Source organism: Pinus tabuliformis, chromosome 5_2, assembly GCF_031772625.1.
Source record: "Pinus tabuliformis cultivar Carrire ecotype Pingquan chromosome 5_2, CPIR1, whole genome shotgun sequence".
NCBI classification, from domain to species: domain Eukaryota; kingdom Viridiplantae; phylum Streptophyta; class Pinopsida; order Pinales; family Pinaceae; genus Pinus; species Pinus tabuliformis.
In genome coordinates, this window is record NC_142306.1 from 868752143 (window position 1) to 868824231 (window position 72089).

Consider the following 72089-nt stretch of genomic DNA (forward strand, 5'->3'; position numbering starts at 1 on the left):
ATGCTTCTTCATTGCGGCTTCCAAGGCTTCCATCTTCTTAAAGCATTTGGATTCTAAGTGGCCATCTCAATTACAAAAGTGGCAATGTCTATCAGTCTTCTTCCCTTTGTTTTCATTTATCTTATCATTTTTTTGAAATGGTTTTTCATTTTGAGACTGAAATTACTTAGGACACTTGTTTGGGTTAGGGCCATTCTTTTTAGGATACGGCTTCTTAGGATTCTTTGAATTTGGTTGCTGCTGGGTGGCTAAGGCTTTCTTAGAAGAGTTTCCAAGATTAAGAAGACCAAGATGTAAGAGTTTTTCTTGTGCTCTTATTAAAGAATCACAAAAGGCATCAAAGGAAGGGGCTTGTAGTCTTGTCCTTGAGAAATGAAGGCTTCTCTTATAGAATGGAACGTGGAAACAAACACAAAGTAGGTTGGTCCCAACTTAGTAAGAATGGAATAGATAAGGCTACCATCTTCTTTCTTAACCTTAACACCTTCTAAGAGAAGTCTAAGGGTCTTGAACTTGGACAAAAAATATTCAATGGAAGAAAAATTATTGGGGTCCAACGTAAGCAACTCATTTTTAAGTTGATGGGCTCTAATTTCATTTTTAATTCCAAAAACTTTAGTGAGTTGTTTCATTACTTCATTAGGGGTATCAAGTTCTGCGATATGGAATCTAAGGTTTGGAGAAATAGACATCCCTATCAACCCACATGCTTGATATTACATATTTTCCCATTTGGCTACCTTATCTTCATCTTTAGGTTTCGTTTCTTGGCTTGAGGCTATTCTGTAAATACCTTTACTTTTAAGTAAATCCACAATGTAGGACCACCATTGGAAGTAGTTGGTGTTGTCAAGAATAACTTGGCATGGACTTTCCATTTTAACAGAAACTGAAACTGTAGATACTGAAAATAAGTGTTCCAATAGAAATATTTTGAAAAAATAGGCCGATTAAAAAAAACGGCTCTGAAAACGACTTCTGGATGAAGAAGTTATGGCTTTTTGAATAAAAATTGTTGAAGATGCCGACGAAGTGCATGAATGTGCAGAAATGAATGATAATGTTATATTTAAAAAGAATCCCCTCCCTTTCCAAACATAAGTCTAATTAGTTCACTTAAAAAAAAATTATGTGACTGACTTTTATAAATAAGTGAAAGTCACTTTTACAATGATAGTTTATGAGCTACTCACTAAGTTGTAACTTAAATAAAAGATAAAGAGACTTTAGAATTATAAGTGACTCACTTTTTATAATGGGTGAGAACACTTTTACATAAAGTAACTTTAAAACATAAGCTACATGTGCTTTTTGAAAAAGTAACTCAACAAAAAGAAAGACTTGAACCCAAGACCTCTATTCTCATAAAGTAACTTTGGACCAAGTGAGCTAGTTTAAAAGGTTAGTAATTTTTGGAAAAGAAGAAGAGGGTTTTTTTTTTCTTAGACGTTGAAGCTTTGGGGTGCGTGCTTACTTGAGAAATCTCTTTTTTGCCTACAAAATAAAACCACAAAACCTAGCACAAGCATACAAAAAAAAAATCTTATGGTTTGAAGTTAGCTTTACACGGAAACTAAAAAATTTCCTTAATGTTTCTGATTTTTCGAGATCACACTAAGGTGCGGAGGAAAAGAGCATATGCATGAGAAAAATCCTTCCTTTTTGTTTCTGATTTGCCCAGATCGCACAGAGTCGTGGGGCAAAGAGCATATGCAGAAATGAAAGGTATAGATCTGGTAATAAAAAAAACAAAGAGATAAATAAATCGAAATAAACAGAGAGAAAATAACTAAAAATTGTAAATAAACACTGTATACCTCTAGATCTTAAAAATGATGTAGCTAGGGCTATCAGAAACTTTCTCACATGAAACGAAAGGGGTTCCTCACTAGAACAGATGCTCCTAACACAATAGAGTAGTCCTCTTGGCCCGAAAGCAGTAAGAAATAGTAGATCTAGGAAACGACAGTCGGATGCAGTTCTACCGGCTTAAGATTTGGATCACCAATGGATGCGACCCTCAAATAGCTCTGATACCATGTAAATTTACAGGGTAAGTTCCTCAAATAGAACACCAAAGGACACTGCTCACAAACAGATCACAGATCAATACACCGGTATTATTGACGTGGTTAAAACCATCAAAAAGGGAAATAGTCCACAGCCTGAGCCAACGCGGCCACTTCAAGAAATTTATTAATAAAAGAATGAAAATTTACATAAGCTTCTCTCATGAATTGTTACCCTACAAATGACCCTCCATGCTCTTTAAATAGAGGTCATGGACCAATCGGGTGTTAAGCCATGGATCAAGTGTCGGTAATATCGAGGAGAGAATGAACCGTTGGATCACTACATATCGTGACCGTCAGATTGTATATTACAAAAGTACATAGTAAAGAAACACACTTTAGCTAACTCTACACTAGACCAAGTTATACTTAACTATTTCCCATGTGTTAGAATATTCTAACACGCTCGGCACGACGTATCGATACACTGTCAAAATTGAGAAGAAATTTAAACAAAAGATGCGAGACTTTGGATCTGTGAATCCGAAGAACAAAGGACAAAGCCAAGGTGGGGTAACCCAAGACAACCCATTGGTGTTTCATCTCATTTGGTTAGGTTTTTGGATATTTAGGGTTTTCCATTGTTTCTCAGCAATAAATAGGCCTTCAAGCCTCATTGTAACACAGTTTAGAGGCATGTAGCCACCACATCTATTCTCAAAGATAGGCTACCATCACCCTAGCTGGTTTATTTCCATTTCTGTTTGTAAGCATATTTCAATATTTTACATTAATGAAAAGAAGTATTATTTCTGATGCATCTCTATATTTATGGTTATCTCTGTAGTTTGTTGTGTTCCTGTTTAAATCTGGATCACATGTCATACATAGTTTTGGGATGACGCACCTTTGACTACAAAAAATACAAGAAATATTGAAGTTTTTAAGACAAAGCAATTAGAATTCTTAACACGATTGTGTGTCTATATTCGCCAAGGAGTTTGTGAAGGAATCAACATATAGGAGGAATAAGAAGAGTTGTAGTGCTCCTCTCATGCAACAATACTCATTATGACATCATTATAGTTCCACGATTTATCCAACCCCCTTGCCTCCATATGCTCTCTCTGGGTTGGTAGATACTCGACTTACCTTGATCCAATAAATGAACTTTCAAACACACTAAAAGAAGATGAATATATCTCTGTTGCATGAGCCAAATGGGAAAGGCTCACACAGGTCAATCCAAAACATTTAAATCCTAAAGCTAGTGATATAAGAAAAACTATGGAGCCCTCCTAGAAAACAACCAGATTCATGACCAAATAGGAATGGAGGGAAATATCATATATGTGAGAAAAGTATATCCGTGTTGACAGAGAACCAATGAAATTGTAACAAGATTTAAAATGTAACATTCTATAAGAAAGACATAATCAGAGACCATCATATTTTGATGTCAATTACATTTGTATACTGTTAAACACACACAAAACTAATAGAAAAATATGAAAGATGAATCATTGAATTATTTTCTATTCACGAAGGTATACATTTATACAATCCTTATGACCATTGGTTTCATATTCCAAGGTCTCTTTGACTCCCTTTGACTGTCCAACTTCTACATTCTAACCCTTAGCATATCAGGTGTCCAACATTCCTCCCCTTAATCCGAAGGGGTATATATGAGTCCAAGAAGAGAGCTATAATACAAAATACAATAATGCATGAAAACAATATATTGAATGTGCTCTCTCAAATGAAGGTATAAGGTGGAAGAACTTGAGGTCTCAACTGGTGATGGTTTAAGGATGACCACCAACACTGGAATGCTTAGTGAAGTTCCAAAAATTCTTCCAAATTTTTCTTGAAGTCGAAGTCTTCTGCTAGAGAATGTGATCCCATTTCTTGTGAAAAGGGAGACCTTTGGGTCTCAGCTTAGAACGCTTAGTGTGATTCTCAAAACTCTTCCAAATCTGGCAATAAGCTTAAGTATTCTGTTAGAGGAAGTGCTCCTTAATGCTTTGAAGAGGGAGACCTTCAACCTGGAAAAAGGGAGGTCTTCAACTTGCAGTAATTTAAGGAAGGCCAACAACCAAAGACATTCTTAGGGGCTTCTCTATCTCTGGCTACAACTCTGAATCTAGGTATGGTTATCTCTAGTTGTAAGCTCAGGCAACACGTTCAAGTTGTGGCTCATGCTAGCTTGATTTATCTTGTAAATTGCCATCAATTCCCCCCTGTTAGATACAAGGTGAGAAAATGAAGAAAACTCAACTGCAATACTTTTTAGTACGTGTGAACACATTCTATGGTATGATTTAAATTTCTTCTTGGTTGTCGAAGCCCATTACCAAGAAGCGATCCATCGAAGGTGAATCTTTGTTTGTGTGGGAGGATTATTTTTGAAACATCTGTTTGAAAAATGAGTGGTGCTGGTGATAATTCTTGCACAGGTGAAGATCAAAACAATACTCTTTCACATGTGCAACTTCATTACAGTGTTGGTATCTAACAATCTTTTGTGGATGTAGACGAGCAATAGGTGAAAAGAAGTTGTCTTGAAGAAACCCAATGGTTTTAAATTGAATGGGCTTGGAACAATTTAGAGTATGAAAGGACACGTCCTTGTCATATCCAAGACTTGTTCTATTCCTGTTGTTGACAAGCTTTTCCCAAGGTCTAATGATGGGCATGGGGAGGGTAAACTGCACTTCTGCATCTGCATGAAAATATTCTCTGGAACTAGGCAGTGAATCAACCTCAACTTCATATTCTTGTGATGATGGGAGTCTAGCTCAATCTTGAACAGAGGATTGTTTTAAACACAAAAAAATTGGAATGAAAAATGTTCTGTTGAAGCTCATCTTGCTATAATTGTGGCTCAATCTACAAAAAAATCAATATTTTCTTGTGCATTTTGCAGACATATTTTAACGTTAAAAAAACACTTTTGTTAATTTCTACCATCTCATCAATAGTGGAATGAATTAGGGTATTCAGTAATTCTAATACATCATTCATTCGCTCCATTACACAATAAATACTCTGTTAATTACTTTGACAATCTCTCAGGGTCTATCAATTCATATACAAAATTTCCAACTGAATCAAGTCACTAGAGTAACTAGACTCACTTTCAATCAATTCATATACAAAATTTCCAACTAATATACGAATCAAATCGCTAGAGTAACTAGACTCACTTTCATATAAATGGACCGACTCTCAACTTGATACATGAATAAACTGATTTGCTTGTATATATAAATGGACCCTCAACAATAGTTTGAGCATATGTATATATAAATGGTTCAATCCTTGAAGGGAATATATAAATGGTTCAACACATAAATTGAACAACCACATACATAAATAGTAAACAGTTCAATATATGAATTAAATAATTCTCAAAGCGCACACTAATGCAACACGGTCCAGTATTCAATGCATAGAGACAAACTCCCTATGAATAATACTCACAGAAAATAATATAACTCATTGCTTCAAGGCTTACAAGCTACTCATAGGGTCTTTACAAGTCTTTAGGGCCTTACTAGCTGATGTAGAGATGTGCGCACAATATGTTACTGACAAGACGGACACTCTCGCTGCTTCAAGGAGATTCAACGCAGATAGCTCACGACTTCAACACAATACATTCACCAGTACAGGGCCAAGAATCATCCAATGAACTGACAACTCTTAGATGCAAGGAAACTTAGCAGCGCTAAAAGCGCTCTTCTTCAAACCGCTTAAGCCGCAGGAAAAATATTGTGGCTAGAACAAATATTGTGGCTGCCACCAACTGTCTTTATCGGCGAATAGGGCAGCCATATTAACGAATAGTGTGGCTATAAAAAATTCTGTATGAAAGATGAATCTCCTTCAACAAAATGTGGCATAGGCTTAGCGTAAAAAATACCTTTGGAGATACAAACCGATTGTTGGCACTCTTAAATATTTAAAGAGAGTTCCACGTACTTTAAATATGCATCCAAAGCACAAGTTCGAGAGAAGAATTCAATATTGAACTGTCCAAGAGGCTTGATGGCTTCTTTCCCCGTCAAATCCCATCAACATTATTCACAAGTCAATCGTAGTGCCTCTCACCGGATTATTATAAGCTCATGTTCCGACTCCCTCCTCGGCTGAACTGGCTCTGATACCAATTTAAAAATAAACTTTCACACTCACATACATTATTTTATATGATCAATTTCAATGTAATACATTTATATAATTGGAATTATATTAAACTAATTCAGAACATGGAAGGAAATTGTGTTTGAGAAAATATTTTAACAAACCCAACTAATCTAAACATTAATCTTAACCAAAATAAAATAAAATATTTAAATACAAACTTTACCCAAATTATAAGAAACTATAAACTAAAAATAATATGAATTTAGTAAAACTTCATAGGTGAAAAGCAAAGATAAACGCTATGTTTTCGTCCATAAGAATAATCATTATCATTTCACAATAATGTCCTGGGAGAGTAAAACTAAAAAACACTTACCCATCCAACTGATTGCTTAATTTATTTTATTAGTGTTTAAACCTTTTTGCTTAATTTTTATGTGCTTATTGACATTTTCACTTCCTAATACTTTCAATATTTTTAATTATATTTATTTTGTTTTAATAAATAGGTTGAATTAATAAAATAGGATTAAAAATAAATTATTCAAATATTATTAAATAAATAAAATAATTTTGAATTTTAAATTATTTAAGTATTATTAATTTAAAAACTATTTAAATTTATAATATAATTATTCATTAAACAAATTATATAAATTATTCAAATATTCCAATTTATGTCAAACACCCAAAGATTAGAATATTCCATGGTAAAATTTTTTATTAACTATACAAATAAAACTATATTAATACTTCCAAGCTCAATCGATTTACCAGGTTCTGATATTATAAAACAATACATATTATGTGGCAGTGATAACATTTGTTATATATTCGGTTCAATAGTAAATCACTTTGCATTTAATACAATTCAATACAATCTTGATTGAGGTCTTCGCCTTTCTTCAAACCCCAAGGAGGTGGATATCTACGTGGTTGTTTACTCTTGAGAGTACCTTTACATGGTTCACGGCATCACACCATATCTCCAAAATCTTATTTGTATTAACTGCAAAAAAAATTCGCATTTATTGTGGCATTAATGGTCTTGGGCTGTGACTGCCCTAGAGCTACGATCCACTCCTTTGGTACTCGCCCTGGCGCCTCCAACTGTAGACCTTACTTGAGAAACTTGCCCAATCTACGACACCTGGACCTCCAAATCGGACGGCTGATGTTTTGGCTTACTAGACATAGGTTGATCAGTGTCGAAAAATTTGTCATTTAGTGTTTTGGCGAAGTTTGCTCGCTCCTCTGGTGATTCAGCAGCCCCATCCTAGTAAGGGGTTTTTGCTCTGAATTACTAATTTTCATGATTGCTGGCTCGCCTTCTGTTTCTCTAAGTCACTTGCTGGTTGTAGCGGTCATCCTTCAGTTCACCTCTTGTGCTAGAGGGAGGGTTGTCCTACATGAATTTATTATTCAAACACATATAATTCCTTCCTGGTTATCCTCTATTACTCCTTTATTACTCGTTTGTGGAAAAACTATAGTCTAATTTATACTTCTTTTTATTTTAGGCTACGTTGGCTCCGGTGCTGAACTCTTTGGTTCCTTTTCACCACTGTCTGGCAGCGATGCTTGCGGCATTCTACCGGGTATGCGGTTTTCACTGGAATGACACTAAGGCTATTCTCCTAAGTGTTTACAGGCTCGACTGTTATGTTTAGTGCCAAGTTTTGATTGGCTCGAAGCCGAGATTTAATGATGTAATGCTTATTTTGAGTAATGGCTTAAGTGTATTTTCCCTTTCTGAGTATTTGATACCCATAGTTGTAGAATGTGTTTTGTCAGCAGGTTCATTGGATTCATTTGTTTGTTTGCGGCCTAAGGCCTGGATACATTTGTATAAAGAGTCTCTGTTTTGCCAACAATTGGAATTGTTAATGCTACACTATCGTGTGAAATGTATATATTTACAGTTTCTTTTCATATACCATTTCTTCCCATTCGGCAATTAGGGTTTATGGTTTTCCTGAAACACTCAGTCGACCCAAGAACGGGTATTTCTAAGTCTAGTCATGCACAAACAATTTCTCGGTTTGTTTTAATATAAAGGGATATTTACTGTTATGCTCAATATGATTTATTTGTTTGCGGTCCTTCTTATATTAATTTCGTCGATACATTTAAACCCTACTAAATTATGGGTTTCTATACAGTTGTGATGCATGTTTTCGATATTGCAAGGATTCTCTTCAATTCCTGTATCAGTATGCAATTATTATAGTCTATAAAATCTTCTGGTTACCTATGGTGGTTATAGTCACGTTTGTTTAACAATTCAACTGTTCTTTCTTGGAGATTGTGATCTCCTTGTTTTCTTCTTTGTTTTCCTAAATACAATGACTCTTTGCTATAGTTGTTTATTGTATCATGGAGAAACATAAATTATACATATTGACCACTATCTTTCTGTTCTTAAACGAAAAGTAAGTTCCAACCTGTTCTGGTTCTTTTCTTAACAATTCTTAATGAACTTAACAAACTAGTTATTATTCAGAAGTCATACAAGTATGCAGTACTTGCTAAACTTGTAAGTGAAAATATTCAGATTTACTTATCTGTATTCGTCCTTTCAGATCAACTGGATTAGAATTTTTTTGATTATTTTCCTCCCAACCTTGAGACCTCTGCTGCCTGCCTGAAGTCTCCCCCTGAGCTACCCTTTTCTAGGGTATTCTCTTCAAGATTTTCTCTTCTTGAGTATAGCAGCTATCTAGTCTTAACCAGACATATCCTAGATAACACTGCCTATCCCTACAACACAATTGCCATGTTCATTGCTCAATTATTTTCTTTTTCTCCCTAGGTCTCTCAGATGCCCCCCATCCTCTTGATTCCTAGAATAAATCTTCCTTCTGGAAGTAGTTAGGGCTTGGGTAACTACCGAACCTAACTATTTTAGAATAAATTTTCATCCCTTGAAGACTTATTCTCATTTAAATTAAACTCGTTAATTATTGCTAAGATTCCAGTAATTCACTTTTATAAATTAAAACAGAATTACTATTTATATCAAAGTTAACCAATATTCAGTTTGTCAAAAAATGCAGTAAAATAAATATTTACAGATGTATGGGGGACATCATATCTTCCCCCCCTAAGACTGAACATCATCCCAATGTTCTTCTATCGGAAATAACCCAGGAAATATCTCCCTCATTGTCCTTTCATCCTCCCAGGTAGCCTCTTCAGGCCGAAATGCTGCCACTAGACTTTAACCTGGGTGATAACTCGTCTTCGCAACATTACTTCTCTCTGATCGAGTATACCCATTGGCTCAACCAGGAACTCGCCTTCCGGTTCTACCTGTATAGTCTAAATAAAAGAAGGTTATTCAAGTTATTTGGTAAAATCAGAATGCTCTTTTACCATGCATAATTACACACACACACAAGATAATTTGATGAGGAAAACTTTTAAATTTTCTTTCCTTCACCTGTATTTCTTGCCAGTTTATTATGTGCTTAGGGTCATAAACATATTTCTTTAAAACCGAAACGTGAAAAACGTTAACCACCTGTATATTAATTGGTAAAGCAAGTTGATACGTTACAAGTCCAATCTGTGCTAAAATCTGGAAAGGATCACAAAATCTGGGTGCCAACTTGGCGCAACCCATCTACTGAAGTGTACTTTTCTTAGCTCTAACACGCACGTAAACATGATCACCCACTTGAAATTCCCAAAAGCTTCTTTTCCGATCAGCAAAGTTCTTCTGTCAGTCCTGAGCGGCCTTTAAATTAGATCGCACTTCTTTGACCATTTCTTCCATCTCTGCTAACATATTAGGCCCTAACATTAACTTATCCTCCGGACCGCCCCAGTTTGAGGGAGTCCTGCATTTACGCCCATATAGAACTTCAAAAGGGCTCATTTGTGTAGAAGTGTGATAGCTGTTGTTATAAGCGAATTCTACAAGATGCAAGTATTCTTCCCACTTATATGGTTGCTACATTACATAAGCCTGTAACGTATCCTCCACCACGTGGTTTACTCGCTCTGTCTGCCCATCTGTTTGAGGATGGTAAGAAGCTCTAAATTGTAGTTGAGTATCCAGCCCTTAAATAAGGCTTTCCAGAATACTGATGTAAATTTTACATCACAATATGAAATTATGGCCTTTGATATTCCATGCAACTTGAAAATATTATGCATAAATATATTAGCAATCTGCACTGCCTTATAAGTAGATTGTACCGGTATAAAGTGGGCATACTTGCTCAGCTTATCCACGACCACCATTATTGAGTCATTTTGTTTCCTTGACCTGAGCAGTCCCATGATAAAATCGATGGAAATAACTTCCCACTTCCATTCCGGAATGGGTAATGGGTGGAGTAGACTGGCTGGGTGATGGTGCTCTGTTTTAACTTGTTGGCATTCCAAATAGCGGGCCAAATATTTAGCCACCTCCTTCTTCATGCTGGGCCAAAAATATTCTTTTCTAAGAGCTGTTAGCAATTTCTGATATCCAGGATGACCGACATATGGGACCTTGTGATATTCATCTAAAATTAAATCCTTAATGGCTTTTATCTTTGGCACATACATTCTTGTTTTATAAATCAGCAAACCTTCTGAATTTACTTCATACCCAAGCTGTTGAGCCTTGTTGTTCGGAATTTTTGTCTGCTGCCACAAAGTTTGATATTCTGGGTCTTGCATTGTTGTTTCTTTAATTCATTCCTTAAATGTGTTTTGTGCTTCACTAAATGATATTTCATATAAACAATTAGCTTTTCTACTTAGTGCATCTTGGACACGGTTTTATTTACCTTTTAAATGTTTAATTTCAAAATCGAACCCACTCAGAAAATCAACCCAACGTGCTTGTTTGGCGTTCAAAGTGGGTTGTTTAAAATAATTAGTCAAGCTATGATGGTCAGTCATTAGCAGAAATCTCTTACCCAATAAGTAATGCTGCCACATTTTTAAGGCATGAATAATAGCTGTCAATTCCAAATCATAGGCTGAGTACCTCTGCTCATGCTCTTTAAGCTTTCTGGATTCGTAAGTGATAAATCTGCCCTCTTGCATTAGTAGACCACCCACACCTTCTTTGGTAGCATCAATACACACAACTTAATCTTTGTTTGGATCAGCAATTCTTAATATAGGTGTAGTGGTGAGTAAATGTTTAAGTCGGTCAAAGCTGTTTTGGCATTCTATACTACAATTAAAGGTCTTACATTTCTTTTGCAATGAGGTAATAGGGTATGCTACCCTGTAAAAACCTTCAATGAATCGCTTGTAATACCCATCTAGGCCCATAAATGACCTTATATCAGCCACATCCCTTGGTACTGGCCACTCCATTATAGTCTTTATTTTCTCTAGGTCCATAGTTATTCCTTCTTTAGTAATGATATGACCGAGATATTGGATTTGTTCCTTAAAGAAGTCACATTTGCTGTATTTGGCATATAGCTGGTGTTCCCTCAAAACTTGTAAAACAATTTGGAGGTGCTCCTTGTGTTCTTCCACAGTCCGTGAGTAAATTAGAATATCATCAATGAAAATTAACACAAACTTGTCTAAATATTGATGGAATATGTTGTTCATAAGGCACATGAAAGTTGTCGTGCATTGGTTAGCCCAAAGGGTAGCACAACAAACTCGTAGTGCCCATAACGAGTCTTAAAAGCAGTTTTTGCTATATCTTCTTCTTTGATTCTAATCTGATGATAGCCCGATCGAAGGTCAATCTTGGAAAACACGGTTGCCCCCTTTACTTGGTCGAATAATTCATCAATACGAGGTAGGGGATACTTATTCTTGATGGTCAACTTGTTTAATTGATGGTAATCCATACACATACGCATGGTTCCATCCTTCTTTTTAACAAAAATGACTGGGGCTCCCTAGGGTGATACACTTGGTCGGATGTATTTCTTGTCAAGGAGTTCCTGCAATTGCATTTTCAACTCTGTCAATTCGGGTATGCTCATACGATAAGGAGCTCGCGATATCGGTGTAGCCCCTAGCACTAATTCAATCGTAAAATCTATATCCCTTTTTGGTGGAAGTCCCAGGATTTCTTCTGGAAATACATCTAGGAAATTCTGTACTATTGGTATATCCTCTATGGCGATAGATTTTTCTTTGGAATCAGAATATCCTACTTGAATGGCATAAATCTGGCACCCTTTTCGGATGCATTTGGCCAAGTGGGATGTTTTCATGGGTCTTATCTTTATAGGTCTTATGATCCCTTGCGTTTCCTGTCATTTTCCATCCTCAGCCATATAAATAATGATTTTCGTTTTACAATTAAGGAGAGACCAATGTTTCTCCAACCAGTCCATACGAATGAGAATATCATATGAACCTAAGGGCAACACATTTAAGTCTGCCCTAATAGGTTGTCCACCTATATGTAGGAGACAATTGCTGACCTTGGCCAACACTCTCCTTTTGGCCCTAGTGGCCAGTTGTACTAACCAAGAATTCTTAAACTTAACAGTTTGAAGATTGCATTGTTCTATTATTTTGGGGCTAACATAACTTAAGGTAGCCCCGGGGTCAATTAAAATAGACACAATATGGTTGAAGATTTTACCTTCAAACTCAATCATAGTCGGTTGGTAATCTGCCTGGTGGTCCTCGAGAGCAGCATTGATTTTCGGCATGCTCCTTGCCACTTCACCAACTGTTGATGCCTCTTGAACCTGAGCTACCTGATCAGTTCCCCTACGATGTGGGCAGTTTTTAACATAATGAGGCCCTCTGCATCCCCAACATTGTACCGGTGGTCTGGCTGCCATTTCCACTTCAGTCCTTACTGATTGTTCATTAGTCTTGGTTTCACTGGGGGTTTTGAATCTGAGTGGATTTCTATTCAGATTCCTATTCATCTGTCCTATAGGAATCTTATTGACCACAAATTTATTTATTTTATGGCCAGAGGAAAATTTACTCCCTTTCTTGTCATTCCATTTCTTTCCTCCCTCACTTTTCTGCTTATTTTGCTGATAGCATACCCGAGCTTTGTGTATGACCTCGTCCATAGTCTTTGGATTATCGAACTCAAGGCGTTCCTTCATAAATGGTGGCAAGCTGCTGAAAAACCGCTGTACTTTAGCCTTTTCTTCCCATATATAAGGGACATATCGCAGCAAAGAGGTGAACATGGTTATGAACTCATCCATAGATAACTGTCCTAAATGAAGGTCGTGAAACTCCTTGGCCTTCTCATAGAATCTTTTAGTAGATATTTTTCTTTAAAGTATTTTTGAAACTTATCCCAAGTTATGCTTTGTTCATTTACACCACGAACTGTCTTTACCTCTTCCCACCATAAGGTGGCCTTTCCCTGCAACTGGAAAATTGCCAATCTAGCCTTAAGATTATGATCGTATTTGTACAGTTGGAAATACTTGTTCATGTTAATGAGCCAAGCTTCTGCTGCCTCCTCCTGTTCGCCATAAAAAAGTGGAGGTTTGATTTTCCAGAATTCCCCTTGAAGTTCTACCTTTGTCTCTTATGCTTGTTGTGTCCTAGCGCATTTCCGGATTCTTCTTGCTATTTTTCTTCACCTCCCTCCATTTCTGCCAGTTCTGTATGGTATTCTTGTTCCCTAGTCATATTTCCTTATTCAGGACTAGGAATTGTGTGTCTCTGGTTCTATCTATCTGACAGGATTTTCATGATATTTTCTTGTTCCAGCATAAGTCGTTCATTATCTGCTCGAAGTCGAGCCATCTCTGCCTTTAATTCTTGTACAGTTTCTAAGATCATGGGATTGGTATTTCACGGTTCGTCTCCCAACTGCACCCATACTTCAGGATTGGTCTCCTGAAATGTTGTTGTTCCTGCTCCTACCACAGTCTGGTGCGGTATGGTTCCCATTCTTCTCATTCTGGCTTTGTTGTGCACATTACACAAATACTGTCAATCCTTGTCTTTCTAGAGGCCTCAGTTTTGGTAACCTGAGTGCTCTGATACCACATGTCACACACCCAAATATTAGAATATTCCATGACATGTCACACACCCAAATATTAGAATATTCCGTGGTTAATTTTTTTTTTATTAACTATACAAATAAAGCTATATTAATACTTCCAAGCTCGATCTGTTTACCAGGTTTTGATATTATAAAACAATACACATTACGTGGTAGTTGCAACATTTGTTATATATTCAGTTCAATGGCAAATCACTTTGCATTTATTACAATTCAATACAAATCTTGATTGAGGTCTTCGCCTTTCTTTGAACCCCGAGGATGTGGATATCTATGTGGTTGTTTACTCTTGAGAGTACCTTTACATGGTTAAGAGCATCACACCGTATCTTCAAAATCTTATTTGTATTAATTGTATAAACATTCACATTTACTATGGCATTAATGGTCTAGGGTTGTGAATGCCCTAGGGCTATGGTCCACTCCTTCAGTACTCTCTCTGGTGCCTCTAGCTATAGACCTTACACAGAGAAACGTGCCTGATCTACGGCACCTGGACCTCCTCCAAATCAGACGACCGATGTTTTGGCTTATTGGACATAGGTTGACCAGTGTTAGCAAATTTGTCATTTGGTGTTTTGGTGAAGTTCACCTGCTCCTCTGGTGGTTTGGCAACCCCATTCTGGTAAGGGGTTTTTGCTCTGAATTACTAATTTTCATGATTTCTAGCTCACCTTCTGTTTCTCTGAGTCGCTTGCTGGTTGTAGCGGTTGTCCTCCGGTTCGCCTCTTGCGCTAGAGGGAGGGTTGTCCTACATGAATTTGTTATTCAAACATGTATAATTCCTTCATGGTTATCCTCTGTTACTCCTTTATTGCTCATTTATGTCAAAACTATAGTCTAATTTATACTTGTTTTATTTCAGGCTGTGTTGGCTCCGGTGCTGAACTCTCTGGTTCCTTTTCACCACTGTCATGGCAGTGATGCCTGCGACATTCTACCGGGTATGTGGTTTTCACTGGAATGACTCTAAGGCTATTCTCCTAAGTTTTTACAAGCTGTGCTATTATGTTCGGTGCCAAGTTTTGATCGGCTCGAAGCCAAGATTTAATGATGTAATGCTTATTTTGAGTAATGGCTTAACTGTATTTTCCCTTTCTGGGTATTTGACACCCATAGTTGTAGAATGTGTTTTTTCGGACAGGTTCTTTGGACTCATTTGTTTGTTTGCAGCCTAAGGCCTAGATACATTTGTATAAAGAGTCTTTGTTTTGCCAACAATTGGAATTGTTAATGCTACACTGCCATGTGAAATGTATATATTTACAGTTGTATGTTAAGTTTCTTTTCATATACCGTTTCTTCCCATTCAGCGATTAGGGTTTAGGGTTTTCTTGAAACCCTCAGTCGACTCGAGAATGGGTATTTCTAAGTCTAGTCATGCGCAAACAATTCCTCGGTTTGTTTTACTGTAAAGGGATCTTTACTATTATGCTCAATATGATTTATTTGTTTGCGGTCCTTCTTATATTAATTTCATAGATACATTTAAACCCTACTAAATTCTGGGTTTCTATACAGTTGTGATGCATGTTTTTGATATTGCAAGGCTTCTCTTGAATTCCTGTATCAGTATGCAATTATTATTGGCTATAAACTCTTCTGGTTATCTATGGTGGTTATAGTCACGTTTGTTTAACAATTCAACTGTTCTTTCTTGGAGATTGTGATCTCCTTGTTTTCTTCTCTGTTTTCCTAAATACAATGACTCTTTGCTATAGTTGTTTACTATATCATGGAGAAACATAAATTATACATATAGACCACTATCTTTCTGTTCTTAAACGAAAAGTAAGTTCCAACCTGTTCTGGTTCTTTTATTAACAATTCTTAATGAACTTGACAAATTAGTTATTATTTAGAAGTCATACAAGTATGCAGTACGTGCTAAACTTGTAAGTGAAAATATTCAACTTTACTTATCTGTATTCATCATTTCAGTTCAACTGGATTTGAATTTTTCTGATTATTTGCCTCCCAACCTTAAGACCTTTGTTTCCCGCTTGAAGTCTCCCCTTGAGCTACCCTTTTCTAGGGTATTCTCTTCAAGATTTTCTCTTCTTGAGTATAGCGGCTATCTGGTCTTAACCAGACATAGCCCAGATAGCACTGTCTGTCCCTACAACACAATTGCCTTGTTCATTGCTCAATTCTTTTCTTTTTCTCCCTAGGTCTCTCAGATGCCCCCCATCCTCTTGATTCCTGGAATAAATATTCCTTCTGGAAGTAGTTAGGGCTTGGGTAACTACCCAACCTAACTGTTTTAGAATAAACTGTCATCCCTTGATGACTTATTCTCATTTAAATTAAACTCCTTAATTATTGCCAAGATTCCAGTAATTCACTTTTATAAATTAAAACAAAATTACTATTTATATCAAAGTTAACCAATATTCAGTTTGTCAAAAAATGCAGTAAAATAAATATTTACAGATGTATGGGGGACATCACAATTTACCAATATAATCATTTTTGTGTACCAAATATCAAATTGCTTACAATATTAATTTATATTACTTATTACATATTATATAATTCAAATAATTCAAAATGTTGTGTAAGGCGGTTATGTGAAATCATAAGATCAATTATAGATTGCATACGGTGAAAAATGTATATTGTGCTAATAAGGCTTATAAGACACTATGAAAATGAAGCTATGCCTCACATTGTATATGGTATTTTCCATCATTGTTACTGTATTAATTTGATTGGGATATGGTTATAGGTTGGGGTTTACTTTAGTGAAAATTTGTGAACCTTTAGTTTAAAGATGAATTAAAATTTAAAAGCATTATATTTTATGTTGAAATTAATTATATTTTATATAAATCTAAATTATTCTTTTAAAAAATGCTATATGTGATGGAGATTCTCTGTTGGTGGGGTGAATGAAATCTTACAAGTTCACACTTTGATTAGTTTGGCTGAATCTATTAATAATACATGAAATTATTATTTTTGAATCCATTGATCACAAACACTTGACTTTATTTTGAGAATGGAAAAAAGTATCAACTAGATAACCAAGGTTTTCCATACCATAGGGATTACAAACACTTCAATTTATTTTGAGAATGGCAAAAAGTATCAACTAGATAGCCAAGGTCCTTCATACCATAGGAACTACAAACACTTGAATTTATTTTGAGAATGGAAAAAAGTATCAACTAGATAACGAAGGTCCTTCATATCATAGGGATTGTGCATTGAGGGGTAATCAAGTGATAATATACCATGTTAATCAAGCTTTCTCCTTTATATTCAATCTCCCTCTACACATAAATAAGAGTGTACTATAGAACCAATATACTAATGGTTGTGTGGGTTCTTCACCTACTATTAACACATTTGTCAATGGAAATTGTTAATAGGTTTGACTACAATGAATGTGGAGAATCCCTTCGGCTAAATGCAAGATAGGGATAATTCATAGGTTACAATGGTGATAATTAAAAAAATTGAAGATATAGGCAAAATATATAAGGATAGACAAGGATAGGCAAAATATTTTCGACAAAATAAAATTTTAAAATAAGTTTTTTGAGGTAAAAGGTCAAATTGCAACTTAAGTTTGTATCTAGTTTTATGTATGGAGTTTGTAATAGATGTTATTAGAAAGCACTAGATAATGGTTTTCTTAGGAATATTATTTAGGCTAAAATTATATTTTCAAGATTTAATTGAGATATAGAACTATTTTTAATCAATTAAGTTTTTGTTCTTCAAAAATAAAGAAATAAATTAACAATCCAAAATTCAAAACCATTGGTTAAGGTGAAAGTCTAATGAATTATTTCAATTAATATAAATTTCTTTGAATAAGTTATGATAAATCAATGTTTACTAATAACTAAATATATTTGTTCTTATTAATAGATAATAGCTAAATATTTTTCAATTTTTTTTCAAAGAAATACGAAGGAATTTGTATTACTAAAAATTTATGGTTATCAGGCAGAACCTTTACATATTATAATATTCTTTGGAGGTTTGAATTTGAGCACAAAAGCTCAATCCAAACCCTCAAGCAAGTTCTCCATGACACATAAATTTCAATCCCTTTCCAACTAATTTTTTTCCAAAAATTCCCAATATCCAAATACATTTACATTCCATTATTCACTACTTTTGTTTTGATTTAGTTTGACTTCATGATTTCCTTTGTGAAATGTTGTTTCCTTTCTTCCCAACTTGAGTCCAGCCCATGTTTTTGTTTGTTTTTGGTGAATCACTCTTTGGAAAGTGATTTTTCAATTCTTCCTCATCTGCTTGATCTACCCAAGAAGATGCTTTTCTAGTAAGAGTCCTTGTGGATTCAAGAGAGGATCCATTTTCCACGAATATTTGTTGCTTTTCCATTTTTGTTGAGTTTGCAAGATCCTCATTGACCTGCATTTTTTTCCTGTTTGGTTTTTATTGCCACCGATGCATTATATTTGGAAATATATGCTTCCTTCTTATCTTTTGGTTCTTTTTTATCCTAAATTTATTCCTCTTTGTATACTGTTGGGAGTGGGATCCCCCAAGGGCAGTTTTGGGGCTAAAAGCCCATGTTCGAGTAAAATTTTGTAATATAATTGTAAAGGCTCCGCATTTTGTGGTCGCGGAGCATGAAGGTGTCATGGGTCAAAAAGGGTAGTCTTCCCTTAGCTTTGTAAAGTAAAGTAGACTGTAAGAGATCTACCCATGGTCTTCAGACCATGGGATTGTATAAAAATAGCTAAGCTCTAGGTAGTTTGAGAGACACAATGTGAGAGATGATGTAATGGATTCATAGCTTAGAAGCAAGAAGTCTATGTCTTGGGCTGTAGTGTAGGTAGAGGCAAGTGTGCAAAGGCCTAGGGTAGAAGTCTGCAGTTGAGTGCGCGGACCCCTGCAGTTGTGTGCGCAAGGCAGACATAGTTTGTAAACACTTGGAAGATATTAATAAAGAGAGATATTCTGTAATTTCTGTGTCTTTGGTTTGGTGATGCATCTAGATGTTTTATATATGAAATTCCTTTATTATGCTTATATGATGTGCAAATGATTGCAATTACATTAAATAATTAAATGCATTTACGAGTACCTGTTTACATGGTATTAACTTTAAATATTTGATAAGATAAGCAAGTCACTTAGATTAATTGGGGAATCTGCACGGCATGCTGCCATAGCAACGCGAAAGTACCTTAGAAATAGGTTAGGGCCGCACAAAGGTCGATCGTATCCTTTCGTGGAGGTATTAAAGGACATAATAGAGGATTTGTCTTGCAAGCCCTAGAACAAAGCAACCTGCATGAAGGCAGGGATAGAGGGAATTAAATGACATCATGACCATCTCAGGGTGCAGAAACTTGGTTCCATCATCCCCCTATACTTCTTTGGGTGGGACTTCAGTCTGTGCTTCGTAGGCTGATGCCGAAAGGGCCAATAGTGTAGGGATTTGTTTGGCTAATTAGCATTGAACCTGGGTCAAGCCCCATCAAGCCAACAAATGGTTCCGTTATCGGGACAAGAATCTCCATAAGAGATGTATGATGTCATATCACTAGAATCCAACTAAGAAAGAGATCAGAGACTAGTTGGACAGGAAGATCCACGAATTTGCGGCATAGGAGAATAGAAAACCATGGCTGACAAAGGAGCAGTGGTTGGACATATACCTGTATAAAAATATCCACGAGATATTTTTCTACTCCTTCCCAATTGATCTATAAGAGTGGATCACAAAGTTAGCAGATAGCCAAGGAAGGTGGAAAATTGACGGTCCTATTGTTTGGACCCCAGAACTAATACAGAAATTGGAAGCATCTGAGAACAAGATCACTCGCGTTGTCGATCATTGGCTCGATCGCGTCATAGGAGGATTTGTGATTGAATTCGCGGTCGACACCTCAGTCAGCTACAATGAGGTGGAGCGATGCTTTTTAAAAGGACTACGAGGTAAGGACGTGAAATCTTTGAATACTTGGATTAAAATACTATTGTGCAAAAAATGGGTTATGTAGTTACCTTGATGTTCGGAACTACGCGAAGCGGAAAAACTTACAGGAACAAAGGACAAAAGGGCCTGGAATATAGTCCACTGATTTCACCTCTGCGAGGTGACGAGGAAGGGATGGCGAAGGTTTCTCCATGAAGTGCTATTCAGTTAATAAGATAAGGATTCTAGTTCCCAAGGCATCTCGCCTAGTTGCATCGCGATCTCCTTGAGTCCCACAATTGGCTGTGCCTCAGATTTAGGCTTACTGAACTCTCTATTTAGTGTTGTATAGATGTTTTCCACTCCAACATTCGGGTTATCATTCAAGTACTTAATATACCAGGTTAGCGCGCGATCTTGTAGAGCACTAACCAATGTTTTCTTCTTTATATGATCATATGTAACACCTTGAGCTTCCCATACAGCTTTCACAACGAACTAGAATTGGTCCGGGTCCTCATTTCCCAAGTCTTTGAATAAAGGCAGCTTCACCGTGTTTGCCATACTGAACTGCGGTGGAGGTGGAGGTGGTACAGGTGAAGTTGGAGGTGATGGTGGTGATGTTGGAGGTGGTGGGGTCGAGCTGGATGGGCTTCGTGCAAAGATCTTCGTGCCTACTGAGTGACTCGAGGGCGAGTCAAGATGTTTGTGTTGGGGGCCTGTTGGGAGGGGGATCCCCCAAGGGCAGTTTTAGGGCTAAAATCCCATGTTCGAGTAAAATTTTGTAATATAATTGTAAAGGCTCCACATTTTATGGTCGTAGAGCGTGATGGTGTCATGGGTCAAAAAGGGTAGTCCACCCTTATTTTTGTAAAGTAAAGTCGACTGTAAGAGATCTACCCATGGTCCGCGGACCATGAGATTGTATAAGAAGAGCCAAGCTCTAGGTAGTTTGAGAGACACAACATGAGAGACGATGTAATGGAATCATAGATTAGAAGCAAGAAGTCTAAGTCTTAGGTTGTAGTGTAGGTAGAGGCTATGCAGCTGAGTGCGCAGAGGCCTAGGGTAGAAGTCCACAGCTGAGTGTGCGGACCCTTGCAGCTGTGTGTGTAGGGCAGACAAAGTTTGTAAACACTTGGAAGATATTAATAAAGAGAGATATGCCATTTTTGTGTCTTTGGTCTGTTGATGCATCTAGATGTTTTATGTATGAATTTACTTTATTATGATTATATGATGCACGAATGATTGCAATTACATTGAATAATTGAACACATTTACGAATACATGTTTACGTAGTATTAACTTTAAATATTTGATAAGATAAGAAAGTCACTTAGATTAATTGGGGAATTTTCACGGCATGCTACCATAGCAGCGCGAAAATACCTTAGCAGTAGGTTAGGGCTGTGCAAAGGTTGATCGTATCCTTTCGCGGAGGTATTGAAGGACGGAATAAAGGGTTTGTCTTGCAAGCCCTAGAGTGAAGCAACCTACGCGAAGGCAGGGATAAAGGGAATTAGATGACATCATGACCATCTTAGGGTGTCGAAACTTGGTTCCAGCATCCCCCCATACTGCTTCGAGTGAGACTTTAGTCTGTGCTCCACGAGTTGATGCCGAAAGGGAGAGTAGTGTAGGGATTTGTTTGGATAATTAACGTTGAACCTGGGTCAAGCCCCATCAAGCCAACATATACCATATAGTGATCACCCTGAGCTCCTTCCCACTATTTGGAATTTTATTTTTATTTCCAGATCTTTGATGTTCTATAAATCCTTGGGGCAGTTTTTGATTATGTGCCTCATTTCATAAAATTCTCTACAATGGAATGAAATATTTTCATAGTCAAGCTTTTGGGCCCAAACATAGTTTGGAGCCGTCAAACTAATATCAATTGGAAAATCCTTGTTGAAGTCCATATCTACATGTATTCATGCATAAATAGTCTTGTAAAAAATTTTAGTTTCAAAGCAACAACAATAAATCTTTCTGGATGCATTCCAAATAGAGGATAGGGATAGAGGATTCCAAAAATCCAGAGAAAGGTTCAAAAGCCTTAACCAAACAGGAGTTGTCGATATTGAAGTCGTTACTAGGTCAAAAGTGGGAGACTAGGACTGCATGAAGGTACCAACACTACCCCAAAACCATGGCCTAGCTTCACAAATAGACTTCTTGTCCTCAATATTGTTAAAAACCACAACAAAAAACCACGTGCCATAGGGTAATATTCAATTCGTCACATAAAAGAGGCTTTCATGTATCAAAGATCCATTTGTGTAGATGAGTCAGTTGTGACCAATACCCATTAAACCTACAAACCAAACCTTGCTTCGAAAATATTTTTCACAACTGAAAGCTTCCTCATCCACAAAAACATTGAGGGAAGGAATTTATTGTTCCACCGAACACTAGAATCTAATTTTAGCATGGAACTATATGTAACCAAAGAAGAACTTGCTTGACCAGTATCCATACTTGAAATTGTTTCCATTTAACGAACTACAGAAGCAATTTGCAAAAGATTCATGCAATCTAAGCATAGATTGATCAGCTAGGGTGAAACCCTAGCCGCCGCTAGAGATTTCAAAGTTCCATCCATTTCCAGAAGTATACATTTAATATATAAATATAGTTTTCATTATTACTAATTGAATTATAATATATTTTAACACCCTTATATATATTTAAAGAAAAAAACTAACTGATTTATCAATCCTTAAAGTTAAATTATAAAGTTGTTCTTCTTTGGCCTAGGGTGGTAAATGGTATTGTTTAATTTATACTTAGATTATGGTCATATACGAAGTTAAAACTTTACTAATCTTGGATAAAGTTAAAACTAGTGTAGCCATATGAAGCAATATTGAAAATAGCCTCATGATACATATCACATTGTCGAGATTAAAAGAAATGATAAAAATTAACTTGATTTAAAATTATTATTAATGTCAATTAGGGTTATTGTGGGTGGTTGGGAGGAATGATTAGAACCCTCACCACTCAATTTCAATTCTTGCAAGTGACATGACAAATATATATATATATATATATATATATATATATATATATATATATATATATCTATATATATATATATATATATATATATATATATATATATATATATATATATATATATATATATATATATATATATATATATATAAAGCCCATGGGGAGAACTTAATAGGAGGTCATCATGTTATGAACTATTATGTAAAACTTTGAGATTCAAGGTTCAAATCCTTTGTAGGTCAAGCCAAAAGAAAATAACTATTATTATTTTTTCCTGTAAGCTAAGCACATGGGACCATCCACATGGGATTTGAACGCTATTAAAAATAATGCCTTAGGAATCCACTCATTCACCATTAATTCAAAGCCCCACAAGAATTTAAATTGTTGTTATCATTAATAACTATAAAAAGAATTAATATGTGAATCAAATATATATACATTTTGAAAACATATAATAAGAAAAACATAATAATAAAACAATAAGAAATAAGAGCTTAATGATATTTGTGGACATGACATAATTTTTAATTAAATTCAAAAGCAAAAAAGCATAACTATTTTTAAGATAAATCTCAACCCTTTAAACTAACTGCTACTAATTTTTTTTTGGATATTATATGTAGGTTAAATCCCTACCATCCATGTAATCAATATTGAAAATTAAATTAAATTCTAGAATACCTTTTCCAAAATAGATATGCCTATCAACCTAATAAAGAAAAACCTCAAAAATGAAATCAAAAATTCAAATTTGTATTTTTTATAGTTAATTTATTTAAATTAAATAAATAAAATAAAAATTATTAATGATATTTTAAATATGATGATTTATAAACAAATTATATATTATTATTATTAACAATTTACTAAAATATATCATTATATTTATTATGAAATCTATTAATAAAAAAATTGAAGAAAAAAAATCTTATATATTCAAAAGGAGAATATATACATGTTATGGTCTTTACATAAAGACTGATCAAAACTTTGAACCAATCTATCCTCAGAATCAAACAATGCAATCCTACATAATAAAAAACAATTGAAGCTTACAACCTATAGCCATCTAGAATCAACAAAAAAGTAGACAAGCCCATCATAGCCAACAAATCAAATATCCATAAATAACAACTGTTAGAGAAGGGTCTCCATGGATTCCACCTTCTTCTTGTCAATGAACTCACGAAGACTAGCTAAATTGAAAGGCGGAGACAAAGCCACTTTGGAGAGAGAAATGATTTTTTCATTCAATTCACAAAGAATATGGTTGAAAGACACTCATTCTAAAGCTTGCATGGCATATTTAATGTATATATGAATGGGATCAAGCCTAATATCACTCATCGAGATCACCAACTTGGAATATCTCGTTATCTACAATTTTTTAACATGCTTCTTCATGTCCATTTCCAACAAGAAAAAAAGAGAAATAACTTTTCCCTATTATGAGAGCATCTCCCAGGAGAATATCTACAAAGCATATAGTGGAAATGACTAAAGAAAATAACAATTCCATCCTTGCACAATAAAGGATGGCCTTGGATGACCATATCAAAGCATCCCTAAGGGACTTCATAATCTAAAGCCAACATAATTGGCTTCCTAGGTTGTGAGCTCTCCACACACAACTAATAAGAAAACAAGGTAACCAGCAAATTCTTTCACCAATTTATCAGAGAGTCATGACCTTAGAGTCAACTAGGCTCTGGAAAGACTAGACAACCTTAAGATTGAGCTCCTGTCAAATGATCCTTTCCACTTTTAGAAAATAATTGCACCAAAAGAAGACATGACTAGATGATTCCACCTTCATTTTGCAAACACGACACTTACTAGGTCCGATCCAACCTATTTTAAGTCTCACCTCTCATGCTAACAAATTTTCATTTAGATCTAACGAAAGAGTAATTTTGATTTAAGAAAGCACATTGATTTTCCAAATTAGGCTCCACCACCATTTCGTTTGACCTTCAAATATTTCTTGAAACCAAACTTTGTACCCCAACTTGGCCATAAATTCAACAATGCAAGGATTTTTAGATCAACACAACATATCAAAATCTTCTTCTCAAGAAAGAATGAAATTAGACACCAATATATTGATGAATTGATCCCACTCAATAATATCTTCCCAAATAATACCAATGGAATGAATTGACTTCCACCCTTTCCCACCTCTGATCTGGAGGGACTAGCATCACCCTAAGTAAAAATATTTTCCTGAAAAACGTCTTGAAGGAGGGAGGCATAGAATCTATACTCATCCCCTACACCCAACCAAGGATACTCCCAATCTAAGCGTTATCATTGTCCCCAACCCCAGAGAAAACCCAACCTCCAACCAATGGGAAGGTTGACACCAAAGCCTTTGAAAAAATAGACCCTTGTGCATATTTACTGGGCAAGAAAATCCATTAAGCCATTGTGACACCTAGGAAGTATTTAGCCTGCATAACCCTACTCCAAAGAGAATTGCCTAGAGAGAGCCTCTAAAGACTTATTCCAACTGAAGCCTGAGAAAAATTAAAGATTTTCTTTAAACCCCAACAACTCAACTCCTTGGGGGATGTAACTTGCAACCATTTAACCATCATTATTCCTTTAGAATTTATGGCCCATGTTCCTAAGAAATGAAAATTAATTTTACAAATATTGGATAGATACATTTGGGGACTATTAAAATAGATGTCTAGAACATTATTATACTCTCCAAAACCAACTTCAAAGGGACTAACCTTCCCCATGGGACAACAATTTAGAAGATTAGACCAACACTCTATCTTCCACCTTCCTAATCAATCATTACTAGTCTGCCACCCTTTATTTATTGGGCTTAAAAAACAACCCAAAATATTTGATACATTCATCTAAAGATTTTTGAACGAAAGGAAAAAGAGCACCCACCTGCATCTTGACTGGATTCTAAAGGAAATGAGAAATCAAGCTTGGTTTTGTGATATTAATTCCATACCTGTGGCCTTGCAAAAAAGACTAACAAATTGTTTATGGGAAGATAGGTCCAACTAAGTTCCCTAAACACATCAAATAACATCATATACAAATAATAAATGTAGGACCTTCATATTGTTTGAAATTTTAATCCCATGTAACAACTCCAGAGAACCAGAGTCCACAATAAGCTTACTTAAAGCTTCTACAACAATTAGAAACAAAAAAGAGGATAAGGGAAGCCCTTGAAAAAGGCATGAGATGCTTGGAAAAGCTTGGAAGGAGCTTTGTCGATGCAAATAACAAAATGAATATATTGAATGCACCCCATAATCCAATTGATCATTAGTAGTGCCATCCCTAATTGTAAAGGAACTAGCATTAGGGAAATTTTGAGGTCTAAAATGGGCCTCAAAACAAAAATGTAACCAAAATCAACTTTATAAGAACCAATGAAATTCAAGATGACGATGTCAACTATGGGGGATGATTCACCATTTTGGAGTAAAAAAATAAAAATATAAAAAAATAAAAAAATAAGAAACTACTTTTTCAACTTGTATTTTCAACTTATCTCTCTATTATTTTACTCAAATTTTGAGCGAGAGCACTCGTTGGATGCATAATTTAATTCCTCATCCAAGGAGTACCCAAGTTGCATACTTTTGATGGACCCTACTAGACGGAAAATGATAAATACATGAAAAACATGATTGATCACGTTTTTTCATGTATTTCTGAATTTTCAAGTAGCAGGGTCGATTGAAAGTATGGAACATGGGTACTCCTTGGATGAGGAATTAAATTATGAATCCAATGAGTGCTCATACTCGAAATTTGAGTAAAATCATAGGGATATAAGTTGAAAAAATAGTTTTTTCTTTTTTCCTTCAAAACTTTGATGATGTAATCTAATCTTATTTTATTATTTCCACTATTATTTTATAATATTTTTAGGAGGCCCATTTTAGAACTCAAAATTTCTCTAGTGATACAAATAGGTTTAATTGACTCGATTATATGCCTTGGACAAATCAAGTTTCATAATTGTTGTACTAAGATTTGAATTCTTTATAGAATGAAACACTTCGGACGATACAACAAGAACATCATGAATATTCATATTCCAAACAAATATAAATTTATTATCTAAAATAAAAAAACGCTCATGATAAGCTTTAACCTTCTAGCAATGATTTTGGAGATTAACATATAAATTACATTACAACATGAAATAGGCCGAAACCATCTGGGCCTAGACTCTTTCCTTTTTGCATAGACATCAAGGCAACCAAAAATTCGGACTCCTCCACCACTTCAAATATAAAGTGATTAATCCTACGAAAAACTAAAGAGAATTTTGAAATTACCTGCATAATTGCTTGAATAAGGCAGCCCCTTGGATCTTGAAAAAGGGAGTGGAAAAAATGAACCCTCTCCTCTGCCTTATCAATAAAGAATCTAAAAATTTTTCTTCCTTAGAATTTATCTCTGAAATTGTATTGACAATTTTTTTGTAATTTGTGAATTGGTGAAGGAACTTGGAATTATTGGTCCCAAATTTTAGCCACACAACTCTACACTTCAATCTCCATGGTTCCTTTACCCTTGGAAATAAAGAGTGAAAAAGTTATTCTTGAGCTTTTAACTCAGATAACATTTCCAAACTAACATGGCCCATGCCAATTTCCTTAAACAAACCATTAATTTGTTCCTCAACTTCATTAAGATGGACCTGAGCCTTAGCAAAGAAATCCTTAAACCAAGAATTAGAAGCCTATTTTATGATATCTAAATTTTCAACAAAGTGGCACATATAAGAAGAGAAAGTAGAAAAGGACAAGGGCCTCAGTTAGAAAATGTAGCAAGAAAGGACAAGTTTGAATTATGCCTTAGTAAAATTTAGTAATTCGATTTTCCGCATCAATAGGATGACTTGGATGGAAGTTAGCTAGAATGTCATGGCCTTGTCTACTAGTTAACTTAGTAAATTCAAGTTAGAAGCTTGAAGTAGAGTTGTGCATGTAGTGATTGTTAAAATTTAGCAATCTAGTTTAGTTATTTTTAGTTGAACTCAGTTAATTAAGCTCAAGTCATTAGTTGAGTCAGTTGAAAGTCAGTTGAGTAGTAAAACTGTTGTTAACTCAGTGATCTCTCAGTTAAACTATTCAATCAGCTAAAAATAGCCCAGATATGCATGGGATTCAAATTTCCTAGCTGGAGCAGAGGAAAAGGCACATTGTAATTATTAATTATATACTAGTTGAGTGTACAAGCTTGGCTATTGAGCAGGTGAATCATTCCATATGAATTTAGCAAGAAAATAGGAGGAAATTACTATCTTTAAGGAGCCAATTTCCTATAGGATTGCACAAGGAAAAAGGAGGAAGTTGGGACCTTGAATTGGCTAAGTGTTGGTCAGAGCAGAACAATCAGCAGGATAACATGTTTATAGTGCAGAGTGTGCTTTAGGATTGAAGAAATAAATTGTAATAGTTTCTCATTGTTGTTTCATTAATGAAAAGTAGTGGAGGGGTTTTTCCTAGTTGGGTTCCCTTGTAAAATCATTATGTTCTTGTGGTTTTGATGGTTGCATGTCATTGCATGTGTTTATAAATTATGATTTCCATTCTGCGGAGGAAATTTTTAATCTCTTGATTTCAGTTCGATTTCATAAGTAGTAGAAAATTTCTATTAATTTCTACATGGCATCAAAGCAGAAATCACACTAGAAACCAGTCAATAGATCTCCTTCAAATATTTCGATTTGCAAATCAGTGAAGCAGTTCTTCTTCCTTGCAGGAAAATGTCTTTCAACAGATTGAGATTGGAGTATTCCCTTAAGGGAAACTCAAAATTCATAGCTTGGAAGGATAGGATGGAAGTAGTGCTGGACGATAATGGAGTGTTGGAGTACACTACAACTGGCATTCCAAAACCAACATTATTAGATGCACAACAATTAGCCTAGTCGAAGAAGGATACCGCGAAATTTAGGAGGATCATCCTAGAGGGTGGGAGAGACCACATAGTCTCAAATTTACATGGCAAGGAGACTCCTTTTACTATTTAGAAGACCCTCACTTAGCTATTAAAAAATGGTAGTGATGCCAGGAAATTGGCATTGAGGGACAAGCCTAGAAACATCCACATGCAGAAAAATGAAACCATTCCACATTACCTCTTTAGGTTCACTAAATGTCGAGACGAGCTAGGAGAAGTAGGAGAAAATATACCATCCTTAGAGCTAGTGAGCCTAGCTTTCCTAGGCCTTCCAAAATCCTGGCATAGCTACTAGGACTTTGTAAATGGAAGGGACAAATTACCAAATTGGGAGAGACTTTGGTCCAATTTGGTGTAGGAATAAATTCAAAGGAACAATAGAGATGGAGTAACATCCAAAGCTGAGGAGGAAGATAATTTTTCCTTGGTTGGGAAGGGAAAGAAATTTAAGGGAAAGAAGGCCCAAAGAAAGCCAGAGTCTAGCCAGAATAATGGCAAGAAGAAGAACCTAAGCAAGATAAAAAAAAATAAAAAAAATAATTGCCACGAATATGGGCACTATGTGACAAAGTCTATACTAAATAATTCTAAAAAGAAGCCTCCAGGAGGAGCAAGAGGTGAAATACTTGTCTCAAAATTCAAATTAGACTTCACCCTGATTGCATGCATGACAAGCACTATAATGGGGAGTGTTAAAAATAGCTACAAGAAAATCATAATTTAATTTGTCCTTGAATTAAATTGAAATTTTATTCTCATAGTGTCTTGTAGTAGTTAACTAAGTTAGATTGAATTAGTTGTCACAGTAAATTCGAGTTGGAAGTCTATCTAGAGTCATGTAGAGTGATCCCTAAATTTAAGGGGCCTGAGTTGAGTTATTATTGAGTTGTAATTATTTAATTTAGTTAAACTAGTTCTAACTGTTGGAGGAACTAGGGAGTGGTCAAGTGAATTAAATTGGATTTAATTCACATGCAGTGATCAATTAGATAACCGATAAATCACTCAAAATAGCTGATGCATGCCAGTTCAGATGAAGACCCAATTGAGATTAGGGTTCAAGGACAACGTATTATCAATTATATAGTTTTCTGAGTTGTACAGATGGTGCATGTAATCAATAGAAGGCCTATGATGGATTATGTAGTTTTGGTGAGGGATTTTCCCAATTAGATATGGGTTAATTCCCTTAGGGATTGCACAAGGAAGTAGGGGCTTCGCAGGCAACAGATTTGGCTAAGTGTTGGCTTGAGCTGGTTTGTGAAACAATGAGACAGTTTGTACTTGTGCAGAGATTGTTCGGGCTGAAAAAGCATTATATTTTATTCTCAGATATTCTGGTTAATGCAATATAGATAGTCAGGGTTTCGAGTAGTTTCTTTCCCCAGAAAAATATTGTGTTATATGTGATTGAAATTCTTCCTTTTCTGCTTCATGATTTCATCGATCAATTTTTGTTTCTGCTGATGAGTAGAGTACATTCATGTATTTTGTTTTAGAATATCACATATGGTGTTTGAATCCATAGTAAAAATCTACATGGTATTGAAGATGAAGTCACTATAGAAGAGGAGAATATGATTTTGTTGTGCAAGTAAAATCGAATTTGCAGTTTCATACTTTAGAGTCAACAACATGCCATTCTACGATTTGAGACTTGAGTATGCCTGGGAGGGAAACTCAAATTACATAGCTTGGAAGGACAAGATGGAGGTAGGGTTGGAAGACAACAAGCTGAAGGAATTCATAGATCATGATATCTTGAAGCCTCCAACATCTGATGCTAAAGATCTGGATGAATGGAGAAGGAGTTTGAGATCATATTGTCTCGAATGTAAATGGTAAGGAAACTCCATTTGCAATGTGGAACACATTGGTGAACCTGTTTCAAAATAAAAGTGATTGCATGAAGCTAGCACTGAAGCACAAGCTCATAAAGATCAAGATGGAGAAGGGTGACTCAATTTCGAAGTACTTAACGAAGTTCACCCAATGCTAGGATGAGCTTTGAAGTGTTGAGGTTACTGATGTAGAAGAAGATATGGTGAGCCTAACACTTCTAGGACTTCCCAAGGGATGGCACAACTACCAAGACTCAGATAATGGGAGGGATATGCTACCAGAGTGGGAGCAATTATGATCCGACTTGGTACGTGAAGAGATTTGGCAGATCACCAGAGACGGATCATCATCAAAGCATGATGATGAGGAGAGTTGTGCCTTAGCTGGGAAGGTAAAGAAATGGAAGGGGAAGTCATCCCATTCCAATTCAGATTCCAGTTAGGGTGGCAAAAAGAAGGACATGTCGAAAATCAAGTGTTTCCATTGTCACGAGCTAGAACGCAATGCTACCAAGTGTTTGCAAAAGAAGGCCAGTAAGAAGCCCTCGGGAGGACTGATGGTTGAAGCTCTTGCTTCACAATTCAAATTAGATTTTACCCTCATCGCTTGCATGGTGTCACCAGTGATGGGCAGTGTGTGGTACCTGGAGAGTGGAGCTTCATTCCATATGACCGATAATAAAGAACTCTTCAGTGACTTGGAGGAGAAGGATCTCCAAATGCATTTCAAGATGGGTGATGATGGGAGGTATAGCGCAACTGACATCGGTACTATTACCTTTTAGAGGGAGTCTGGTTCTCGCGTCACTTTGAGCGATGTCATGTATGTTCTGCGTTTGAAGAAGAACTTGGTTTTTTTTCCATGTTAGAGGATAGAGGCTATGATGTGATATTTAGCAAGGGGAAGGCTTTCCTTTGTCACATAGCCACAGGACAGGTGAAGCGGTTAGGGGTTCGAGTGAAGAATCTATACAAATGGGAGGTAGAAGACTGTGTTTCTTTGAGTACTAAAGTAGAGAAGGTGTAGAGCTAAGACATCGGTGAGTTGTGGCATAAAAGATTTGGTCACTTGCACCACAGAGCTTTGAAGATCATGCAACAAATTTCTACAAGACTTCCCAAGGGTACAATAGAGCAGAGAGACACATGCAAAGGGTCTACATTGGGGAAGTACACCAAGGCTTCCTATCATGACAAAGACAGTCAAGCACAAGTGATTTTTGATCGAGTTCACTCAGATGTGTGTGGACCATTCTCGACAACATCCACTTCCAAGCATAGGTATTATGTAATATTTGTTGATGATTTTTCTTGTAAGTGTTGGATTTTCTTCATGCAGAAGAAAGATGAGACATTCACTAAGTTTTGTGAATTTAAATCACTTGTCGAGAAATATAATAGAAGGAAATTTAAAGCTCTTAGAAGCGATAACGGTGGAGAGTATGTGTCGAATGAATTCAAGAAATTCTATGCAAAAGAAGGTATTCGGCGAGAGTTGATAACACCACATAACCCACAACAAAATGGGGTGGTTAAAAGGAAGAAAAAAAGTATTATGGGAGTGGCAGGGGCAATGTTACATGATCAGGGCCTGCCATTACACTTGTGGGCTGAGGCATGCAACAAAGATGTTTATTTGCAGAACAAAGCCCTCATCAAATTCTTGGGATAAGTACACTAGAAGCGGCTTTTTTAGGGAAGAAACCAGATGTGACACACTTCAGGATCGTTGGTTAATGAACCTACTACCATGTTACCAAAGATGCACGGAAAAGGATAGAGCCAACAACTAAGTAGGGCATATTTGTGGGGTACAATGATACACCTCACAACTATCGGGTGTACCTACTAGCCAACAGGATGACAGTGGTTCACAAAAATGCGAAGTTCAATGAAGAGAAGGCCATGATGTGTTCCCTTGAGAGGGAGCTTCAACTACATGCAGTTGAGGATATTTTAGCTCCAAAGGAGGAACCTCAGGATGATGTGGAGTAGACACATGTAGAGGAGCAAGGAGTGGAAACAACCACTCATGCAGAGACTTTTAGAGATGGGAGAGAGTGCACTACAGAGGCTGATAGGTTATTCCATGATGCTAGAGAGATGTGGTAGCACCCACATCACAATGCAAGGAGAGTAGGTTGCCAAAGAGGTAAACTGGATACATTTCTTTGATGAGCGCGAGTGTAGAGATTGAGCCATCTTCATTCGAGGAAGCATTGCAACAACCAATGTGAGTTGATGCCATGGTTGAGTATTATGACTCCATTATCAGAAACAATGTTTGGGAGGTGGTCCCAAGACCAACAGACAATTAAATGGTGAGTTCCAGATGGCTTTACAAGGTAAACCAAGCAGCAGATCGGAGTGTGGAGAAACACAAGGCTAGATTTGTGGCCAAAGGGTTCTCTCAGGTGGAGGGAATTGATTACAGTGAGACTTTTTCTCATGTAGCAAGGTACTCATCAATCAGATCTATTCTAGCACCGTCAACACATATGGGATAGAAGATACATCACATGGATATAAAGACAACATTCCTCAATGACATGATTCATGAAGAGGTGTATATTAAGCAACCTGAATTATTTGAGACCTTAAACAGAGAGTCACATGTGTGCATACTCAAGATAGCATTGTATGGACTAAAACAAGCACCCTGTGCTTGGTACACTAGGATTGATAGCTATTTCACTAGGTTGGGATTCACCCCAAGTGAAGCATATGTGAACCTTTACCCTATTGTGGTTAAATATAAATTGTTGATTATTGTTTTATTTGTCGATGATTTGATTATGGCAGGTGATGAGAATCTGATCAAGTCTTGCAAAGATGATCTTGCAAGAGAGTTTGAGATGAAAGACTTGGGGCTTATGCATTACTTTCTTGGTATGGAAGTATGGCAAGGAGATGAGGAACTATTTGTCTCTCAGGGAAAGTATGCCAATGAGATACTAAAGAAGTTTCACATGGAGAGTAGTAAACACATGGAGACTCCTCTAGCTGGTAACTTGAGGAAGGAGGATGATACTTCAGGAGAAATAGTGGAGGCTACCATTTATAAACACCTTGTGGTTTCACTTATGTATTTTGTGAACAAACGATCAGACATGTGTTATCCAGTTAACCAACTTAGTCATGCTATGGTTAAGCGAACCAAACTATATTGGAAGGCAACCAAACATGTGTTGAGATATCTAAGAGGCACCAGTCAGTTTGGTCTTTGGTACAGACGGACAAAGGGAGTGAAACTTCAATGCTTCACAGATGCCGATTGGGCAGGGAGTCCATCCGACTGGAAGAGCACATCAGGTGGAATCTTCAGTATTGGGTTAGCAACAATTTCTTGGTACATCAGGAAGTAGAGATCAGTTGCATTCAGTTCAGCAAAAGTAGATTACATTACTATTATTCAAGCAACTTGTAAGGCTATCTGGATGAGAAATATTCTTGTTTGTTTGTTTGGTCAGCAGATGGATCCAATAGTGATTTGCTGTGAAAATCAGAATTGTATCAAACTCTTTGAGAATCCATATTTTCATGATCGTTCCAAGCATATTGACATCCAGTATCACCATCTTCGAGATTGTGTGTAGAGGAGAAACATGTTGTTGGACTACATTCCTACAGAGGAACAAGATGCAAATATTTTGACAAAGGCATTGTCAAGATGCAAATTCGAGTTTCATAGAGGCAGGATCGTGGTAGCAGATAATCCCTTTCTTGTTGATAGGGAATGTTAAAAATAGCAACAAGAAAATCCTGATTTATTTTGTCCTTGAATTAAATTGGGAATTAAATTGTAATTCTATTCTCATAGTAGCTTGTAGCAATTAACTAAGTTAAGTTGACTTATTTGGGTTGGTAAATTCGAGTTGGAAGTCTATCTATAGTCATGTAGAGTGATCCCTAAATTTTAGGGGCCCAGGTTGAGTTATTATTGAGTTGTAATTATTTAATTTAGTTTAACTGAGTTAAATTCAGTTAAACTAGTTCTAGATAGAGGAGGAATGACCTGTTATAGAGTTTTATGAACCCAACATTTCGAACTACCAAGTGAGTCCATCATCAGGGGCTGCGACAATAGATATTCTAGAGATATTAATGATGTATCCATGAGCTATATTTAAGGTTATATATATGGGTTATGAAAGAAATTAATTTAAGACATTAGGTCGACCAATCTCCAATTTTGTTAATATTCAGATTTTTTTTTAGTTAATTTAATTAATTTGTTTACTTAATTAATTAATTTGCTTAATTAATAAATCGATTTGTTTAATTAATTAATTAATTGTTAAATTAATTAATTAATAGTTTAATTAATTAATTAGTTTGTTTTAATTAATTCCCTAATTAATTAGTTTGAGTAATTAATTAATTAAACCAATTAACTAATTAATTTGTTTAACTAATTAATTAATATGTTTAATAATTGACTTAATTAATTTGTTTACCTAATTAATTAATATGTTTAATTAATCAATTAATTTGTTTAATTAATTAATTAATTGTTAAATTAATTAACTATTTGTTTAATTTGTTTTAATTAATTCCCTAATTAATTAATTAATTAGTTTGTGTTACTAATTAATTAAGCCAATTAACTAATTAATTTGTTTAACTAATTACTTAATGTGTTTAATAATTAATATGTTTAATTGATTAACTAACTTGTTTAATGGAGAATGGAGATGGTTAGGGTTTCGATCCCTGGGCAGTGGGCGGAACCGCGCACAGGCCTCGGTTAGGTGAACGAGGTCAGAAGCCCTGCACAGCTGCCGTCGCGGGGAACTTCCTTGCAGCTTCGTTTAACTGGCAGGTGGAGGTTTCACGAGGTTTTGGCATATGTTTCCGTCTTGAAAGTTAAACTCTATACTGTTACCTTCATTCGCCTGTTTGTCCGTTTCCAACAACAAGTTTAAGGTGAAGGTTACCTAGTTTGACTGTCGGTTGCATTGAAACGGGTCCAACCATGGTAAACCCCGCCGAGTTTTTAGCCCTGGACCCAGAGGTAGAAGACCTCCTCTCCATGTGGGGGAAGGATGTCACTGAACACAACGTGGAACATTATTTTGGCCCCTTTGAACTTCCTAGTCTGGAGGTGTTATCTCAGGTGGAAAAACAACAGTTTTTGTCTCATGGGAAGGAGACGGGTCATGGGGTACTTATTTCTGGTTCAGAGGGAGCATCCACACCAGCCGCGAAAGCAATAGTGCCGGGAGGGGCGAATGTGGGTGGTCTGTCTACTGACCCAAAAGGAAAATCTCCGTTTGGGCGGTTTATAGCCCACAAGGGTTTGGGGAACATTTCCCACTTAGGGCTTTCAGCTGGTAAGGTACATTCTCAGGCTCAAGGAGGTAATACTACACTTTCGAGGGCTTCCCTTCCAAGAGATCCTCAAAATCACATAGATAATGCAGCAAGGGATCCCGGGGTTTCTTCTGTAGGGGGGTTGGCAGTCTCTGATGGGCAGGGGTCGGACTTCTTCCACAATGGGAATGACGAACCGGGGTCTTTGGGCCAGATCCCGACTCAGCCGGAGACAGATCCCCTTTTGGGCACGGCACAGCTAACCCCTGCGAGGAACGAGGGTCGAAAGGGCATAAGAACGCCGGAGGAAGAGTGTAGATACAAAGGAGAGAAGAGAAAGCCGCAAAGACCCATAGGATCCCAGGCGATTGCTGACAATTTGATCCTTGGGATGGAGGTGTCCATGATAGAAGCCATAGCTGTAGCAGATTGCACCCTGGTCGACAGGGCCAGAGGTAAGAAACTCACATCTGATTTTTTACAAGAATGGGGTGAGAAATGCTTTGTATCAGATAACCCATTACAGTTTGAAGCATTAGTAATTGCTAAGGGATGGTTTAAGCTTCGATTCGAAGATAGAGAAGCGGCAGACTGGGTACTTCAGCGGAATTGGCACATAGGGAACATTCCAGTTCTGCTAAAGAGATGGACCCCTCTTTTTGATGCAATTAAGGAGCGAATGGACGAGTTTCCAGTCTGGGTGCGAGCTCCGGGATTACCTTCCTTCCTTTGGACAGAGGAAGTATTCAAAACTATTGGTAACAGATTGGGGGTTTATATGGAAGCGGATATGTCATTTTTGACTACAAAGAACAGGGCAATAGCTCGCATACTTGTAATGCTCAATCCGAGTGGAGGGTTGGCGCAAAAAATCAACCTACAATTCGGTGACTATGTATATGAGCAGATACTAGATTATGAGTACCTTCCATTCAGATGCCATCAGTGCCATGCGTATGGGCACTTGGCAAAAGATTGCCCACAGTTGAGAAGAAGGCGACATTTCCGAAGGACTACAGCTAATAGAGATAATGCACAAGCAGAGGTTCAGAGGCCGTTGGAGCACGAAGGGCCGGAAACACAAGTTACAAGGAATATGGAGCCGGAGGAGAATGAAAAGGAGACAGCGGACGAAGGATATCAATCTCAGGAGGCTGCTGTGGTAAATGACATGATTCCGGAGGTAGCTGCGGAGGAGACCAATACAGAAGCGGAAGTGGTGGAAGGGCTCGCTGAGGAAGAAAATGCAAATCCTGATCAAAATAACGAACCGGAAAAGGGTATGTCTTCCGGGACTTCTATTCCTTCTCTTATTCCTCCTGAACAAAAATCTGTTAATGTAAATACTGCTTCTCTATCAAATCAAGAGCAAGTTAATTTTAATGATGATATTATGGACCATACAATGACATGTTCGAGTGTGGAAACCATAGTCGAAGCTTTACCGTCATTGGATATAAATTGTGAAGATAAATGGCCTCCCCTTTCCCTTCCTGTAACCCGACCTCTTTGCCCTTATAACCTGAGATCATCGGGAGGGAACCTTGAGGATCGGGGGTCTGTAGGGGGTTTGGGACCAATACATTTACATAACAGTACCAAAAACAAACGAGGAAGGAAATCAGACATGTCAAAGGCAAAACTTAAAGCCAAATTGGATGTGGCAGATGGAAAACAACATTCGATCACGGGGGTTCTTAGAGCAGTTCTTCCCCCAGAGGGTGTTATTAAATGATCTTGACATCTTGGAATTGCAGAGGTTTGGCTAGTAAACCGAAAAAACTGGCCTTGAAAGATTGGATAACTAATTCTAAACTAGATGTTATTTTTCTGCAAGAAACTCTGGGGAAGGCTTCTGAGATTGAACCTATGCTTAAGACCCTACTCCCAGGGTGGGTTTTCACTGCTATGGATGCCTCTGGCCATTCGGGGGGCATTGCAATTGGGTATAGAGAAGGGAGGGTTAAAGCCATCAACCGCTGGGGGATGAAAAACATATTGGGCATGGAGATTATATCCCCAGACTTCTCTTTTCCCATCACCCTTGTAAATATCTATGGCCCTTGTCAAGATCGGGAATCTTTCTGGGAAGAATTGATGACAAAAACCATTATGAACTCACAGCTGATGATCATGGGAGGTGACTTAAATTTTTCTATGGGTAGAGCTGAAGCTTGGGGCCCTTCTGCGAGAGAAGACCCCCTTACTGATTTTTTCTTTAACCTCATCATGGAGAAGAATCTAATTGATCCTTCCCCAACTAAGCTGAAGCCTACATGGAGAAATCGCAGAGTAGGAGAAGGACGGATTGCCAAAAGGATAGACCGCTTTCTTTTATCGGAGTCTTTATCTTCTAAAGCTCCTCTGATCAGACAGTGGGTGGAGGAAATAGGGAATTCAGATCATTTCCCAATTTTCTTAGACATATCTATTCCTCCTCACAAACCTCCGGCTCCTTTTAAATTCAATCCTGCTTGGCTTCAAGACCCCACATATGGCAACCTGTTTAAAGAAACTTGGGAACACCCTGATCCCAATGCTGGAGAGGATAAATGTTTTTTATTCATGGAGAATTTAAAAAGATTGAAGAAAGCTACAATTTCCTGGGCTAAAGACAGAAAATTAAAACAAAATGAGGAGTTGATCAGTATAAGGGAGGAGCTGAAGCAGTTGGAGAGTATGGACACAGATGGATACTCATCACAGGTCTCAAAGGACAGAATCTTTCAACTGGAAAAACAACAAAATAAAATTCTGTTGGATAGGGAGGAAGAGTGGAGGATTAAAAGTAGAGCAATTTGGCTAAAATCTGGAGATGAGAACACTAGGTTTTTCCATAATTTTGCAAAAGGAAGGAAATCTTCAAATACTATCTGGCACCTTAAAGATGAAGAAGGGAGAGAAGTCAGTTCCTTTCCAGAGCTTTCTGGCTTAGGAAAAAGACATTTTCAAAATATCTTTGCAGATCCGGGAGAGGCTACCATCGCAGAAGTTTTCAAAACTGTGCAATGTTTTCCTAGATTCATTGAGGAAGATGAAGCAGAAGACCTCTCAGTTCCGGTCACTAAGGAGGAGATTGAAACAGCTATGAAGCTTATGGGCAAAGACAAAAGCCCAGGCCCTGATGGCTGGACTATAGAATTGTTTCTCCATTTTTTTGAACAGATTGGAACAGAGATAACTGATGTAGTTGAAGAATCCAGATTGAAAGGAGTTGTCTACAGACCCTTTAACTCTACTTTTATCGCCCTAATTCCCAAGAAGGATGAGCCGAACAGTTTTGAGGACTTTAGACCTATCTCTTTATGTAATTGTATTTACAAGATTATTTCGAAGGTTATAGCACTCAGAATCGCACCAATCCTGTCAAGGAATATATCAATGGAACAATTTGGGTTCCTGGATGGCAGACAGATCCATGAAGCCATTGGGGTTGCTCAGGAGGTTATCCACAGTATCAAAATGAAGAAAAAGAAGGGAGCTGTTCTTAAAATTGACCTTTCCAAAGCATATGATAGAATCAGCTGGCTATATCTAAGGATGCTACTAACACATGTGGGCTTCAGCTATCCTTTCGTCAGTTGGATCATGGGGTGCATCACAAATGTTAGCTTTGCAGTTCTGGTCAACGGAGCAGCCTCCCCCTTCTTCAACAGCCAGAGAGGCCTCAGACAAGGGTGTCCATTGTCCCCCCTCCTGTTCCTCCTTGTGGCAGAAGGGCTCAGTAGACTGATTCACATAGCCTGAAGAGAGGGAAAGGTAAAAGGTATCGAGGTTGCAATTAATCTCTTCATCACCCACCTTCTTTTTGTTGATGATATTTTGATTTTCACTAATGGTACTGGTAGTGAATTAAAGGAGTTAAAATGCATCTTTGATCTATTTCTAAAAGCAACAGGAATGCAGATAAATTCTGGGAAATCACAAATTTGTATGGCAGATTTTGAAAGAAGGAGAAGAAATCAAATGGCTGAACTATTTCCTTTCCCTAGTCAACCTCTGGAAGTTCCATTCAAATATCTGGGATTTTGGTTAAAGCCTGATGCCTACAAAAAAGATGATTGGAACTGGCTCATAGCAAAGATAGAAACCCGAATATCTCACTGGAGCTTTAGATGGCTGTCCAGAGCTGGTAGATTGACCCTTATTAAATCAGTCCTATTAGCTATCCCAGTGTATTGGGCAGCCCTAACTTGGATCCCCAAAGGAGTTATGGAGAAAATTAGAAGAATTTGTTGTAGATTCCTATGGGCAGGCAACAAGGATTCATTGGGTTTACCATGGGTGGCTTGGGACAAAGTTGCCAGACCTAAAGAATGGGGAGGATGGGGGATAAAAAGACTCCCAGAGTTCAGCATCTCATTAGCAGCAAAATCAGGGTGGAGGCTAATAACCATGGAAAATTTGTGGACCAAGGTGGTGAAAAGGAAGTATATAGATCCAATGCCTTTGGAAGATTGGATCCAGAGTCAAACCAAGAAGGTAAAAAATCCTTCAGCAATCTGGAAGGCCACGGTGGAAGCCTTTTCAGTGATAGAGCAAGGACTAGCTTGGAAAGTGGGAGATGGGAGACAGGTCAGGATTGGCAGGGATCCTTGGATAGGATGCAATGAAGATTATGCCCTATCCCCAGGACTTCTTCGACACCTTGATTCAAAAGGTATTTCATCACTAAATCAGGTGAAAAAAGTGGGTCAGTCCACGATCTGGGGACAGGCCTGGAAGGACGATGAAGAACTCGGGTTAAACATTAGATGGAAGAATGAATGGGCGGGCTACATTAAAGAATTTCAAAGATCCAATATCAGAATTAAGGATGAACCTGATTGCTTGTTATGGGCACATAGCAATTCTGGGGAGTATTCTCCTAAAGATGGTTATTCTTTTCTAATGGGAAAGAAAGGCTGGGGAGTTCCGGATTGGTGGGCAAAAGATATATGGAAATTAAAATGCCCTGCTAAGTCTAGGCTCTTTCTTTGGTGCATACTAAAAAGGAAGGTTCCAACATGGGAAACTTTACAGAAAAGGTTTTTATTTGGGCCAGGGCGATGCCCCTTATGTAAATCTGATGAGGAAACCACCAATCACCTTTTCACCACCTGTGCTCTCTCAAGGAAGATCTGGGAGGAGGTCACTGCTCTTCTTAAGGTTAAAGCTCAGTGGGGGCAAGATCCTTTGGATGATGCTTGGAGGAAATGGTGGAAATCCTATCCGGAAGGGAATATGAGGAACCTGCCACTTCTTTTCTGTTGGGGAGTTTGGCTTGCTAGAAACAAGAGTTTGTTTCATGATAAGGATACACCTTCCTCTGTTACAGCTACTAATATCTCAGCCATTTATTCAACTTTGCCTCCTCCCGAGGACAAAAATTCCAAAGCAAAACAAAAACCTATCAATATTCAGGAGGGTATTACGTGTGGTTATTTTGATGGGGCTTCCCAAAATAATAGAGCTGGAGCAGGGCTGTATATCCACATCAATCTGGAACACTCTTTAAAAGCTTCTGTTGGTTTGGGTACTGGCACAAACAACTTTGCTGAACTTTCGGCCTTGAGATACCTCTTATGCTGGCTTCATTACAGAAACATAAACACCATACAGATTTTTGGAGACTCACAAAATGTCATAAATTGGGTCAATGGAAATGCAAATTGTCAAAACCAGATTTTGAAAACAATTGTTGAAGAAATTTCTTATCTGAAGACTTTTTTTAACAGATTTTCAATTTGCCATATATATAGGGACAGGAATGAGGAGGTAGATCAGCTATCTAAGGCTGGTCTACAACAGGATCCGGGCAGCTGGGCGATAGAAGAGATCAGACAGGGGCAGTCTTTCCGAACAGATCAGCCCCCTTATGCACAGGCTCTTTGATCTCAGTATAGATCGACATTTTTGACAGCTTTTTTCTCAGATTTTGTATATCGGCTTTTGTCTTTGTATATATTTTTTCCTTTTCAGACTTCAGTACCGGCTTATAGCATATAGATATCAGACTATATATAAAACTTTTTGTTTATATTAGCACTGGATGACAGACATTTACAGTTTTTGGTTTATTTGGGGTTGTTTATCCTTCTGAGAAGGTGACCCCAGGTTTACTTATGTCATGTTCTTATACTGTTTTTACATCCTCCTGGGAGGAAGACTCCATCAGTTTTACATATATCAGCAGAATAGCTCCCTATGGGTTGAGCAGAATGTGTTCTTATTAAGCCACTTCATGGCTTTTGAACAATATGTACAAAAACTTTTTACAGTATTAATAAAAAGTTGTGCTTTTTTCCTCGGAAAAAACTAACTTGTTTAATTAATTCACTATAATTTTATATATAATTCCTATTGTTTATTTTCTAATTGTTTTAATATGAGACAACTATATGCTTAATTTAAATACAAGTGTCAACATGCTATTGTAATTAATAAGTTATGATTTTAATTTATTTTAATATTATCAAATGATTAGTTATGAAATAACCAATTATTTGATTTATATGTTTATTTATGTTTATGTTTTATTGTTTAAGGAGGATGTTAGATAATGTTTCCTTGATGAATTGATTTATATTTAATTAATCTTTTAATGAGAGAGGAGGGATTAAATTATTAAAAAGGATATGATTTAATTATTGATTCTTTAAGATCTCAAGTAAGGGTTTCCAGGTGTTGCTTAGTTTTAATCCATCATCTCGGTTCAAGTTGTTCTTCCTTTTTTCTAACTATTGAAGGAACTAGTGAGTGGTCAAGTGAATTAAATTGGATTTAATTTACATGTAGTGATCAATCAGATAACTGATAAATCACTCAAAATATCTCATGCATGTTAGTTCAGATGAAGACCCAGTTGCGATTAGAGTTCAGGGACAATGTACTATTAGTTGTATAATTTTCTGAGTTGTACAAATGGTGCACGCAATCAGTAGAAGGCCTATGATGGATTGCACAGTTGTAGAGAGGGATTTTCCCAATTAAACATGGGTTAATTCCTTTAGGGATTGCACAAGGAATTAGGGGCTTGGTAGGCAATGAAGTTGGCTAAGTGTTGGCTTGAGCTGGTTTGTGAAGTAGTGAGATAATTTGTACTTGTGCAATGTTATTAAGGTTGAACAAGAATTTTATTTTATTCTTAGATCTTTTAGTTAATGCAATATGGATAGTCGGAGTTTTGAGCAGTTTCTTTCTCCATAAAAATATTGTGTTATGTGTGATTGAACTTCTTCCTTTTCTACCTCGTGATTTCATCGATTAATTTTTGTTTCCTCTAATGCGTAGAGTAGATTCATGTGCTTTGTTTTAGCATATCACATAAGAAATTTGAATCTACAGTAAAAAAATCTACAGGGAGTGTGTGGTATCTATATTTAGGTGCCTCGTTCCATATGACAGGATGCAAATACTTCTTCAGTAGCTTAGAGGAGAAGGATCTCCATATGCACATAGAACTTGGGGATGATGGGCAGTATAGTACTGAAGGAATTTGAACTGTAACCTTTAAGAGGGAGTTAGGCTCCCATCTTCATCTGAAAGATGTTATGTATGTACTTGGGCTGAAGTGATCTTTGTAGTTGTATTATAGGCTAGAGGCTATGATGTTGTTTTCAGTAAGGGGAAAGCCTTTTTGATACAAGTAGCTACCGGGAAAGTGAAAGAGATTGGAGTTAGAGTGAAAATTATCTACAAACTTGAGGTGGAATCTTGCACTACACTAAGTAGAAAGGCAGAAAAGGTGTAAAGTCGGGATGCTAGAGAACTCTAGCACAGGCAAATGGGACACTTACATCATGGGGCCTTAAAAATGATGCAGCATATTGTTATTGGGAAAAGTATCCAATTCGGAATGCCCCTATCCCACTCTAAGGTGTGATAGTTCCTTAGCAACAAACAAGGAAAACTAATTGAGTATTTCTTCTTTATGAAATGTAAATGAGGAGAAAGGATGTAACTAACCTGTGTCTTTTGCTAGTTTGTTGATCCAATCACTCCTCTGTTCAGTGGCTCTCAGCTCCTTGCTCCTTCACCGACCCAGCTTCACCGAATTCCTGCAAGATCACAAGAGAGAGAAACTACACGAAGATATAGATATACATTCATAAAAAGCTCAAGATCAGATTAAGCTAAACATGTAAGCATAACAAAACATCATTGGTACACAGCATGTAGGAGAAACTCAAATAGTTTATTGACAGAATAAGAAAGTCCAAGAGGAGATACAACCAAGTGAGTTCCGATCCAGCATCTACCTCCCAGCAAAGGAATCCCTTCCTCTCCTCCAACAAAGCATAAATCACCCAATGTACTAATCTCAATCTCAAACCAACAGAAATTCTCTGCAAAGTACAAAATTCCAGCCTCCTTGAACCTCTGGGTGAGAGATCCATATATAGATGTAAGCAGAGAGGATGAGTCAACTTATGTTTTGACTTGTGGCTTCTCTCTGTCAGTTCTTGCTTCCACTTGGAGGTTGAGAACCTCTTACTCATCACTAGTCGAATTCATTGAGGCAAGTGTCATTGGAGAAGATTCTGGAAGCTTCCATGGTCTTTCCACCTCGTTGAATGAACTTGCCATTTGTCATTTCCCGCTCAGCACACCCTGGTAGTGCTTCCACCTGCGTTGCAACGCACTTAGCCAGTGTAGCCTCTGCATTTCAACGCAGGCAGCTAGTGGAGCCTCTGAATTGATCCTGAATTGACTGTTTCTGAGGGGTTTTTGGTGGAGAACTTCTGGGAGAAGCTGTCATTGGTTGACCTTGTTCCTTTAGGAGCTGTAACAATATCTTTAGGGACTTTGGATCCCTTGAATTATGGACATTTCATGCTTATAGCTGTAAGGCACAAAAATGTCTATAACAGTTGCCCCCTAAAGTATGAGGCCGTTTATCGGGTGAAATGCTTTATTAGGAGGATCCGAAGTTCTTCCAATGCTGGGAGGAGACCTGTAATAAGATACAATACAATACATTATTTTTCATACTATTTTCATGATCTAGCTGAGGCGGGCATTCCCATGCTCAGCTTTATAAATTCATTTTGATGTACATAGGACAGACAATCGTCTGATGGTAGACTGATGATTTTGATGAAATCATCATCCTTTTGGTAGGATGATTATCTGTGCTGCAATGCTGTACATGTCAATGTCTTTATTTTTCCTGAATATATATCGCAGCCGGATGGATGAAACTAGATCCGGGGTCTTCAATCTCGTCTGATCTTCACTCTAAGTACAAGTCGATCCATGTGAGAAATGTTCTGAAGTCGAACATGGAAAGACATCGCTTGATTACCAGTCAATGATGTAAACCGTTAACAAGCGCGAGAGGAATCACTGATAATGATAATGACCCTCAAGGTACTGCAGTACAATTCACGTGGTGTGAATAAAGGACTTGGCATCGAACACCACGAAAAATCTTTCGGTCGAAGGTCATTGATGTATACCTGTCGCCGGAAGTGAGAAACTTGCCATTGAGGCATGCAAGCTTCAAAGTACTGAAGGGGTTGTTCCTAGATCAACTTCTTGGATAATGAGCTGATGTCGACAAGAAGCGATCCGTCAAAGGAGGGCCTTGATGTATCCCACATTAGTGACACGGAACGGAGAAAATGATTTTGATGGAGGTGAAAACGGTCTGATGATATACGGTTCAGGGTGGCGGTCATGAAAGAATGAAGGATAATGTATGGTAGTGGATGGGACATGGTTGACTTCTCTGGATGACTTCTCTTGAACATATCGGCGACACTTGTGTGATGTATTGGTAGCATTTACCCCAAAGGTGGATGGTATGGCAAGACCATGGTGATGTGACCAGTGAATGAAACAACCCAACCCGACTCTGGCACGGAGTGGAAGTGTCATGTTCAAGAGCGACTTACTACCAATAAAGTTCTTTGAGTTTCTTCCCAATTTTTCCCCAGTCATTGTTGACCAGTACCTCTTTATTTTTGTCAAGCTTGAGGAGGATAACATATGCTTGTTCTATAATTTGCCCTTCAGGCAAACCCATCGCTGTGTTTTAACGAGCCTAGCGATAGTGAAACTCGTTCTCGTCTAAAGACAAGTTTGTCGCTATTTAATGTTTTTAACGAGTCTAACGACAAAGATAACTCGGTCCTTTTCATTTTTAGAGAGTCTAAAAAGGTACGTAAAGTCAACTCCGAAAGTCCTTTTTCGTCATCTAATCCCTTAAGTCCGAAAAAGTATAAAACAATACAGAAGGGATGAATTTTCGATAGTTTTAACGAGCCGAACAAAACAAGCGCTCGATCTTTTTGTGCAATAATCCCTCAGGTCCAAAAAGATTAAAATCTAAAGGAGGGATAGCACTTCCGGTCGCTTTAACGAGCTGGAAGGCCAAAACTCGGGAATCTTTTCATATTTTACGAGTCAGATGAAAAGAGCTTAAAGAAGACTCGTTTTTTGAGGAACGAGTGATAAGACGGGTAGCAGCTGATTCCAGGTAAGGGTTGGAATTTTCCAATCACGGCAGTGTCACAAGGATGGCTAGTGAAATCACTCTTCGCAGCTGTTCCTCAAAATGGGTAAACAATCAAATGGAGGTGAATGATCGGCCAATGGAAAAGTGGAGGTGACGGTGCAAACACGACCAAGGCTTTAATGGCTGATAATGTTACATTCACGATGGTTATTTACCGGAGGGTAGTTCATTTTTTAATGAGATTAAACGCGGAAAAACAGTGATCGGTCTTATGTTTATTTTTTAACGAGCATGAACTATGTGCTAAAACTGCTCGATTAATCCAGTCATATGATAAGAATGTCTCATGTAAGATGCCATTTTTTATGGAGCTTGCGCCTTACAAAGCTATGCCCTGCATCCTTTCTTTATGCAAGTTAGGAAACGATTAACCCAAAAAACAGATAAATAACCGCTCTTTGCTTGCACTCCAAAAGGTTTGCATGCCCCCAGGTATAAAACAGAGTTTCAAGGTTACCCCTCAATTTGCAGATAAAACATTTGTTCTACCAGGAAAGGCCTACCTCTTTCAGGTTACCCAAAGATTGTTCTATTAATCTTTCAAACAAAACACTTCTTTAGCGATGTCTACCGAGATAGACAAAGGTGAGTGACAACGAGCGCCAAACACATAACTTTGACAAAAGAATCTTATTCTAGAATAACCCCTCTTCCAAGACGGACGGGGTACAGACTAGTCATATTCTCCCGCGGAAACCTACCCTATACCTAAAGTTTTCCTGCCGAAGCAGGCCAGGACGCATGCCCCCATGGGTTCCAGTCATATCCTTCCGAATCACTCGCGCTCATCGGGAGGACAGACCGTAGGTTGAGACATTTCTTGCGTGAAGAGACAATTTAGGGACGGTATATGACTATTTGCGATGCGTGATCCGGGAAATGAAAGCTGGTCCACGAGCTTGACCACTCTTCCTTCGTGCGGAAAACACATTACTCTAAAGAGTGAGGAGACGATGGCTCCCATGCAATATATATAGTCTCGTCCAAGGAGTAGGTTATAATCCAAGGGTCCTTGAACGACCATCACGTTCATTTGAACGGTCTTCCCTTTCAATGTGATAGGCACATTGGGGAGGATCCATAAAGGTCGACTGGTTCCTTTATCAAAGCTTGTCAGATTTCTCATTTCAGGCAAAAGCGCTGGCGAACCAAGCGCTTTCCAAGCAGTAGAGGAAAGGATACTCACAGATGCTGCCTCATCAATGATGGTGCCAGCCATAACCATTCTGTATATTTGGACGATAATTCTGAATGGTATTCTTGCTGGCAAACGGGGTCTGCCTAGTTGGTTCCAGTCGAAGGAGACAACTAGGTTGCTTGGTGGTGGGACCGAGCAGACGGCCAGGTATTGCTCTAATGAACTTCCCTCCTGCGATAAAGGAATGGGGGGATTGCCCCCGTGCTCGTCGGAGTCTTTGTTGATGAAGAGAATTTGGATGGTGTCATCTTTATCCTCTTCAGTGACTGTATCATTCGAAGATAAATCCTCTGAAGGCAAGACCGGGTCAACTGCCGCCTCGACCTTTTGACTTTCGTCGGGTATGGATTCAGCTGGTTCATCTTCAATGACCGACGCTTCAGCTGACCACTTGAGCGGGCCAGCTGGATTTTCAACTAACGAAGGACTCGGCAAGAGTTTTTTATATCCAGGAGGAAGTCGTAATGGTGAAATCGGACGATCATCCAAAACTCTTTTCGCTTCGTCTAAGAAGGGACAACGGTGGATGGCGTGGTTGCCTTCGCACAATCTACAGGGATATCTAGCTCTCCCTTTTTGTCCAAGGACTTCACTTTCGCTAGTTGACGGTGTGCATTCAACATGGCTATCAGAGGTTGATGCCACCAGATTGTGCAAACGGGGAGACCAGTCCCTTAGTATTCGAGGGATGCAGGGACAATCTCTGTGGAAGTGGTCTCCCTTGCATATGACACATGGCGATTTAGGCCTAGTCAGTGCTGTGTGTGGATTTTTGTCAGACGACACTTGTTTGCCCCCAGTCGCTTTTGGCTCCTTCTTCTTCTTCTCTTTCTTCTTCTTTTCCTTCTTCTCCTTAGGAATTTGGTTTTTTGTTTTACCAGTTCCGTCAAGCGAAGAGGAAGGAGGAGAGGAAGAATTAGAGGAAGTAGAAGGATGGTGGGTAACTCTGGACTGGTCTAACTGTTGATTCGACTGTTCAGGAATAGTGGTGTTCTGAACGACATTGGTTGAGAAGAGCCAGACCGGCAAGCCAATTGTCAGTCCTGGAAGCAACAATGTGGCCATATGGGGCGCACCAACATCTCCCCAAGAGGAGAAGGGACTAGGATTTCCACCAAGGGGAATTCCTTGGTTGTAGGCTCCATTTTCTCAACCTAAAGATCAACACAGGAAAAAGGGTATGAATATTCCGTTTAAAATAAATTTTAACGACGCTTTGGACACAACTTTCTTTTTCAATTTTAAAGAGTCGAGAAAAAGCAAAAGATGACTCTAGTCTCCTTCGATGTTTTAACGAGCCCGAAGTGACAAATGCTCGGATGGACTTTTTCCGTTATAGAGTCTGAAAAAGGCCAAAAGGAACTGCTCTGGAGTTCTAGGTAGAGGGTGTGCCAAACTTTTCACAAAACCGCAGAATACTTTTTAAGGTACGGGCGGTCAATCTTCCTGAATGCTGTGTTCAGTGCATTGCGATCAGTAGGGCGGCCGACACGGCTTCCTATGGATAAAGGTTTTATTCCTATAGGGGTCTCCCAATATATACTCGACGGTACGTGGGAGCACAATCCGTACTGGCGCTATCGTCTCTCAGGAGGAATCACCCAACCATCAGCGAGATCGACAGTCACCAGGTTTTAAGACGCCGGAACACGTCTCTAGCCTAGACCTCTATGTTGTGCGTTAAGTTACAAAGCGTTGTTAAGTTCATTCAATTTATTTTAGGTTGATCTTTCTTAGAAGTTTGCCTTTTTGGATCACCACGAGATGTATGATACAATTCCTAAATGCAGTCTAAAGATGATAAGCAAGCTTTTATATCTTTTCAACAATGAAAATCCTAGCTACAAGGGGAAAAGAAAGACACAATCTTTTCTCAAAGAGCATAGAGCACACTGTAAATGCACTTTTCCTAAATCAAAGCATGCAAACTATCAAAATGCAAATGCACATATGCATGTATTTGTTTTCGCTTTCTTAATATTGATGCCTAAAAAGAAAGCTGTTGTACAACTTTGAATTCGATTTCAAGTGAAAACATAAACATGTTTCTTCTTGAAAACAAAAAGGCGATTACGACACTTTATGATTTTGAAGTAAACACTTGTTTCAACACTAGAAATGCATAAATTCAAACCAAAAGACAAAAGTAAAAGCATAATCAACTGTGAACAACAAACAAACTCACTCCTAAGATCAAAACGACACTTAGAACAGGTCTAGATCTAAGGGCGACAGTATGACTAGTTTAATTTTGTAATGGGAAACTGCAAATGATGTAACAAATACACAAAGAACAAATACAGTTTATTTATACAACTGAGGCGGAATTAAGGCAAAGAAAAGGGGTTTCAGATAGGTACACTGACTGATAACAGGCTGCAAAAAAAACAGAGATAAAACTGAGAAAAAGGAAGCAGGGAACCACAGCTGCACAAGGCAAGGGCTGATCAACGCACCCTCAGCACAGAGAAACTGAACTTCAGTGCAGGTACCCTTCATGGGACCTGCGTTGAAATGCAGAACCTCTTCACAGAGTCTGCGCTGAAGCAGAAACGAGAATTGTCTCTGGGTTCTGGGTTACGGCTTGCAGTTTAATCTACAGTTTTTGGCCGGATAAAAGCTATCAATTAGGTATGATTAGGAGGATGATTTAAAGGAGGACTAAGATCTATCACAAAGGGCTGTTAGAGCACTTGTGGATCAGTTTGTTCAGATCATAAAAACAGGCCCAGTGAATGGACTAGAGTAACAGATCTCTACTTTGCATTTGAAAATGGCAAATGCATTTCGATTCGGCACTCCTGAGTTTATGAGAAGAACAACAATAGAAACACAAATAAACTAACAAGATACGATCCCCAGCGGAGTCGCCAATTTGTTGTTGGGAAAAGTATCCAATTCAGAATGCCCCTATCCCACTCTAAGGTGTGATAGTGCCTTAGCAACAAACAAGGAAAACTAATTGAGTATTTCTTCTTTATGAAATGTAAATGAGGAGAAAGGATGTAACTAACCTGTGTCTTTCGCTAGTTTGTTGATCCAATCACTCCTCTCTTCAGTGGCTCTCAGCTCCTTTGTCCTTCACCGGCCCAGCTTCACCGAATTCCTGCAAGATCACAAGAGAGAGAAACTACACGAAGATATAGATATACATTCATAAAAAGCTCAAGATCAGATTAAGCTAAACATGTAAGCATAACAAAACATCATTGGTACACAGCATGTAGGAGAAACTCAAATAGTTTATTGACAGAATAAGAAAGTCCAAGAGGAGATACAACCAAGTGAGTTCTGATCCAGCATCTACCTCCCAGCAAAGGAATCCCTTCCTCTCCTCAAACAAAGCATAAATCACCCAATGTACTAATCTCAATCTCAAACCAACAGCAATTCTCTGCAAAGTACAAAATTCCAGCCTCCTTGAACCTCTGGGTGAGAGATCCATATATAGATGTAAGCAGAGAGGATGAGTCAGCTTATGTTTTGACTTGTGGCTTCTCTTTGTCAGTTCTTGCTTCCACTTGGAGGTTGAGAACCTCTTACTCATCACTAGTCGAATTCATTGAGGCAAGTGTCATTGGAGAAGATTCTGGAAGCTTCCATGGTCTTTCCACCTTGTTGAATGAACTTGCCATTTGTCATTTCCTGCTCAGCGCAACCTGGTAGTGCTTCCACCTGCGTTGCAATGCACTTAGCCAGTGTAGCCTCTGCATTTCAACGCAGGCAGCTAGTGGAGCCTCTGAATTGATCCTGAATTGACTGTTTCTGAGGGGTTTTTGGTGGAGAACTTCTGGGAGAAGCTGTCATTGGTTGACCTTGTTCCTTTAGGAGCTGTAACAACATCTTTAGGGACTTTGGATCCCTTGAATTATGGACATTTCATGCTTATAGCTGTAAGGCACAAAAATGTCTATAACACATATTACCATTGATATCCCAAAATGCACCCTTGACCAACATGATGTCTGCAAGGGATGCACATTGGGAAAATACGTCAAATCCACCTTCCAAGGCTAAGATAGAAGAGCTAGAGCAATCTTTTATTGAGTCCATTATGATGTATGTGGACCATTTTCTACAAATTCTACAACAAAACATCGCTATTATGCAATTCAGTGTTGATTATTTTTTTAGAAAATGTTGGATCTTCTTCATGCAGAAGATGGATGAAGTTTTCTCAAAATTTGTTGAATTCAATTTATTGGTTGAAAAGGAGTCTGGTTAGAAATTGAAAGCCCTGAGAAGTGATAATGGAGGAGAATTTACTTCTAGCACCTTCAAGGACTTTTGTGCCAAATAGGGTACTAGAAGAGAAATGATAGCACCCCATAACCCATGTCAAAATTTGGTGGTTGAAAGGAGAAACTGAAGCATAATGGTAGAAGCATGCGGCACCATAATTTATTTATATAATAGGAGCCCTCATATAATACTTGGCATGATCACACTCGAACAAGCTTTCTTTGGGAGGAAGCCAATTGTATCCCATTTTCCAAATTTTTGAGCTACTGTGTATTGTCATGTATCCAAGGATAGCAGGGAGAAACTTGAATGGAAAGTAGAGATGGGAGTCTTTGTAAGATACACAAAGACACCACATAGTTACCAGGTGTGTTTTCCCTCACTCAAAGTGACAATAGTGAGGAGAGATGTCAATTTTGATGAGGAGAAGGCTATGAGATGATCTCTAGAGTGAGTGTTGAGCACCCGAATGGAGGACGAGCTTCTAGATCCTAAGGAGGAGCCTTAGATAGATCTTTAGGATTGTTTGGAATAACCACAAGTGTAGGAGCAAGCAAGAGGTAGAGTTGAGGAACTGACTCAACCAAAATCTTCTAGAGAGGGGAGGAAGAGAACCAAAGAAGCTGACAGATTGGTACAAGATGGACATGCGCATCGTCCAAGCTCCTACATCTTAGTGCAGGCAGAGGAGGTCACCAAACAAGTACATTAGGTATATGGCTCCATTGGCATATCTCATTAAGTCAGAGCCTTCTTCATTTGAGGAAGTATTTTCTTAGCCCGTGTGGGTTGATTCCATGGTGGAGAAGTATGACTCCATCATGAAGAACAATGCATGGGAGGTGGTGCTGAGACTAGAGAAAAAGTCAGTGGTTCATTCCAAATGGATATACAAAGTGAAGCATGCAATTAATGGGAGCATTTAGAATTACAAGGTCATATTTGTGGCCAGAGGATTATTTCAAGTAGAGGGAGTGGACTATGAGGATGTCTGCAACAAGATTCATACAATTTCATGCAAAAATGTGTCAGTTCAATAACATACATTTTTGAAGCAACCAAAATAATCCAACTAGAATAACAAGATATGCATGAAAACATGTTTGCTCTGTTATATGTAATTAAATTAAAGTTCCATCCATACATACACCATTGACAACCATTAGCCCCAATAGTGGAACATTACAGTCAACACCTCCTACTCCTCTAAAGAGATGTGCTCACTTTGTAGTCCCGCTAATAACCCTGTGGAGATGTGGTATGAACCTCTTCCATGATGAGCTCGTCCATAGAAAACCTTGGTAGCTCATGCAGAGGCTTCTCCACACCAGTGAGGCATACAAATCTGCAATTTAAGCAATGCCTGCGTCGCTTCTTGGGACATGCAAGTTGGATCCTGTTCAAATATCATCATGTATAACGGGGCGATGAAGTGGTAAAACAACTTTTCCATGACTTCTTAGTAGTTCCACTCAGAGAGAAACTTGAAATAGAGGTTCACAACATCATCTGATGGTGTCCATGTCTAACCCATGCCAAGGAATTGTTGTTGGTCACAAATTGCATCAAGAAGGTACACAAACATAAAGAATCTTGCTTGTCCATCCTTAGGCGGATTCCCAACATTAGACACATGCACTTCCAACTGAAGAGCCAACATGTACGACTAGTTGAAAGGCCTTCCTTCATTTTCTAATTGATCTAACATAACAACCCAACTTTATGGGAAGGTCTCCATGCTCTCTTGACCATACAAGTGACATGCAAAGATGAAAAGGATTTGGTAAGCCTTCTTGAGTGACTTCGTCTTGTAGACCTAGTTGGGTGTTGTCCTAAACTTTAATGGCTCTTTTACCCAACACTTCATGATATCTATAATGTTTACATTATTGTTGGGAGTGAAGAAAAGTGCATCCATGTGGTTCACTGGCTGTGGAAAGTGATACATCTGATGGTAGTTTTTTGTCCTGAAGGTGGCAAGTTGTGATCCACTAATATTTCTTAATGTCATCATCTCACGATCGGTATGTGAGACAACCCAGTGAATGATATCCATGCACGGGAAGACAAGGTACCTGCATGCAACCTGTACAAGCACGACTTGTGAATGTTGACATAGACTTGTTGATCATCCAGATCTTACTTGAAAAAACCTACAAATATGTCCTTTGTTTCTTTCAATGTGATCTTCATGTCCTTCTCTACTTACAACTGCGTGTCTACATAGATGGGAAAGTTCATTGGCACCTATTGAACCACGTCTCCAATGCTTCTCTCTATAGTGTCCTTTGATCTAGCTCTCTTGGAAACCATGATGCTTGTACTAGTGAGAGACTTCTCAACAACTGATGTACCTGGAGACAGAGCAGACACTCACAACAAGCAAATGTTAGCTCAAAAATAAAAAGTACTTCAAGGATCGATCATGCAACAAGTTGGGTGACTACTGGGCAATATTGCGCAATAGTGACTCTAAGAGGCGGGGGCGCTGCCAGTTGGATCTGCACATTACATAGTCCAAGCTACCACTGATATGTGCTGCTGATTAGAACTATGCAGAGCGTAGTCCAGTGAGACTAGTTGTGGACTAGAACTTTACAATGCACAATTTATTCTAGCTTGATTGTTGGCTGGGACTATGCATTGCACAATCGTAGTGGGCAAGAATGGGCATTGTCTCCCAAAACTACGCAAAGCATAGCTAGAGGTCAGTGACAAGAAGCTTCTGCGCATTCCTGGAGCCATGGTTGAGTCTTGAGATCTAGGAATACATAATTCATGTTGGGAAAAGCTAGATCTAAGCCAAGGCAGCCCAGATCTGCCCAAGGGCAACTTGAAAACGAGTAGATCTGAATGCATGAGCAAAGGATGGTGCAGATAGGAGTGAATGATCATGCATGAAATTGAAACTAATGCAGGAAATAAGTCAAATAGATGAACAATGAAGCTAGTGGGGAGAGTCATTGCAATGACGACAATTAGTGAAAAAACAATATTATGCATGTGATGCTTAAGAAAGACAATGCAAAACTTGAAACAACACTTCTACAAGTTAAAACAAACTAAAAAACTAAAAGTCATTCAGTAAAACATGAAAAACAACGCTCACACAAGTAGAGGAAACAAAAGTGACAGAAAAAATAGCAAAAGACTTGAAAAGTGAAATTTATCCAAAAAAGTTGCGCCAACTGTGCTGAAGGTTCCTAGATGCCTCGGGAATGCTAGAGCTCTGAGATTGAATGTGTAGAATGAGCTCTGGGGAATCCATTGAATAGATTTGGTATATTTAGGGTTTATGATGCGCATGCCAAGAATCTAGGAAAACGTGACAAGTGGTAGGAAGTTTCTAAAATTGACTTGAGTGTAAGTCCCAGTGCTAAAAATAGATCCCTATTTTTTAGGGATGATTTTTTTTTTTTTTTTTTTTCCTTTTTATTTTTCGGGAAAGGATGCCATGCATGCATGTGAATATTGTACATTTCTGGAGGGAACTTGGTAACTTTTTGGCACATGCATTGGACAACAATTGAAGGAATAGTTATGCGCAATTCTTGAGCTCATTGGCTCTGGCTACCTCTCATGCTCTGTGCAATTTCCTAGTTGAAAAGAAGTTGTCAGTTGGGTCTGCGAAGTTTCTGAGCTGAATCTGAGTGTTGAGATGTTCTGCACAATTTCTCTGAGCAAGGTTGTCTGTCAAATTACTCTACGCAATTCCGGAGAGCGGGGATGATTTCCGGGTTGCTCTGCATAATTCCTGGGAGTAAGGCTGGTTTCCCTATAGGATTGCGTATTTTTCTAAGACAATGCCAAAACCGGATGTAAACCAAGTCACGGGGTCAGCTTGTGGTTAGTCGGTAAAGAAATTAAGCGAACACAAGCTGCAAAGTGAAAAATAAACTTGAATGAAACTAAAGTACCTGAGTAGTGCAAGACATGTTGCTAAGATTTTGAAGAGGGAGGCTCCAAAAACAAAGCGAAGGAAATTTTTTTGAAGGTGGTTGTAGCCGCTACAACATTGGCGATACACTAATAGAACTCCAACTCTCTGTATGTGTTATACTCCTATACCAATAGGTGTCATATTTCATGATTGAATTATGAGCTCTGTAATATGTTAATCCCTTTCCTTGTTGCAAAGGTTTTCCATATTATCAAAAAATCAAAAAATGTAAAAAATGTAAAGAGGGTATGCCCTAAAAGAAAAATCAAAGGGTGAAAAGAATAAAATGGTCAAAAAAGTGAAAAAAATAAACCCCAAATAAAAATAGACCATAAAAGTGTGCAAGTCCAAAATGCCACTACTTTTTCATTTTCTACAAATAAGCATTGTATGCAGCTTGCTAATTTGTGCCACAATGGATGAATGGCCAAACAACTTAATCTTGGCTAGTTCATGTTTTGAATTTCTTGTTTTAGAGATAGAGAATAAAAATTTGTTTAATCTTGGCAGATAAATAGATAGGTAGAGAAGCAAAGGAGCTCAATTGTTAAATCTAGGCCCTTGGATGTAATAAGGGAAGACTTAGGTAGGCTTACTATGCAAAGAAAATAAAATTTGATGAGGGATTGCCAGTCTAAGTGCACCCCAATAAAGGAGAAAAAAATGCTAGGCAAAGTAGACAGGGTAGGTAGATTGGTGTTGCAGAATGATACTTGTGATGGATCCAGTCTCTCAATGTATTAACTTTTACTTTTATCACAAGTGCCATGGTGGACATTAGACTTGGAGTAACTCAAGTGAGGCAAGGTTTCATAACTAACTCCCCTTCATATTTCCCCCTAATCATTTACTAATTTCCCCCCTAAAATATTAAGAATTTTTTCTTAATATCACTAAAAAACCATTCATTTCATTTCATAAAATCATTTCCTTAAGTAAATCCCTACTTTACTTGGGAAAATATATATGGTCACCTCAAAACCCATTTTGTCATCCTAAGCCTAAGTTTAACTACAAAAGCCAATTGTTTTTAACTTAGCACTTATTTTCAATTCATTTTTTCGTATTAACGATTAACATGTAATATATATAACTCCCTTATAAATGTTTTTACCCAATCCGTATTATGTAAATACATGTTAAAAACCCCAAATAATACATATCTCGCCCCGGTTAATTATAAACCATAAAAACACTGTTTAAAAGGATTAATACTTTTGTTTGAAACTTATTAAGAACCTCCCCGCCGCGTGTAAATGGGTTAATTAACCACCTAGGTTAATTAAATAACCGATCCCGCGAACCAATGAAAACCACCCCGATACATTTAAAACATGCTTTAATACATCGGGCCCGCAATGTTAACCTGCCACCATCTCCATAGCGCATCCGCCGTATGATCTGGGCTTGACCATCCGACAGTCGACGATCATTTCGCAACCCACCTTTCGGCCGATGTTTAACTCACGAGGGTCTAGCAGTTTTGGCAGCCGAAACCACTTGAACCCAAAAGCGGTGCGGGCAAAACCTCTTACCATCCCCCCCACTGACGTCAACTGCTGACCTCTTCCGTCTTGTACTGACATCACCTGCCATGTTTTCCGCCACGTCACTTACCCCTGTACTCCCGCTGACGTCATCCGTCCTTCAAATAAAAAAATCCCACCAAAAATTCATTTTGTCAATTAAAAGGGTAAAAAAGGTCATTTTTGATGTATTTCTTTGCGTATCGCGCTCCAAGCATAAAATAGATTGAGGTTGCATTTCCAGTTTCCGACCAGAAAAGCTCCAGCAACGAGCTCGCGGCTTCAACCAAATTGCCATTTTATAGTTTCTTCCTCTTTAAATGCATTTTAAACCAAACAGAGGGACTTCTGGGCTTCCAGAAGAAAGAAGTAAAGATATACAGGGATATTTGCTACCCTAACCAGTGGACCTTCAGAGACATGAATTTCCAGAGAAAAGCGGTGAGAAGACACGTTAGCAGTTTGGTTTTACCAAAACACGGTGGACAACGATGAGCAGGAGTCAAAACACAATTAAAGTGTATCAGTTCAGCATTAAAGAGTATCAGTTCAAGCATTAAAGTGTATCAAATCAGCGATAAAGATGTCAGAACCGAATTAAAGAAGGTAGATCAAAATTAAAGAGCACAATTAAGACAGGCAGTCGGCACAGAGCTACTACAGAAGACAGCTACCAGCTGAATTAAAGAGCCTGCCTCCAGCACCACACCAGTTTACCCTTTTCCTATCATAGAGACTAGCCGATTCTATTTTTGTAAACTCTTTTTAATTAAACCTAGATATTATCTCACAGCTGTTATGAGATATTTGTTGTATATATTTTGTTGTATAAATACCCTCTCCATTAGAGTATTGAAGGGGTGGATTGTGGATTCCTAGACTCTGCTGTAATGCTGAAATTTTGGAATAAAGAGCTGTTTGGAACCAACTGTTGTCTGGCTTACTGGATGAAGAATTGAAGCAGAAGACTTGTCACAGACTTCTTGAATAAACCACTGGATCAATAAGTCCCCTATATCTTGTGTTTTAAAATTTTCTTGTTTATTATATCATCTATGTTTCATAAATCTGAATGATAAAGAAAAGGTTAACTTCAGAATATGCTTGACTACACTCTATTTTCAGTCTTTATTATTCTATGTGTTTTTCTTCAGAATTAGGACAAGCAGTGAACTCTTAATTGCTCCTCTTTCCTGATTCTTTCATGTCGATTATTTGCTAAAGAATTTTTAACTAATCCTTATCAGTAATCATCCATTTTCCCTCTTTTAATAGGTTGAAGGATTCTTAACTTCCCTTCACCCATTTGAGCCCCATTCCATCTGTTTCCAGTCTCTATTTTTTTCTTGTTTGACTACCTTGCTCTGTGAAGCCATCCTCTATTAAGAAATCAAATCTAGAAAGCCATCTTATTTGACTCCATTAGCCCAATGGACTGAACTGCTCTGTTTTACCTCACCGTTCTATTGAATCTCACCACCCAAACTCAAACAAAACCCTTGAACTTCATAACTAGCCTAATACCTTTAAAAACAAAGCTAAATCATAAAGAGAGAGCCCTCTATGGATACAAATTGGCTAGATTCTGTATCTAAAAGATTGGTCTATGGTTACCTCGGCATCCTTCCCTTTCTTACAACTTTGGGGAAAACCTGAGTGATAACATCATTGGTGACTCCACTGGGGAACTAAATAATTGTTTGTTACTATTTTTTACTGCATAAACTACAGATGGAGCCTGAAGTTAGTCAGGTAGCCTTTGAAATGCTTTTTCTTCGCAATTGCAGAAGTAAATGAATGCTACTTCAGTCTATCTCCTTTCTAGTTTATGGACTGAACATCTAGTTTCAAATACTTTGATCGGTTCCTCTTTTTAAAAAAGTCTTTAGGAAAGTTCAAAACTCCCACATCTAAAACCTCTTAGAAGAGACTGCTAAAGTTGTATTGTCAAATCTATTCCAAGAAAAAACCAAAAACACACCTAGAAACTGGCTTAAAAAAGGATTCATTACACTAGATCAAATCTTAATCCTAATCCCCCACCTGTGTTTAAAATTCCTAATCTGATTCCTAGGATTCTTAGAAGACAAGAGAGCCAATAAAGTTCTGTTAGTTCTCGGCCTCTATACAGATCAAGATCCTGTCCTGTGAAGTGGACCTACCTTGAGGATGAACCTTTTGATGAACATTTTGAAAACCCTTTATTTGAGACCTTTTCAAAATCTAGGTTGACCCACACAGTTCAAAATCCAATATTCATAGAAAATTTGCAGATTTAAATTGTTACTTATAGACATTTGCAGAACTCCATTCAATCTGAGCTTACCTCTGAAAGAACACCAAAACCGTCTATGATTACTAGAGCTTCTCCAAGTTCACCATCAGAAACTCAAACCACCCTTTCCACTCCTCCATCTACAACACACATTCCCATTGCTATCCCTACTCCTCTAGTTGTCACATCTATTTCTGCAACCATGGCAAACCGATATACTCCCTTAGACTTACCTACCAATCCAGGGCTATGCCCCAAGACTATCAAAGTAAAATCCCTTATTTTGAAGGTACTGGAACTTACACAACTCAACAACATACCAATAAAATGACCGACTATTTTGAAAGATATGAGGTTGATGATGATGATGTTAGAATGAAAATATTTGTTCAAATTTTAACTGGAGATGTTAGAACCTGGTTTAGAGCCCTCCCTGCAAATAGTATCAATGATCCACAAGCTCTTTATCAGACCTTCTTGAACAGATGGGAAAAGAAGAAAGATCCTCTCCACATTTTATCAGAGTATGAAAACCTAAGAAGAGGCGCACAAGAAACTGTCCAAAATTACTGTACCAGATTCAATAATGTCTACAATGCTATTCCTCAAAATCTCAGACCTCCTCCAGATTTGGCCTTGATCAAATTCCCTATTAGGCCTCTATACTACTAGTGTAACCCCTTATTGTTATTAGTACAACCCACTTATTATATTGATGTACCCATGTAGTGCCCATATTGTTATTATTGTGCCACATAGAAGCCCACTATTGTTATTATTGCGCACTTACATTATTATTGTTATGTTGGCTCTGATTATGTTATGACCCCTTAGACTCTTATATATAGAAAGGAGGTCTTTTCATTTGTATCATCCAAGAATTATTCATTTATGTAATGTAAAGGAGGTTTCCCCCTCGAAGAGGCTAAATTCTAAGGCATTGATCTATCTTTTCTATCTTTTTCTTGAGCTGGTTTCATAACATTTGGTATCAGAGCCTTGGATTCTAGGGTTTCGCTGCTCCAAACAGGTCATCGTGGAATTTTCGCTATAACTTTTTTCTGCGACGTTTCAGAAGATAAAAAAAAAAGCCCATTTTAGAATACATCGCACTGAATCTCGGGTCCGAATTTCAGAGCTTTTCGCACTATATTTGTGGAGATATGATCTGAGGAAGTTGGTCTTTTTGCAGACTCTTGAATTATATTCCAAACAGGTGACCTGGGGAAAATCGTCATAAATTTCTCTCTGAGCATCCGATTGAAATTTTGTAAGAAGTTACATAAAGAGGACGTACTATAGTTTCTTGTAGATATTTTTCAAAGCAAAAGGTCGAAAAAGTGACTCGTGGCACGTCCTACAAGTTCGCTCTACTGAACTAGTCTATAATCAAGTCACTGTGGGAGATTTCGCATAAATCTTCCTTAGAGAATCCAATTTGGGTCAGACTGGTTACATTGGAAAGAGGACACAAAGGGCTACTGCAGTTCGCAATTTTAGAACTAGATGATCAGAAAGTATAGAGATACATTAGAGGCAATATCAAGCTCCTACAAAGTGAAAAAATGTGTGTAGATTTTTTTAAATTTTTGCTTAAGCTTGGTTTGAAAATTTATTTTGAAGGAATTCAAAGGGAATAGTAGAGCATTGTTATCGATAACTGATGCCCCGAGGAAAGAAAATGCAAACACGTAGTAAGCAACCTGAAAGCTCTAGCATGACTCATGAAGAAGAGGAAGAAATGCTAAATGATATATCAAAACTACAAGAACAAGTGCAACAAATGTCACTCTCACAAAAGCTAACAGAAGCTAAGATAAATGGCGTGGAATCTAAGATAAAGGGCGTAGAAGCTAAGATGGATGATTTGAAGATAGACTTGAAGACAGATTTGAAGAGAGACATGGCAGATTTGAAGACACATTTGAAGATAGAAATGACAGATTTGATGACAAAATTTCTACAAGAAATACTTACTAATGGTGAAAAGGTAGTAAAGGAAACTCATGATGCAAACAAAAGAAATGCTAATCATGATTTCTTAGACTTTAATGTGGGATCTAAGACCCACCATATTCCAAAATCGATATGAGGAATTTTGATGGCAAGGATCTCGCAACATGGATATTACAGATGGAGCAATTTTTCGATCTCGATAATGTGCAAAACACACAAAAGGTACGTATTGCAACTTTATATTTGGAACCAAATCAGTTTGTATGGTATCAATTGCTTTGCTCTCGTAAACAAATTATCACTTGGGCAATTTTTACGGAAGAATTGATGGCACATTATGAGGATACAAAAAGCAACACTTTTTTTACCCAATTGATAAGTCTCAAACAAAAGGGTTCAATAATGGAGCACATTGAGGAGTTCCAAAAATTGAACATAAGGGTAAAAAATATTCCAGAGGAGCATAGGATTGATGTGTTCATAGGGACTTTAAAGGATAATATCCAACATGATGTTCGCCTTTGGGAACTTGATTCATTAGAGAAGGCATTCAGGTTAGCAAGAAAAATGGAAAGTAAAATTATGGCAACCAGGAAGCATACCACTCACAACTATACAGATGGAAGTGTTGTTGCCCCTAGTCTTCCACAACCTATAAGGTTGACACCAAAAAAATTGGAAGAAAAACGAGCAAAAGGGCTTTGTTACAGTTGTGATAGCAAATACACTAAAGATCATAAGTGTGCTGAGAAGAAATTATTCTACATAGATTGCGAAGAGGAAGAAGAAAAGGAGCAAGAATGGTCAAAAGAAGAGGGTATACTCCAGGAACAAAGCCTAGATAAAGAAGTAATGAATTTGACCATATCTTTTAATGCATTGGCGGGAATTACCACTCCTCAAACCATCAAGATAGAAGGACAAATCAAGAAGGAAAAGGTAATAGTGTTGATTGATTTAGGAAGTACTCACAATTTTATTCATTGTAAGGTAGCAAAAGAATTGAATTGCTTCTTATATCCAACACCAGAGTGTCAGGTGATGGTTGCAAATGGAGGAACATTAAATTGCTCTGGAAAGTGCCATAATATCAAGCTATTGATGGGAGAATATGTATTGACTAGCCCAATGCTTTCCATTCCAATGGGAGGTGCTGATGTTGTACTAGGAGTCCAATGGCTACAATCATTGGGTACAATAGCTTTCAATTTTCAAGAACTTTTCATGAAATTTTTTGTGGAAGGAAAGGAAGTTGAATTAAGGGGTATTGCAAGGAAACCAGGAAAGATAATTAGATCTAACGGTATGACAAAGCTTCTAAAAAAGGAACAAAGGGGTGTAATTGCACAATTATATTCGCTAGATGTTTCCACATTGCAATCATCTATTTCTCTAGATCTCCAAAAAGTCTTGGACAATCATTCCAAGGTATTTGAGACTCCCAAAGGTCTCCCACCTATTCATGATCATGATCATGCTATTCATCTAATTGCAGGAAGTGTTCCTCCAAACATCAGGCCGTACAGATATCCTTATACCCAAAAGAGTGAAATTGAACGTATGGTTGCAGAAATGCTAGAGGCTGGTATAATTCAACCAAGTCAAAGTTCTTTCTCTGCTCCAGTAGTATTAGTGCACAAGAAGGATGGATCATGGTGCATGTTTCTGGATTATTGGGAGCTCAACAAGCTCACTATTAAAGATAAGTTTCCCATTCCCATCATTGATGAATTACTGGATGAATTACATGGATCAATTTACTTCACCAAGTTGGATCTTCGTTTAGGATATCATCGAATCAGAATGAAGACTGAAGACATTCCGAAAACAACATTTAGAACTCATGAGTGTCATTATGAATTTTTGGTCATGCCTTTTGGCCTTACCAATGCACCTTCAACATTTCAAGGTTTGATGAATTCCATTTTCAAACCATTCCTTACAAAATTTGTGTTAGTATTTTTTAATGATATACTAATCTACAACAAGTCTTGGAAGGATCATGTTGAACATGTTGACAGGGTGCTACAACTATTGCAGGAGAAACAACTATATGCAAAAATATCCAAATGTTTCTTTGGGGTACAAGAGGTGGAATATCTGGGTCATATTGTATCTCATGAAGGAGTTAAGGTAGACCCTAGCAAAATTAAAGCCATTAAGGAATGGAAAATCCCCACATCCATAAAGCATCTGCCAGGATTTCTCGGGTTGACAGGGTATTATCGCAAGTTTGTTAAGAATTATGGGAGAATAGTAGCACCTCTAACAACATTATTGAAGAAAGATGCATTTTCATGGACTCTAGAAGCAACAAAGGTCTTCGAATATCTTAAGGAGGCAATGTGCCAAGCACCGATCTTAGCTACACCGAACTTCACAAAAACCTTTATTGTGGAATGTGATGCTTTAGGAAATGGAATTGGTGTTGTTTTAATGCAAGATGAAAGACCCATTGCTTTTGAAAGTCGTCTGATCAAGGGAAAGTTTTTAGACACAGTTATTTATGAGAAGGGAATGTTGGAAATACTCCATGCACTTAAGAAATGGCGACCCTACCTAATGGGAAGACACTTCAAGGTAAAAACGGATCATGATAGCCTTAAATACTTTTTAGAACAAAGATTATCCTCTGAAGAGCAACAAAAGTGGGTCACAAAGATGTTGGGTTATGACTTTGAAATCATCTACAAAAAAGGGAAGCAAAATGTGGTGGCAGATGCACTCTCAAGAAAGGATGAGGATGTGGAAGCATTGTTTTGTGCTATTTCTATTATCCAACCAGATTGGATAAATGAAGCAAGGGATGAATGGAAGAAGGACGAAGAAGTATGACCACTTATTCAAAAGTTGCAAAAGATCTCAATTCAAACAATATTGCCAGAAATTGAAGAGGAAGGAAAAATCATATTGGAACCTGGAGCAGTCACAGAAATAAGAATCCGACAGCTACGAAATCGATCAATTCCAGACTATCTCATCAAGTGGAAGAACTTACCCGCTAAAGATTCCACATGGGAGGACAAGAATTTTATACAGAAGCATCAAGAACTACTCAAGTGTTGAGGACAACGCTTTTTGAAGGAGAGGGGCATGTTAGGCCTCTATACTACTAGTGTAACCCCTTATTGTTATTAGTACAACCCACTTATTATATTGATGTACCCATGTAATGCCCATATTGTTATTATTGTGCCACATAGAAGCCCACTATTGTTATTATTGTGCCCTTACATTATTATTGTTATGCCAACTCTGATTATGTTATGACCCCTTAGACTCCTATATATAGAAAGGAGGTCTTTTCATTTGTATCATCCAAGAATTATTCATTTATGTAATGTAAAGGAGGTTTCCCCCTTGAAGAGGCTGAATTCTAAGGTGTTGATCTATCTTTTCTATATTTTTCTTGAGCTGGTTTCATAACATTCCCTGATGCATTTGATTCTGATATGGCATTCCAACTTAGGGAAAGAGCTCCTCGAAATTTAGAAGAGATGTAGAGTATAGTTGTGAGTGTTGAGGCCAACCTGATGTCTACACGATCTAGAGCCAGAGCTGAAAGGAGAACACCTTTCAAAGAAGAACCTTCTGCCTTTGAATAGAAATTAGATGCAATTATTAAAGGAATGGATAGACTTGGAGATAGAGTAGAAACAATCGAGAGAAAATCCCCTTGGGATGGTCAACCAAGCAATACTAGGAGAAATCCAAATTTAAGGAATAACCAAAATCCTAACACTGGAAAGACAGGGCTTGACCAAAATATTAGGCCCCCATTTCAAGAAAATTATGTTGAAGCCTAAACTTCTGATGAACCAACAGAAGACACTCAAATTAATCTGATGGGACTCAACAATGAACAACAAGTTTTCTTGACCCAAGAGGATCAAGAAGCTCACATCCTTAAACAATTCCAAACTCAGTTAGGTGAAACATTTGACTCTAGGGAGGGATATGATACAGCCATTTATGAAGTCCACAAACAATACAATATGAGGAGCAGAAGAATAGATGTCCCTGAAACCAGTGAACAGAAAGGTACCAAGCAGCCTAACAAAGGTAAGATCAGTGCCCCCCCTGTACATATTCTTTCTAAAACAGGTCCTAACCCTGATAACCCAATTGTTGAAGATATATCAGATAATCAGCCACCTAACAGACAACCTTCCACTTCCATTCCTTCTAAAGGAAAATTAGGAGAGCCTCTAGATCTTGATTTGGAAACAACTTCAACCCATAATCCCACTCCTGAAGAGGAGAAAAACATAGAAAATCTAGCTGTCTGAAATACAAGAACTCAGATCGAAAAACCTTTCAATCTTGAGACAGAAGTAGGCAAACTAAAGATAGTTGTTCCCTTATCAGAATTAGCTAAACATGATGTCTACAGAAGTCAAATCAGCAGATCACTCAAAATTTCTGTGAACGAAGATTCAGTAAACGTTTTTGATGACCAGCCTGAATTGATATTTGGCCCTGAAGTAAATGGAAAAATAGTAGAGGGAGAAGTTCCTCCTTTCTATGTAGGTTTAAACATACATGATAAAATACTTCATAATGCCATGTTTGATTCTGGTGCTTCCCATAACTTAATGCCTAAATTTGTAATGGAGAGATTAGACCTTGACATCACCAGGCCATATAAGGACCTTTTCTCTTTTGATTCAAGTCAGGTCAAATGTTTGTGTTTAATCAAATACTTATGTGTGTCACTAGTCCAATATCCTGCCAAAACCATCTTAATGGACATAGTAGTAGCTGATTCCGCCAAAGTATGGCATGTTATTATCTAGATCTTGGGGTGCAAATCTTCAAGGATCTCTACAATTAGACATGTCTTACGCTACTATTTTAGTGTTTGGTCAACCCAAGAGATTATACAGAGAAACCTTAATGAAGTATGTAGTAAGTAGTCAAGAGAAACCTCAAAATTTCCCTATCTACTCAGTACATTCAGATATGGATTCTTTTATCCTTTACAATGCTGAAATTGATCCCCCACATGAAATAAAACTTCTAGCAGATGAAACAGAAAAAATTGCAAATGAGAGGTCTAGTGTCCGAATCCAAGAAATTTCTGAAAATCATGAAACATCAGATAAACCAGAAGAAACTGAAAAACCAGATCTCCTTATTAAACAAATCCCTGAAACTCCGGATACTAATTGTGAACATGAAATCCTGTGGTACTTAGAATTTGATGGTTCTGTGAACAAATTAGGAGCAGGAGCAAGAGTCTGGGTGCACAATCTTGAAAACAATCATGCTGAAGGCCATGCCTACAGGTTAAACTTTAGGTGCACTAATAATATGGCTGAATATGAAGCTCTGTTTCTAGGTCTTAAACTGCTCAAGAAATTGGGAGCAACTAGAGTGTCAGTCCTAGGAGATTCTGATTTAATCATTCAACAGATAAAAGGGAAGTTCTTAGCAAATGATCCCAGATTAACAGAGTATAGAGGAACAACTTTAGAGATCCTTAATACATTTCTAGAAACTCAGCTTGCCAAAATCCCAAGAAAACATAAGTTGCAAGCTCATAGCCTAGCAATGTTTGCTAGCACCTGCAAATTACCATTTTAACCAAATCATCAATTCATAGCTGAAATTAGACACAGGCCAGCCATACCTGATAATGTAAAGAACTAACAAGTGTTTGACAGTGATAATCAGATCAACAATTTTTTAACCCTAGAAGAGGAATTTTCCAGCACTAACGTAGATAGAGATACAGTTAGTGAGTTTGATCCAACAAATCATATAGAAACAGACATTTCAGCAGAAAATGTAACTCAAATGCTTCATCCAATGAAATTTACCAAAAAGGAAATACAAGATCTTAAAGAAACAAATGCTGATGAGATTATTGAAGGAGAATCTAAAATTATCAATTTGAAAGACAATCATTTGCCCAAAGGATTAACTCCTTCGTAAGATCTCTTTGATTTCAACGATATTCCAAAGAAACCCCAGATGGAACCTCTAAAAGCAGACATTGAAGACTACAACATAGGAACTAAAGAGAATCCAAAAGTGGTAAAATTTCCAAATCTTTACCCCGTGATACAAAACTTAAGTATGTTGAACTAATCAAAGAATTATAGGATGTTTTTGCATGGAGCTATGAAGACCTAAAATCTTATGACACCTCTGTAATTCAGCATACAATACCCCTCAAGGAAAATCAAAAGCCATTCAAACAAAAGCTCAGAAGAATCAACCCTGTACTGCTTCCTTTAATTGAAAAAGAAATTAGACGAATGCATGATGCAGGGATAATCGCTCCAATCATATTTTTGGAGTGGGTGTCTAATTTACTGCCTACTAGGAAGAAAATAGGAGAAATCAGATTATGTTTTGACTTAAGAAATGTGAACAAAGTTTCTTTGAAAGACAACTACCCTTTACCTAAGATGGATCATATTTTACAAAGAGTAGTAGGTGCTTCTAGGATTTTACTTTTGGATGGGTTTTCAAGTTTTAATTAGATTCTGGTTCATCCTAATGACCAAGAAAAGACTGCATTTACAACACCATGGGGTACATTCAAATATTTTAAAATGCCATTCAGACTTAAGAATGCAGGGGCAACCTTTTAGCGAGAAATGGACATAGCTTTTGCAAAATAAATTCATGATTGTTTGGTTATATATCTAGATGACCTCACTGTGTTTTCTAGATCAGATCAGCAACATTTAGATCATTTGAGACAAGTGTTCTTAAAATGCAGAAAGTATGGTATTTCATTAAATCCTAAAAAATCTTTGTTTGGTTTAGAAGAAGGCAAACTGTTAGGCCATATCATCTCCAAAGATGGCATCAGAATTGATCCTGCTAGAATAGAAGCTATTCTGCAAATACCCCACCCCAGAAATGTCAAAGAACTTCAAGCTTTCCTAGGGAAGATTAACTTTTTGAGAAGATTCATACCTAATTTGGCTGAATTAATTAGATTGTTGAACAATATGTTAAAAAAGGATTCAAAGGTTAAATGGACAGTAGAAGCCAAACAAGCATTTGAAGAAATTAAAATGGCTTTGACCAGAACACCAGTCCTTACAAGTCCAAAGTTCGATAGAGATTTCATAATTTTCTCATTTGCATCAGAACACACTATAGTAGTTGTTTTATTGCAAAAGGATGATCAAGGATGTGAAAAACCCATAGCCTTTTTCAGTAAAGCACTTAGAGATGCACCTCTAAATTACAAAATCATGGAAAAACAAGCTTTTGCACTTGTGAAAGCTATCAAAGACTTCAAAGTCTATATATTGTACTCCCATGTAGTAGCTTATGTACCAAATGCTGTTGTCAAAGATATCCTGACTCAGGATGGAATTGAAGGCAAACGAGGTAGATGGATAGCTAATATATTGGAGTATGATATTGAATTAAAACCTACAAAGCTTATAAAAGGACAGGGAATGGCTAAAATCATGACTGAAACAAACTTTCAAGCCCTGGATATTAATGAACTGGATAATGAACAGGAGATGGCGACTCTACAAATCAGCCAGGCCTTCTTAGAATCACCTTGGTATGCTGATATAACTCATGTATTATTAAACCCGCAGGCTCCTCCAGGGTTATCCAGAACAAAGAAAAGGTATTTAAAGATGAAAGCTTCAAAATTTTGTATTTTAGATAATGCTCTTTTTTGGAAAATCATGAATGTATTCTATTGAATTTTTTAATAAAAGAAGAAGCTGACAAAATTCTCAAAGAATTTCATGCAGGGGACTGCGGTGGACACCTTTACTGGAAATCAACTGCAGACAAAATCTTAAGGGCTGGATTTTACTGGCCAACATTGTTCGCTGATGTAAAGAAGTTTGTCACTGCTTGCCACAAATTCCAAATTTTTGAAGGAAAAAGGAAACTATTGCCCCTACCCTTGAGACCAATTTCCTCTGAAAAGCCCTTTCAACAATGGGGTTTGGAATTCATTGGGGAAATACACCCTCCATCTTCTGGCCAACATAAATGGATTCTTACTGCCATAGACTATTTCACCAAATGGATAGAAGCCATTCCTTCTAGACAAGCCAGTGATGCAGTGATTATAGGATTCTTAGAAACCAACATCTTGTCTAGGTTTGGCTCCCCTGAAAAGATCATAACTGATAATGCTGCTGCCTTCAAGTCTAAGAAAATGATGAATTTCTGTAACAAATACCATATCACTCTAGGCCATTCCACAGCCTATTACCCTCAAGGTAATGGTCTAGCTGAGTCTTCCAATAAAAGCCTGATTAATATTATTAAGAAATTGTTGGAAGAGAACAAGAAAAACTAGCACAAGAAACTTATAAATGCACTATGGGAAGACAGACTTACTACAAAGAGATCTATTGGAACTAGCCTTTATGAGTTAGTCTATGGCATGGAGGCTGTGTTTCATTCATCTTTAGGAGTTCTTGTAATGAAATTACTGTAAGAAGCTCAGGTGGAACCCAATGACATTCAAAGGAGAATAAATCAGACCATCCATTTGCAGCAAAGCAGAGAAGAAGTGCACCAAAGATCCCAAGTGTTACAAGAAAAACTCAAGAAAATATTTGATAAAAGGACCAAAGCAGAAGACTTCTACCTTGGAGACAAATTTCTAAGGTGGGATTCCAGGAGAGAAGACAAAGGAAAACATGGGAAGTTTGACTGCCTGTGGAAAGGGTCATTTATCATCCAGGCATTGCAAGGGAACAATACTCACTTTCTGAAGAGTCTGGATGGTACAGAAACAAAAGAAGGACCAGTGAATGGTCGAATGTTGAAGAATTACTTTGATCCAGTTTTTTAATGTATTCTGACTCTAACATGTACATACTATATCCTTGATAAAGTCACAGTTTGGTTTAGATAGTAACTTGATGCAGTTAAAGCCCGAAGAGAAGGCCCTAAGCTTCACAAGTGTGCTGTCATATATACAATAAAACAACCAACAAAAGGAAATTTCAGAAATAGTCTAAGTTATTCATAAGGCCATCTAACATGATGTTCTTGACTTTCCACCAGGGAAAGTCATCCCCAAGTGGAGCCACTATTATACTCCTATACCAATAGGTGTCATATTTCATGATTGACTTGATGAGCTCTGTAATATGTTCATCCCTTTCCTTGTTCCAAAGGTTTTCCATATTATCAAAAAATCAAAAAATGTAAAAAAATGTAAAGAGGGTATGCCCTAAAAGAAAAATCAAAGGGTGAAAAGAATAAAATGGTTAAAAAAGTGAAAAAAATGAACCCCAAATAAAAATAGACCAGGAAAGTGTGCAAGTCCAAAATGCCACTACTTTTTCATTTTCTACAAATAAGCATTGTATGCAGCTTGTTAATTTATGCCACAATGGGTGAATGGCCAAACAGCTTAATCTTGGCTAGTTCATGTTTTGAATTTCCTGTTTCAGAGATAGAGAATAAAAATCTGACCAAACTATTTAATCTTGTGAGATAGGTAGATAGGTAGAGAAGCAAAGAAGCTCAACTGTTAAATCTGAGCCCTTGTATGTAATAAGGGCAGACTTAGGTAGGCTTACTATGCAAAGAAAAGAAAAGTTGATGAGGGATTGCCAGTCTAAGTGCGCCCCAATAAAGGAGAAAAAAATGCTAGGCAAAGTAGGCAGGGTAGGTAGATTGGTGTTGCAGAATGATACTTGTGATGGATCTAGTCTCTCAATGTATTAACTTTTACTTTTGTCACAAGTGCCATGGTGGAAATTAGACTTGGAGCAGCTCAAGCGAGGCAAGGTTTCATAACTAACTCCCCTTCATATTTCCCCCTAATCATTTACTAATTTCCCCCCTAAAATATTAAGAATCTATTCTTAATATCACTAAAAAACCATTCATTTCATTTCATAAACTCATTTCCTTAAGTAAATCCCTACTTTACTTGGGAAAATATATATGGTCACCTCAAAACCCCTTTTGTCATCCTAAGCCTAAGTTTAACTACAAAAGCCAATTGTTTTTAACTTAGCGCTTATTTTCAATTCATTTTTTCATATTAACGATTAACATGTATTATATATAACTCCCTTATAAACGTTTTTACCCTATCCCGTATTATGTAAATATATGTTAGAAACCCCAAATAATACATATCCCGCCCCGGTTAATTATAAACCATAAAAAATTTGTTTAAAAGGATTAATAAGTTTGTTTGAAACTTATTAAGAACCTCCCCGCCACGCGTAAATGGGTTAATTAACCACCTGGGTTAATTAAATAACCGATCCCGCGAACCAATGAAAACCACCTCGATACATTTA

At 37.6% G+C, this 72089-nt stretch overlaps 1 protein-coding gene across 1 annotated transcript; it reads left to right on the forward strand.

Annotated features, from left to right (window-relative positions):
- The first annotated feature begins 38088 nt into the window (after positions 1 to 38088).
- On the forward strand, positions 38089 to 42054 carry LOC149162085 (uncharacterized). Its single transcript, XM_089435096.1, has 2 exons — positions 38089 to 39487; positions 40121 to 42054. Exons 1-2 carry the CDS (start codon positions 38089 to 38091, stop codon positions 42052 to 42054), a joined length of 3333 nt encoding a protein of 1110 aa, XP_089291222.1.
- The last annotated feature ends 30035 nt before the right edge of the window (positions 42055 to 72089 follow it).

What these genes read in the sequence shown, in the direction of transcription:
- LOC149162085 (XM_089435096.1), top strand. Translation starts at nt 38,089, where the DNA reads ATGGATGCCTCTGGCCATTCGGGGGGCATTGCAATTGGGTATAGAGAA. An exon ending in CTTTAGACCTATCTCTTTAT is followed by an intron (nt 39,488 to 40,120) that starts GTAATTGTATTT and finishes TTTGTATGGCAG; the next exon opens with ATTTTGAAAGAAGGAGAAGA.